Here is a 60,948-nt window from a genome sequence, read left to right as displayed (position 1 = left end):
TAAATATTGGTTTTTAAGAATTCAATAAAAAATGAGGGTACTCCATTAAGAATTTTCATGTTTTTGAATGAATATGCGAATATTGATATGTTCTTTCCCTGCATGAACCGCCATTCAGCATTTAATTTACAGTATTTCGTGCTCATCCCTACACTGTTGCTGTTGGGACTCGATATGTGAATTATATGGCTGGGATAGGGTGGCCTCAAAATCATCATCTCTCTCGTTTTCTCTTTGAATAATATGGATTAAAAAAAAAAAAAAACAAATTTTCAAAAAAATCGATCATGGATTAAAAAAAAAATCACAATTTTCAAAAAATTCTATCATGGATTACAAAAAAAAATTCGATCATGGATTAAACAAAAAAAATCACAAATTTTCAAAAAATTCAATCATGGATTACATAAAATTCGATCATGGATTACATAAAATTCGATCATGAATTACATAAAATTCGATCATGGATTACAAAAAAAAACAAACAAAAAAAACAAAAAATACAATCGTGGATTACAAAAAAAGAAAAAAATAGTTCGATCATGGATTACAAAAAATTCAATCATGGATTACAAAAAACTCTATCATGGGTTACAAAAAAAGCAAAAAACAAAAAATTCAATCATGGATTAAAAAAAAACAAACAAACATTTCGATCATGGATTACAAAAAAAAAACAAACATTTCGATCATATATTACAAAACATTCGATCATGGATTACAAAAAATTCTATCATGGGTTACAAAAAAAAAAAAAAAAACAAAAAAATCGATCATGGATTACAAGAAAAGAAAACAAACATTTCGATCATGGATTACAAAAAATTCTATTATGGGTTACAAAAAACCAAAAAATTCGATCATGGATTACAAAAAAATCTATCATGGATTACCAAAAAAAAAAAAAAAAAAAAAAAAAAAAAAAAAAAAAAAAAAAAAATTTCCGTACGGAATCGCCGATTCACTGTTCGGACTCGCCGATTCCGTACAGTGAATCGGCGATTCACTGTACAGAATCGTCCGGTTCTCTCTAGAACCGGACGATTTCCGATTTTTGGGCGATCCGGTTCCTTTTTCACTATTTCCGAGTCGAACCGGGCGAGTCCGGTTCGACTCGGCGTTTTTTAAAACGCTGGGAAAAACACATTTACATGGGGAACAACACCTATTCTAATTTCTTAGGTGTAGGAATTTGTAGGTTGTATGTAGGAGCAATCGATCTTATATTCAGTGATTTATATTTAGCCTCTAGGATGAAGCGAAATATTGTATTTGTCCCCTTGCTCATTAGAAAGGGCTTTGAAGTTCGTTTTCGATCATTGAGAGCATCAATCGGAAAGCATGGACAAAATTATACTTGAGGACACTTGGTTGATGACTATAACTTGTTCATTTTTCATGTAAATGAGAAAGTTAGGATACCTCGAAGGTTCAAAGGTCTCTAGATTTTGTCATAAGGATAAAGACTCATTGAAAGCAGAGATGTTGAGTTTTAAAAGATTTTAATAAAAAAAACCTATAAGCAATGGATAATGATGATCCACTTAATATCATAAATGACTTAAAACCACCACTTACAGTGGATATAGATAACCCTGATCAATATGATGATGTTGAAGTACCCACCCAACCAATGTTAAATAGTTAAAAAAGGTCTAGAGCTCCTCCATCATCCCTTGATGATTGTTGTGTCTTCGTGAGTGAGGATATAGACAACCTTATTGACTTAAATGAAATCAATGATCCTTTTGATTTCAATGATATAATGAAGTCACACGAATATCAAGAATGACTTAATGACATGAAAGAATAATTAGATTCTACTGAGAAAAATGAAATTTGAGATATATGTGATTCACCATCTGATAGAAAGCCTATAGGTTTCAAATTGGTACTTAAAAAGAAGTTAAAATCTGATGGATCAATTGATAAATTTAAGCTAGGTTAATAGCATAGGGTTTTACTCAAAGAAAGGAAGTCGAATACGTTGACACTAATTCTCATGTTGGAACATTTATATCCATTAAAATAATTCGATCGTTGCATATTATGACTTAGAACTTTACCAAATTGATGTAAACACGACCTTCTTGAATGATGAACTAAAAGAAATCATCTACGTAAAGCAACCTGATGGCTTTATAATTAAGGGTTAAGAAAACAAAGTATATAAATTAAACATGCCTTTATATGGTTTAAAACAACTTTCATGATAATGTAATTTAATATTTCATGATGTTATCCTTCAAATGTGATATGAAGTAAATAGACAGGACTATTATATATATGTTTGGAAGAGTGAGAGTAAATTCACAATACTTTTATTGTATATAGATGATATCCTATTAGTTGGATATGACTTGGGAATGATTGATAAGACCAAGTCATGACTTTCTTCTCGGTTTGAGATGAAAGATATGAGAGAAGTATCTTATGTCCTAGGCATAAAAATAACTGGACATAAAAAATATAAACTATTATGCTTAAGCCAAGAGAGATATCTTGACTCTGTTTTTAAAATATTTAAAATGAAAAATTATAAACCTACTCTTGTTGAAAAGGGAGTAAAGTTGTCTAGAAAAGATTGTCCAATATAAAGATAAGAAAAACCTAATGTTCCCTATGTACAAGCTATTGGTAGCTTAGTATATGCAGTACGATGTACAAGACCATATCTGAGCTATGTTGTAGGTCTTGTATGTGGATATCAAAGTAATTCAAGCATAGCCTATTGGATAATAGTCAAAAGAATTCTAAGTTACATTAAAGGAATAAAACATCTTAAATTATGTTTTTAGGCAGATAAGGTTAAAGTTCTAGGATATCTAGATGCAGATATTACTGAAGATAAGGACAATAGTAAGTCCACCTCAGAGCATGTTTTCCTTTTTGGTGGTGCAGTTATTTCTTGTCTAGCAAGAAATAAGGGTGTGTTGCTAGGTACAGCTAGGAAGCATCGTGCATTAATAAAAGGTCTAAGCGTTGAACTACTTTCTAAGCCTATTAGCTTAATGGGACCTAAATCTTTAAATCAGCTAGTTTTTATGAGTGATAAATCCATATTAGTGTGAATATTTTCATGATGAAAATTATGGGCAGTTGTTATAATAGGCAAATTTGCGAAAACGTGAAAAAAACCTCATGATAAAATATTGTCTTAAAGGTCATACTCAAAGTAGGAGTGTGCTTATGACTTATTATTGCGCTCGGTCATCATGACCAAGTGGGAGATGTTGATCTATGTAGTCATGAGGCCTCACATTGCCTCACCTATTTTTGTGGACCTTATCTATTTTTGTGGGAGGTATCCCATATATTTTCATGCTTATCCATTTGTAAAGGATTTGTTAAATTTAATATATATATATATATATATATATATATATATATATATAGTTTATTTCCTCAAGGATTTTCAATGTTCATGTGGATAAGCATCTCTGATATCTAGAAGTCAATTTCTCAAAGACCCATGGAGAAAAAAAACGATGGGCCCCATCTTCTTCCTATAAGTATGAGAAGTCAGATAGAGTGAAGTAAAAATAAAAATAAAAATAAATAAAAAATAAAAATAAAAATAAAAATACAGAGTCTCATGCAAACATAAGGACTTCTCTTGTCATTCTAAAAAAGTTCCTAATCTAAAATCCGGTTAAGTGTGGATGCTCAATTTCCAGGCTCACCTTCTCAATCTTTTAAACTTGTTGGTGTTGCGACTTGATTGAAAGTTCATTATTTATCAATGACAAAGCAAGACTCTAAAGTTTTACGTCAAAAACCAGGCCATCCATACTATCATCACGGTTAAACACTTGGCTGTAATTTAGTTTTCCTACTCTCTTTCGTCCCTTGCAACCAACAAAAATTTACACCCAGTAAAAGTGACTTATACCATAGTGTTAAGTATAATTTAGGTTTGAAGAGTTCATTTTAAGAGATGGTTATGGATGCAAGTCAATGAGAGGCTGGTTAAACCATGCACAGACAAATGCTCACACGTGAAAGAGAGAAAAGAGCAATAAATTGCTAAACATAAATCGGGTTGAACCAATGCTTAAAAAATTGATGATTTGGATTGGAATTGGCCGATCTGGATAAAAAATCGGTGGGGCTGATCTAGATCCCATAAAATATTGAGAATCGGCCAATTCGCCCATGAACCGACCGGTTTTGGCCGGTCTATACTGGTTCTTTAATAGGACCAGATGGTTTTGTTAGAGAGTCGTGCGGACTAGCTCAGTTTATTTTATTTTTTATTTTTTTCAAGGATTAAAGCACGGATCGGTGACTCGGATTGTCCACCCAAAAAACCATGTTGGATCGGTGGATCGGCGTGTCAGATCGGAGAATAGACCGAATCGGCAAGTTTCGGCTCAATTTTTTTTAAAAAAAAGTTACTATGAATTTCTAAAATAGTATTCTTTTAGTTTCTAAAAGGAATTAGTAGCGTTGCATTACGTACTTTCATTACTTTGTAAAAATAGGATAATACTGAGACGTTGTTTTCTTGTTTGGATGTATAATCATTTATTCATATCATTGAAAAAAAGAGCTTATAATAATCTATATGGATATAAATACATGGTCTAAAATGAAACATACAACAATTAAAATACAACCGGATACTAAAATGAAACATGTTGTTCTCCCTCTTCATCGTGTTGGTGTCACCCATTGAATTGTCTTAACAATTTATTGAGTCGTTCCATGTACCTCAAAATTGTTTGAAAACTTGTTATATATTCTATATAACAATAACAATTGAATACAATTTAAAATTCTATTAATGTTTTACTTCTCTATAAAATAAGTTATTATACCATAACAAGTTAACAATAAATTATTTGTTAATATATGTGTAAGTCAGAAGTATATAAGTCATTATACAATAACAAATTAAAAATAAATTATTTATTAATATATGTGAAAGTTATAAATATATTAACTTAAAATTACAATCTATATTAAATATGAAAATAGTATAATCTATACAACAATAACAATTTATTAATAACTTAGCAATTTAATACATTAAATTATGTGATGTATTAATATATTTATAACAATAAAAATTTCAATATAGCAATATCAATTTTAACATAATTGTAATAAATAAGTTCACAACTTTTACATAATTATATTCATTCAACATAATAATATTAACATAATTTTAATGTGATAATATTCACATGATTATACTGACATAAGTTTAACAAGTTACTAAGATAAATAAACAATAATAATTTCAATATAATTATATTAATTTATTTAAATTAATTATATAGATTTTTTTTTGTAATTATATATAATTAAAACTTAACTATATGTATTTTTAATTTTGGTAAATTATAAACAATAAAATAAATATTATTAATCTAAGAAAGAAAAATAAAATTATTTTATAGATTATTTCATGTAGACGAACTTGCCAGCAAGAGACAAGATAGAAGCAAACAAATGTAGACGAACTTCCCTTTTTTTTATGGAAAAAGTTTATATTGAGCCGAGGCTCTAAACAATCAAATTAGAGCCCACCTAAAAAATTTCACTAGAAGAGGTCGTTTTGTTGCCCCAGTATCCTTAAATTGATCATTTCAAGATCAAGATACACGGGCATGAGAAAAAAAAATGGATTTCAAGTTTTGAAAATAGTGCATTTTGTAACGCATTTTTGGACCGACAATTTTCAAGTTTTCAAAGAGCTGCTCTATCGATATTATTTTTTAAGCTCTAAGTCTTATAATTAAAGATAAAAATATATTTTAAAGCTATCACAAAGATTTTCAGTATTGAAACCATATTTCTCGACACTACTTGAAGGTACGCTTTATTTTGATTGTACAGTGCCTCGGCTCTATAAAAACCACAGACTTGGCACAACCTTAAATGATATATTGAATTATGTTATCAATAGCGAACGTTGGCCTTGGTAATGGAAATGTAGAAGGCTTGAAGCCACCTCGACGGATTCAAGCCACCATACAAAAGGTAACTTCAACGTTAATAATAAACAAAGGAAAATTGTCTCATGCGGGTTGTACCGCATTTCTACATATGCGATCTAGAAAGTGTAAAGCATTCATCTTAAAGATGGATGCAAGTAGGTGCTCCTTTTAAAAACAATGGAAACTAATGGTTTAAACTTTAAATGTTTTCTTACTAGAAGAGATATTTCTTGTTTTTAAAATTTATTGATTTTTTCATATTCATGATCTCCATGTTAGAGATTACATGTCTTTAAAAATTAAGTCTTAAAATCTATCTAAACAATAGATTTATTAAGAGGCCCGCGTTTCTACATATGCGAGCTTGGCCACATAGAAACCGGGTCCATAAACAAATGGTGTGTATGATGTGAGCAATGATGTTAAGGGAAGATCCTATTGATTGATGAGCTAAGCATGTTGGCACCTCCTTGTGTTAGTGGAGTTGTGGGACGCATCGCAACATTTTTTAAAAAAAACATGTTTAAAAATTTCTAGTTCACTGTAGCGAATAGCCTATAAATTTTAGTTCACTATAGCCAATCGCTGGTCTGTGATGTCATGGCACCAGTTCAGTGTAGCCAGATCCTGTTTATTGGTGGATATCCAATGCGGATCGGATGGTCATTTTTTTAACCTTGGTTTTTGTAAACATTGAACCAACCATTCCAATCCGGATCGGATAGTCATTTTTTGAACCTTGGTTTTTGTAAACATTGAACCAACCATTCCAGCCGGTTCTATTAGAGAATCGACCCCACTTTATTTTATTTTATTTTTTTAAATTTTTTCCAAATCATCAATCCAAATCACCAATCCACCGAACTAGATCACATATCCAGAGTAACGATCCGGGCCGCTGATCAGTTTTTTAAAACCTTGTGTTGAACAAACATTTCGAGGTGCAAATGCTAGATCAGCGTGAGGAGTAAAATGAATACCACGACTGAGCAAACCATTTGAATGTTAGTCATAAGTTATCCAGCCCTTAAACCGGGGTCTTCTGAACTTCTTAGTATCAATACTTAACGAAGATCTTTAGTATACACTCAATAATGATGAAAGATTCGTGGGAGTATAATGGAGAATTGAGAGAGAAATAGAGAGAACACAATATTTACGTGGTTCAGATCGAAGCTTTACGCCCATAGATCTAATATCCAACTGGACACATCTTCATTAATGTCCAACTGGACACATCTTCATTATTTTGGATGAATATTTAAATCAATGAGTACCTCTATATATAGAGGTCAATCACATATCTACATATCTCTCTTAAAGAAAATGATCATCACAAATGATGGAGTAATAGAAAACTCCTTCATCCAATACGATTGAGTAACGAAAAACTCAATCATGGACACATACGCATCTAGAACAAACAGGATCGAATAAACTCGATCATCACATATGATGGAGTAACGAAAAACTTCATCATCAAATGGGATCAAGTAACGGAAAAATTGATCATCAACCAAGATCGAGATATTCCATCATCTTCATCTCCTCATCTAGAGAAGGAACTCTTGATCATCAACCATAACTTCCCTTTACATAGTAGTTGGAGATCTAGAATTTGGATTTTTTTGTCCACATAGCAGTTACATTAGAGATGTTGACTTCATCTCTACTAAGTTCATCTCCATATCTCCTATTCTCCATATCTCCTATACTCTCCCCCTCAAGTTGGGTGTGGATGCAAAGAAACACCCAACTTGCAAAATACAATTTTTTTTTTTAGTACAATCATAAAAAAAAAATACCAATAAAATTGGGCTTCTAGACAATAGCCCACATCTTAAAAAAAATACCACCTAATTTTTTTTTTTTTTTTTCTCTACTTCTTCATTGTTTTTTTTTTTTTTTAGTCCCTTAGGGGATGCAATGGCTGAAAAAAAAAAAAAGGAGGAAAACGTATGAGCCACCTTATGGAAGACGTGTCAATGAGAACAAAAAGAGCCGCGATCAAGCCCAACTCCTTGTTTGAGTCCTTGAAGTGCTGATAGGGTGATGCTCAAGACAAGATCATCGAGCCAAGTGCTTCCATCAAGGAGTCAGCGGCTGTAGTGGAAGCTCTTCTTATGGAGCCATTGATATATGCATAACTCGCATCAATTACTAGAAAGCAAACCTTCTAACAAAAAACCAGTACGACTAACTGTCATCAATAAGGCTAGATAAACCCAAAAAAAAAATCGATCTCGTACCTTGTATATCCTTGGCATCATGGATAATGCCCTAGAAAGCTCAATAACATACTTTACCTTACAACTTGTATCTCTTTCTAACCTCCGGTTTGCCAGAAGGGGGGTTAATTGCCATTGTTGCTATATGCCTCGAATGGTGATAATTCCTTCAGGTATGGACTTCAGCAACGGTGTGATCAAGAACTGATGGAGATTGCTCTGATGCCATGCTAGAATTCGTGGGAGTATAATGGAGAATGGAGAGAGAAGTAGAGAGAATACAATTCGTGGGAGTATAATGGAGAATGGAGAGAGAAGTAGAGAGAACACAATATTTACGTAATTCAGGTCGATCCATATCAGATCGAAGCCTTATATCCACGGATCCAAAACCCAACTGGCTACATTTTCATTATTTTATTTTGGATGAATGTTTACATTAATGTGTACCTCTATATATAAAGGACAATTACATAATTAGATGAGATAAATATGATATGATAACGTGATGACCAAGTAACTTGATCTCTATCTTCTAGATACCTAATTTTATCAAGAGATATATATCCATACATCCATAATAACGTATATCCTTATGAACCGAGATATCTATATCCTAACAATAGTCTTCATCTTTGTTCACCACAATGTCGTTAGGCAAATCCAAATACTGGCACACTTGTTTCATGCTAGGCTTTGCACCGGGCACTATGTGAGAACACAACAATCCTAGCATTAACACCATTGCCATCTCTTCAGCCACAAACCACCCTTAAGCCTAGGGTCAGCAATATCCAAGAGCTTTCCTTCACTAAAGCACTTCCGCAACCAGTCCACCAAAATGACTTCTTGAGGCAACCTCCGAGGCTCGACTGGCCTACGCCCGCAAGCCACCTCGAGCAACACAATGCCATACGAGTAGGCATCAGAGTAAGTGCTCCACTAGGCATGATCTCTGAAACACCATTTAAGCTCAAGTTTTCTCCTTAAGTAGCTGAAGCCAATATCATATGTGGAAGAAGGTTTGATAACAAGAAAGAGAGAAGTAAAGCCTGGAGAAACATTTTTTAGCTATTATGCTTAGAAAAGTATATAAAAAGACCATTTCTTTTTATACAAGATAGCAGTGTAGAAAAAATCAAATCAGAATGGTTAACCAGACACGGGCCAAAAAGCAGTTCAACTGCCCTAATCGATAAACCGGCAGGTTCAACTGTTCTAATCAGGCAAGTCCCGATCGATCAAAAAAGTGTTAAAAAAATAAAAAAAAATCTAATAAAATATGAAAATCATATTTAAAGAATAATTTAACAAAATACATCCAAATGAAGTTGAAAATTAATGAAAAAAATCAATTTGTGGCTGGGGGTATTTTTGATATTTTTCAAAAAGATGGGAAAATGTAAAAATAAGTATTAATTGTCAAACAATTTCCAGTCTTTTCCATAATGATGAAAACATTAAAAAATGCATTACAAACAAAATCCCATATTTTTTGGGTTATTATATAAATTTTTTAAACTTGTTTTTTAAACATACTTGGTTGGTCACCAAAACCGACCGAAACCAAAACCTGCCAGAGGCCGATTCCGATCTAACAAAGCAGTTACCAGCTAGACCGCACGATTTTTCTTCAATGCAAGATAGTCACAATAACTATTGTACTTTAGATTTTAAGTTGGGTAGTTTTAAGTGTATCATTGATTAGACTCAAACTTATAAAAAAAAAACAAACTTTTCAAACTTCATGACACACTTCAAGCTATCAATTTTAATATCTAATGACTAGGAGTTCAAGCTATCAATTTTAATATCTAATGACTAGGAGTGATTATAACCCCCATAGTAAAAAGGGTTGTATTCTTGATGAACGCGTAAGTTATGGAAGAAATGAGGGAAGGACTGAATTGCAGTCACATGATGATTTTGTGTACCAGCCACCCTATCTCTCCCTCAGCTTATCTTTTGATGTTAACAAGCCATGAAGCATTTATTGCGAGTGTAGTTAGTTTTAGGGGAAAGTAAACTATATACTCAATCCTAGTATTTGCTATAATGGGGGTGGATAGAAGGGTGATTTGGTTTAAGTGAAGGATGTAAAAAGGTAAGAGAAAAGTAGAAAATAATATGGATAGAAGCAATAGAAGATATACATAGACTTATGATCTGACTAAGAGTGTGGTTTTTGATAGAGTAGAATGACGGAACGAACATAGATTGAAGCAATAGAAGATATATAGCGACCTATGATCTGACTAAGAGTATGGTTTTGACTAAGAGTATGGTTTTGATAGAGTAGAATGGGAGAACTTAATTTTGTTAGGTGACTCCAAAATAATTGATGTCAAACCCTAATGATGATGATGTCATGATGATGATATGACGGATGTGAAACATTTCCTAAAAGAAAGGTGCCACAATTTAGCCGGGGATGTGGTTTTTATAGAGCCCTAGGCTTTAAACAATCAAATTAGAGCCTACCTTCAAATCGTGTCGAGAAATGTGGTTTCAATACTGGAAATCTTTGTGATAGATTTAAAAGATGTTTTCATATTTATTTATAAAGTTAAAGCTTCAAAAATAGTGTAGACGGACAGATCTATGAAAAATCTTGAAAATTGGCAGTCCAAAAAAGCGTTACAAAATACACTATTTTCTAAACTTGAAATCTTCTTTTTTTTTTTTCTCATGTTCATACATTTTGATGTTGAGATGATCAATTTGAGGACATTTGGGCATCAAAACAACCTCTTTTAAAAAAAATTTGTGGTAGGCTGCAATTTGATTGTTTAGAGCCTCGGCTCTATATAAACTTTTCTCTTTAGTGGGTAGATGCAAATTGAAAATAATGATAAGGTCTATTTATTTGATTGAAACACGGAACCGCTTTTCCTAGGACATCGAACAAAGGATAATAAATAATTGAAAGATGCTCGCCTATGTTAACTCCCGTGGAAAACTATCGAGTCTTGTGAATAGGCATGTATATTATGCTCCCGCGATAGCACACTATGTGTCAGCTACCTCGCACGAAATGCTTATTTAGGAAGATTATTTAAATCTAAAATTTTGGAAACCACATAAGAACTACTAGATGATTGCTTTCAAAAGAAAATTTTGAATGTTGAGTTTTTTTGACACTTATGTCTAGCACATCAAAAATTTGGATAGTCTATGTTTAATCTTTAAACATTAATTTTTTCTAGTACATAAAGAGTTTATTTCATAAATTTCTTTATATTGAGATTAGTTCATGAGGTGTAGAGATTACATCCCCAAAATTGAAGATTTAAAAGGTACTCCTAGTATGTGGTATGTCCGAGAGAATAAATGATAGTATACTCCCACGGGAGTTGGAAATGTTTTAGCTCTATTAATTGGCCCTACCACATCTCTTGACTTGGTCCATATTCGTGGCCGACCAATGTAAGGTCACAATCTCCACCATAGCATCCAAATTTCAGATACGATGGTGGAATCGAAATTTGGATTCGACTATGATGGATTCTTTTAAGATGGATTTTATATCAAAATTTATGCTGGTTATTAAATTCAGCTTTTACAACTTTGGCGATTTACAAGGAATCGACATGAGTCACATCCAAATTTGGTCACAATCTCCACCATAGCATCCAAATTTCAGATACTATGATGGAATCGAAATTTGGATACGACTATGGTGGATTCTTTTAAGATGGATTTTATATCAAAATTTTTGCGGGTTACTAATATCAGCTTTTACGACTTTGGCAATTTACAAGGAATTGACATGTGTCGCATTCAAATTTTGTCTAAAAACAAGGTTTACAAGGAACTGACATGAGTCGCATCCAAATTTGGTCTAACAACCAAGTTTAAAATTATATGTCTTTTAATGAATACTTGTTTTTAGAGTGCGGTTTGATAATATTGCAATCTTAAAGAATTTAGAGTGCGGTTTGATAAGATTGCAAACTTCAACAATCAAGTTAAGAGTTCTCTTCATTGTAACACTTTTGCTTGACCGACTAAGCATACAATATGGTCCTGCAGAATAAACTATGCTCTCTACTTTTGCCCTAAAATACTTATGTTTCAATAATGTGATTGCGACTAAAGTTGGCCCTAACCAAACGAGATCGCTCCAAGGCTAAAACTTTTACGTTCTAACATAACAGTGTTTAAAAAATTGGAGACTCGAATCAACTCGGGACTTGCCCAAGTTGCCATACCTTGGTGCTCTGGGGCAAAACTTTAGGACTCAATTCGGTAAATTCGGATTTGGGCTCAAGGCTAGTGAGTTCTGGCCTAGGTCATGTTTTTTAACTTTATTTCCAAAGGAAAAGGTTAAAATAAGGCCCAAGCTTTATGAAAAAAAGAGAGTAAAGTTTTACTTCAAAACTCGGAAAATTGCAATTCCAACGTCGAAAAATCTTCAAATTGATCATTTCAACCTTAACCATTATAATTGTAAAAAAATATTAAAATTTCAAGCCTTAAAAGTAGTTTATAAAATAACACATCAACTAAACTGTCTAAGTGTGATCGGTAAGACCTATACGATTTTTTGAGCAACAAATTTTATAACCGATGGTGAAAAAAGAATTTAGAGCTATCATAGGGATTTTCTATGCGAGGTTTCGAGGTGAAGTTTTACTTCTTTTCACAAGGCCTAGGTCTTATAGAAATTGCATTTATTTCCAAATGCCTAAGGTTTGTATGAGGATGAGATTTAAACAATCAAAGTAAGACGCAACTCAAAATGATGTTTCAATGAAAAAAATCCCTCTGATTGTTTGAAAATCTATTTTCATCTCTAATTATGAAATATAAAGCTTCAAAAATACCGTAAATTGAACATATTTATGAATATTGAAAATCTTGAAAATAGATGGTTTAAATAATATATTATAAGATGCACTAATTTTAGTACTTAAAACCCTGTTTCTTTTTTCTTTTTTTTCACATCTGTATCTCCAAATGTCAAGTTGATCACTTGGTGGGTTTTTTGGCATCAAAACAACTTTTCTTTTTCTTTTTCTTTTAAGTGAGTTTCAAGGTGCACCTTACTTCTATAATACAAGGTTGACACCTGATATGACCATTTTCTTTCCAAATCAAAGCCCAAAGTAGGAAAAATGTTGACTTTTACGGTAATTTCCATTTTGAAAGGAATGTAAGCGCAGTCATGGTCCTTTGATGCACATTTTTACATCTTGAGCCAACATGTCGTTGGACCTCTCATTTTATCTATTTTGTGTTGGTGGATAATCCAATACCACCTTACTGCCCAAGCCCCCTGCCAAAAGGCTCATCACAACTCATCTACATTTTGTTAGGGTTTTGGTGTATTTGGACGTACTTATTCAAATGTCTGGCTTTCCAAAATATATCTTAGAGATGAAATTTGAATCCAAATTGGCATATAAAGTTGAGGCCCTGAAGAATCAAAGTAAGAAATACTTTCAAGTAATATTGAAAGATGTTATTTCAGTACTGAAAATGTTTATGATGGCCTTAAAGTTCATTTTCATCTCTAATTATAAAATTTAGACCTTAACAAGTGTAGATCGAACAGATCTATGAACATTTGAAAACTCTTGAAAATTGACAGTCTAGAACATGCATGCCAATATGCACTATTTTCAAAATTTAAAATCCATTTTTTATCATGTCCATACATCTTGAAGTCAAGATGATCAATTTAAAAAAATTTGGGCATTGAAACAACCTCTTCTAGTGAATTTTTAAGGCGCGCCTTAATTGGATTGTTTAGGGCCTCACCCTTATAAAATTTCTCCGTCCAAATTTTCAATTCTCAATTATCTCGACCAAGACCACTACAATTATGAATATGAAAAACGAAATTAATTTTCTTCATGACCAATATCAATTGCTATCACTAAAGGGCCTCTTTAAAAAAACTCAAAATAAAAAAGAAATCAATAAGGAGTTAAACTTGGCACATGCATACCTTCTAAGAAAAGTTGTAGAGATCAAGAAGATGAGTCCTGTATCATAGAGTAATCCTTGAAAAACCAGTTATCAAGATCCCCAAAAGGTGGAGATAACGCTCAGAGAATTGAACTCCCAAATTATAGGAAGCTCTAAAGAGCGAGACAGTATAAATGTTAAAGCCTCTGATAAGTGAGAGTAATACATACATAAATTACATCTCAAATGAGAAGATCATAGTGATTTCCACCTGTATATAACAGCCTGACAACCTTTCGGGGTTTACCACCTTTGGATGCCTTCATATACTCAGCTCCATACTCAACAATGGGAATGAAACCATTTCCCCATCTCCCCATTCTATGCTGAAATATTTACACCTCTCAATTAGTCATTTCTCTCATACTTTTAGGGGTGGCAACAGGTCGGGTCAGGCTGGACCTGAACCCAGACCGAATAGTATTTAGGTCTAGGTTTTGGACCTGGACCCAACTCGTCGGGTCCAACTTTTGGACCCATACCCGTACTTGTTGGGTCTCAGGTTTGGTCAAGTCCAGTGCCACTGTCACTCTGAACTTCTTTTTTTTTTTTGCCCTTTTTTTATTATAATTTTGTTGGCAACAAGGTCACAATCACCCACTATTAGATTTCAAACCGTCTGATTTGTCGTTTAATAGCTAAAGGTGACTACGAGTTTTTTTTGTATACAGTCTTTTTAATACACCCAAACAAATAAGGCTTAAAGTATTTTATCTCCAATAGTTTACAAGTACGGGTCGGGTCCAACCAGACCCAGACCCGACCCACCGGATCCAAATGTTGGACCCATACCCAGACCCATGACGGGTATACCTAGCAGGTTCCAGGTCGGATCCAGGACCATTGCCACCCCTACCTACTTTAAATGATTTCATTTATAAGAGGAGGCAAAACAAAGGGATAAATATCCTTGTTTGCCTCCTCATAGTCCAAAATTTTCATCTTGAAAGGAAACATTCCAGATAGAAAACTAAAAAGTTATTACCTCATGTTCTGGTATGTAAACGACAATTGGCTGGCAACATAGCTTCGACAAGACCTGTTGCAAATGAACAAGTTGTGACATTGTGCCAAAACAAACACCATGAGAGCAGGCTTCGCAAGAGTCAGAAAACTAATCCGTCAACTATTCATTTTTGTAATTTTTTCCTACGAACATAGGCTCGGTGTTGTTTTGAACCTATCTTCATGACTGAAGATAGCCAATGGCAAGCAAAATAGGCAAATTATGATAACCACAGAAATTATCAAGTAATAAAATACATAGTGCATACCAATAGTTCAGACTCTCCTCCCCAGAAATCTGAATGTTCAATCCGCTGGCAGTACCTATAATGTGAGGGGTTAAGTATCTATCAATCTCAAAATCATTTCATTAAAGGAACTCCACAATATTGTGTGTCTAAACCCACAGTCATCGATCAAAAGGCAGAACAAGGAAACACACATAGGCATATATTGTGCACATTTTGTGAGTTTATTGAGAGGAGGAAAATTAAGACCAACCTGGCACTCCAGTCCAACAGTTAAACATGCGTACACAGGCACATACCAGGAGGTACTTTGATGTCTATGTATATAATCTTAGAGATGTAGATATATGCACTTGCCTTTTCAGAGATTGTTCAACAGTAATTGATATCAATGCTTCTTCATATAGATGCCGTTCATTATTGCTCGTACATATAATTTCTTTCACAGCCATTCGAAGCTCATCTGCAACATATCTAATTATTCTGTTAAGCAAATGATAATCTCCTTTAAACTAGTTTCTTAAGGAGCAAATAAAACACAAATAGAAGACAACAAAAGTATCTTAAGCTTCACAATGAAAAGCATGGTAAAATAACGGAAATTTTGTTTTTGTTTCCAACAAGAATAAGTATCTACCTCAAAACAGCACGTATCCTACAGATTAATACCAAATAACTGAATGCAGGCAAAAAGTATCTTCAAACTAGAGCTAGCAGTTAATTCCCCGTCCATGCTGCATACAAAGGCAAGCTAAACTGATTATTTTTTAGAATGCTAATAGGCCTTTGGTTTGGTTCTTGAATATATAAACTTTTTATGTATATTCAGAGACCATGATGCATAATTGTGAAGAATATCAGCATTAAGCAAAGATAGAAAAGCCCATTGTTTCCATTGTTGAATAAAAACCCTTTAACAATGAAAATTTAGCAACCATGGATGTGTAGATGAGAAAAATACCCCATATCAAAGGAAACACTAAAAATATGTGTTCTTTGAAATGCCAAAAGCTGATAGTTTTGTTTCTTGAATATAAACATGCTACCAATGAATTTTTATTTGCACATTTTATGCGCCCTTGCACTGCTCACCAATGTGAAAGTATAGTGCAAGGAAATTTAAAGTTTCAGTTGCTATGAATATGGGATCTTCCACAAGTTCACAGCTATGTCACTTGGACATGTATGTCCATGTTTTCTGCCATATGTCAACCCACTAAGGACACAACCTGCATGTCTAATACTTAAAAAACTAAGAAACTTCTGCCATGAATATTACAAATCTCAGTTAAAATCCCACCTCCCCTTCCTTTAAATGGCGTATGCACTATTTTAAGGTTCACAATTCTGAAGCATACCGTGTCAGATGATGACATGGGTATTGGTTCCTGTAACATAGTTTGACAGCAACAATAAAAAAATTGGGGTGCTTCAGTTGCAATGAAAGCTTGATTTTGCACATGTTCACGGTGACAAAAAACCTGGAAAGACAATCATGAAGCTAATTTGGACCCCCCCCAATGCTTCATACCATAGTGATGAAGTTTGTTTTCAAGTAATTCTATGCAACATGGTCTATCAGGGAAATTCCAAAATTTTGATTTAACCTTCAGGATTTTTTTGAGAAAAAAACACAAAAGGAAAAAAAAAAAAAAAAAATTATATATAGAACCTTTCTTTGAGTTTGAACTAAAGAAGAAAAGAAGATCATCTTTCCAGATAATATATTGTGTTTATAAGCAAACTTCCATACTTGGACTTCAAGACCAAGTTTACGAGTTCGAAGAAAACCAAAAGTCAACACATCCCATTACAACTCCCATTAAAACATAGAAAGCTGTGACCAATCAAAACAAACTTATAAAGTGAACCTTATAAGGGAACTATCTAAACTTGGAAGGTCATTTCTAACTTACAGTAATATTTAAATGCTGGTGATGACTACAATGAAGCATTACTCTAAGGAATACTAGCATAAGCAGATAGCTCTTATCATTATGTTATATAGATTTAGGATGAAGATGTACTCAGATTCCCCAAAGAAATACCTGCATCATCTCTTTCATCACTTGGGTTAAGTGTGAGTCCCTTGTTAATGGCCATGCCTTTTACCTATTGGTATCCAGTAACAATATATCAGAGTTTAATTTTTCTTCAAGAAAGATCACAAGACCAAGAAAACCTGCATCTCATCATAAACCCGAGAAATGTTATAAAGGCAACTTATTAATAGAAAATGTTATAACTCAACATAGGCCTATTATCCACAATACGATGTTCACATATCTTGGAACCAATATGCATGGCAGTTTCAACAGGAAAGTGTCTTAGATTACCATCATGGCAATTGGCAACCGTGCATGGACAAAATGAGTAGAGTATATAATTTGTAAGTTTCATGGATAGAGAAAGTGGTATTTAACTAACAAGGACATATTATGGATGCCAAATTCAAGTTCTCACACAAACATGGTCCAGCATGCTGAAGGGCCTGCCTACATTCTAAATATATTCAATAATGCAATGAAATAATCATTGAAACCATTTAAATTGCTTATTCAAAAAGACAACAACTGGTAGTTAGTAACACAAATGATGCACATGGATGCAAATGACCACATACAGTGTACTATTTTTAAACTGTTCCCTTAGAGCACCCGCTCTATACAATAACAAACGACATAAATGAACCTAAACATGGTTAAAAATTCATATCTGAGGTTAATAGAATTAAAAGGCAATTCAAAGATTATGCATAACAGATATAAATGATTACAGGAAACTTAACTTCTATATCAGACCAATTGAAAGAGACAAAAGATTCTTTCTTAAGAAATGTCTCTTGGATAGATTTATAATAGAAGAAAACATAACTGCTCACCTTCGAGTTATCTACTTATGATCAAGAATGAGGACCAAACCATGCATGGAATGCATGGGATCGAAGTTTCTTCCAAGCACTCCTGAAAGTGCTAATGTTTTTTTCCTAATAAGCAAGTGTTTTGTAAAGGTCATCAAATTGAGACAAGCAAACAACATGGAAAGATTGAGGATAGATAACCTTTTTTTATATGTTAGATTGACCATAGGTTAGAATCATCATGCTTTTGGATTGAGGCAATGCGAATTCCAGCAAAGTCCAAATCACAAAAAATAATGTGGAGGATGAGGAAATTAGAATAACCAGCACAAACAAACTAACCAGGGCCCGAAACAAACAACGTCCATCTCCAGTGACTTTCTGGATGGCATGATGCTCAACTTTCTTCGTTGCTTGCGTTGTCCCATGCCTGAAGCCCTAACTGAAGAAATTAGAAATACAATAATAACTAGAAAAATAGATCAGAAAAGAGTAAAGTTATTATGTGCTTGAATCCTACCAATGAATACACTTGACACATGCATGCACAAGCGAACACACACCCACACACACAGAAAACTAGTTTTTTTTTGGTTTGGGGTAGTTGAACGAGGAAAGGGTCACCTACCCATGGTAGGTATAGAACTCAATATGTCATGTTGCGGCTCGCCACCACCCTGACCACCTAATCTTGAGCCCATACCTAAACGAAGTAGTTACTAATGCTTGGATTGCATAAACGTTTTTAAATAGTAGACATGCTAAGAAATTGAATGGGAAGGAACTAGGAAAATAACAAAAGATAAATATTTTCGAACTCAGATATACAAAATTAAATAAGATACAAATGAAGACAAGGAAAAGACTAATTTACTGCTCTGATTGCCTAAAAAAGAAATACAAATATAAGAAAAGTATAAGAAATAACTAGCAAAAGTAAATAGAATAAGTTAAGGTGCTCATATGTAAACTTAAACAAGCCAACAAAAATAAAAATAAATAAAGAAGCAAAAGAGCCGAAGACAATAACAACAAAAAGACCTCAGATTATTCAAACATGAGAGGGGACATTGATTTTTTAAAATTAAAGTGACAAATACTAGCAAATGAAAACTTAGAGAAAGATAATGAATAATCCACTGAGATACTAAGAGAAATAAAGCACAGGAATTCTTGCTACACACACACATGAACATGCTCAAAGGAAAGTTGCCAAAGAATGTACAATGGAAATTCAATTCTAGCAAAGAACCGGGAACAGTTCAATAATGTCGAGGAGATTCTGGCTATTGGCTTCTCAACAAGGGGATGAGGAAACTGATCAACAATCTCGAACCTGGCCTTTCCACTTCTCAACTGATTCAACAGAGTCTCTGTTATAACAACAATAAAAACAATTGTGTCGTTGACTATTTTAATAAAAATTAACAATGAAATAGTCTGTAAACAAGCAATAACAATAATGTTTAAGAAGAAGAATTATGGTATGAAATAGATGGAAATTTTGACAATACAAAGACGTTGAGTCTAACTCAGATTGCAATTTAGTTTTCTCATCAGTGATAAGTACATTAAATCAGCAAGAGAGTACATAGACAAAGAAAACTAGTGTACAATTTACAATAATTGAAGCTAGAAAGAAGAAACATCTAGCAGTAATGTCATTCTCAATTCCTTCCACTGTCACAACCTGAGTTACGAAAGTAACAGGAAGTAGTACAGAATATAATATTAAAGTAACCATGGTTTAGGAAGGTGTTAAGGACCGCATTTGATGCTGTGGGAGAATATCCAAATTTCTAGGCCTTTCTCTAGGAGAAACAAACTTACTCATTCAAAAAGCACCACTGCTCAGGAGAAAGGAGACGAAGGTGAAGGAAAAAACCATTAGGCTACAAATCAACCTATTTTTTGGGAATCCTAGAAGTGCGGAAAAGCATAGAATGAGACCATTTGCGTTTGGTACAAGGGGGTCATGTTACTCTTGACCATTGGATGTGAAATTGGGTGGCTGCAATTATTCCATTGATCAAGCTCAAACTTCAAAAAAAAATTTCGAACTTTGTGACTCATCCTGGCTATCAAATTTCACATCGGATGGCTGTGAGTAATTGTGACCACCTTGTATCAAAGGTAAATGGTCTCATTGTATACAATCCCGGGAATTAAATACTTAATTAAAACTAGTAAATAAGCCACAATAATAATCTAGTCTCCCTCAACTCAGCATAAAATGAGGTATTTCTACCACTCATAGGTCATTAAATACTAAACCTTGCTCATGAAGAGCAATTACAGCACCCATGCCAGAAAGGAACAGTCTATAGTCTTTCTTTTTTAAAAAAGAGTGTATTCTTACAAACCCCCCCATCTCCCTGGGCCAACTTTTCTTGTGTTGATTTTGTTTCATAGCCCACTGTAATTGCAGGGCTTTTTTGTTCTAAGCTTCCTTTTCAGGAAGCAAACTTTATGTAAGTTGGTAGTCTTTCATATCACAAGAGGCGACTAAAAATATCTCTAGTCAAAAAAACAACCTACTCATTGGCCTCAAGGGAATGTGATAGAAAGAAACAAGCTAAGGGTAGCAAAGTTCAAGGCCCTCTGCAAATAAAGCCACCAAACTCCACGGCATAGGAGACTTGCAACTAGAACACCTAATGACATTGTGGGAGCCTCCATTAATGACCCACATATGCAAGAAGTATGCATAAACTGTGTTCCTCAAAGTGATTGAAAACCTGGTTTCAACTCCAAAAAACTCGCCAAGTCAACTCACCTCGCCCACTGATCTTGTTTTATAAGTGAAAAAAAGGGATTTTAACTAGTTTTTTTGCTCTATGTATTTCCTCTGTTTTTTAGTACATAAAAGAAATTTAGCAGAGCGGCAAGAGAGTAATTTTGCTTTGCTGACAAATAAGGATTGTCTCACTCAAAACATGTTATTTTTAAAGTGTTTTACATAGTCTAGAATACTGAAACAATTGTTTTCCGAGTTTACTGTTCAACTCAGCGAGTAGTTTGGCAGTACCCAAGTGGGCCACCGCGTTCAAGTTTTTAAAACACTAGTGCCTTATGAAAATTACACATCAACAGCCAAACTCAGACGCTTGTGTTCATAACGTATTTGTGCTTGTCCAGAATCCTGGACCCACATGTGTCCATACATGGACACTAGTATCTGTTTTCTAAATTGGCTTTTTTCTTGTCTAACTAACATATGACTTTTGGAATTTGGATATAGATATGTCAGGATCCATGGGTACATTCAGAGAACGCATTGTTAAAAACTTTATTCTTTTAGAAGCAGTGTCAAACGCAGACAAGATTATTATCCTTTATCATTTTTAAAATAGAATCAGTTGAGCATGTATTCAGAACATGAAAACCCTGGTAGTGAAGAACAATAAAACTGATTTCATTCGTTATTGATTAAAATCAAGATAAGGACTTTATCCATCAGGAAAAGATTATGGGGATTGGAGGCTTATATATATCTAATAACATAAAAGGGGTAGCTTCAACACGCCAAATTTGCAGGAATAGGAAGAGTAATACAAAAGACTAGGACACAGACTTAGCTGAAAGATTATAATCACCAGTGACTGTAAATTCAGGAAAACAAAGATTCAGGACACAAGGTAACCTGGAATTTTATTCATGAAAAATAACCAAAAATGTCACGAAGACAATAAGAAGAACAAGCAATACCCAACCAAGAATAATAAGAAACAAAAGAGTAGAGACTAACCTAAAAGACTCTAACTAGACATAGCAGTTGTTGAAAACGAATAATAATCCACGAGACAAGAAAGAAGAAACCCAATACAAATGAAAGAGACAACCAACCACAACGCAAGGATATATGTGGTTCGGCAATGTGTCTACGTCTACAGGAGATGATAGCTTATTTACTGGCAATGGAGAATAGGGTTACAATAGCTATATTCCTTACGTCTCTCTGATTGTCCCAGATAGATAGTACAAATTACCAAAATACCCTTGTACGGATATATATCGAGTCCCAGATATATCAAATCCCATGTACGGATATATCCAAAAATTTTCGACGTACCCTCAAGCCTTCGGCTGCCTGGTGCCCAATGCCTTGGCGGGAGCCCAGAACCTCCAGCGCCCCGTAATTTAAAAAAAACGAAAAACGCCTAGCCCACCGAGCGCCCACCCAGGTACATCCGCCTGGGCACCCGCCTAGCACGCAGACGCCTGCCCGTATAGGGCCGCCTGGGTCTAGGCAGACGGATTTTTGGTCCAGGCCGTCTAGGCATCAAGCAGACCATTTTTTAAAGTATTGCTCCGGAGTTGTCCTTTTGACTCTACCTTAAGAGATCTATTTCCTCATAATACAAGACATCAATCATCAACAGCAGCAATGTCCAGAAGAACAGAAAGCAAAAAAAAAATGCACAAGAAAATACAAGGGCCAAAAAAAGCTGAAACTTTCCAGTTAACAATAACAATTAAGGAGAAGAATAACAAGTAAAAGAATACAAAACTAGCAGAAGACAAAAACAAGGCTACGAAGAATCAGAATACATAAAATAAGCACCAGAAACCACATATATATTAAATAAAATAAATAAATAAAAACAATAAGAGGACAATGAATAATGGAATAAAACAGAACGAAAAGGAAAAGAAATGGATAAAAATTAACATTTATACTGAAATTTTTCACAATAACATCAACAATTAAGAAGGAGAATAACAGTAAGAATTACAAAAAAGAAGAAGAATAAAAATTTACCACTGAATAATAAGACGAAAAAACGAATCATCACAATAAGATTGTTCCTCCAAAATAAAAGACTGGCAAAAAACTAGGGCAAAGAAGAAAAAGAACCTGAGGCATTATTTGAGTTGAGCTCCATGGCCAAATGATTTTCTGAGCGCGAAAAGCCGCAGAGGATTGAGATTTTTATATATGAGAATGAGAAGAAATATTAGAAAGGGTCCCATTCTTTTCCAACTATGACAAGATCACCCCAAAAATTGAGAATGCCAGAAGTGCCCAAAGTGTGTTGCCAAAATAACAATTGTGGCCCTCGAGTCCAATTCAGTGTTTAAACTTCAAATACAGGGCTCCGGCTGGGCCTTGGGCTTGCCGGGTCCCCACTTGCGGTTACCTAGGCCAACTTGTATTAGTTCCGAATCAGGCTGGTAGCGCTGGCAATTGTCCAGGCCGCCCAGCCTGGCCCTAAAAAAGCAGGGCTTTGGCCACAACCTGTGGCTCGAGGGTCGGACTACGGCCACTGCCAACCCGCTTCAACCGAGCCTGCCATATTTTTTTCCTTATCATTTCTTCATTTTCGTTTGGCTGGGTATGGGGGTACTACCACCATGACCCAACCCCTTTCCTAGTCCAATCAAACTTAGTTGAGCAATTTGCCCTTATCCTATAACTTAGTTGAGCAATTTGTTGTACTAAAATTATTTAAAAAAATGTAATTTTTTTGTTAAAAATTACTCTAATATGATCTGAGATTACATTTTTATATCATTGTGATTGTTTTTATATGCTTTGGGAATTTTCTTAGTACATATTATTTATATGTTATTTTTCTTTTTTTATTTTTCAAAGGTGTAGACATGATTTGAAAACGTGGTTAGGCCAAGTCAAGCTAGTAGCTTAAACTCTTATACCAGTTAATGGGTCTTGGAGAGTCTGAAATATTTTAATATATAAATAATTTGTTTTAATAATCTTGGATGAATTTATAATTTCTATAAAATTTGTTATTACTACTCATGCTTTAGTTTATTGAGATTCTTAACTTATATTTTCTTTTAATTATGAATTTTTACTTATTCAGAACTATTTATAACTAATTTTTTTGTGTTCCTATTTTCTCTAGCTTTTTCTTGCTATTTCCATCTACATTATGCCCCTGATCTCGAAACTCTTGAAAAATATCAAATTGATCAGAGAGTCGAAACACGACTCGGCATAGAGACAAATCAAAGAGTCGAAACACAACTCGGCATATAGACAAATCAGAGAGTAGAACATGACTCGACAGAGAGAACATATCAGAGAGTCGAAACATGACTCAACATAGAAGACATATCATATATCAGAGAGTTGAAACATGACTCAGTAGAGAAGATAGATAAAAGAGTCGAAACATGACTCAGCAGAGAGTCGGAACACGATTCGACAAAAGTTGTATCAACAGGGCGAGCAACATACTCGTATTGAAAATTGGCGATAAGGCTTCGGGGACGAGGAATGAACACAACTAAGATGAACCTCGCTCTGATACCATGTGAAGAATTCGCACTGATACCACTTGAAGAGTCACAGGTTTCTCTGAAGAGACTGAGTGTTCATTAATCATATGAATATACAAACTTGTCTTCTATAGACAACTTACAAATGAGAATAATATAAACTAAATCACAAATACCATAAAGTATAGATACTCTACTAACCCTTCCCGTATATATTGATTACAATATATATTTTCTATATTAACTTAATACACTTTCCTTTCACACTCCCCCTGAGTCTCTTTAGAGAAATCTGAGACTCTTCACATAGTATCAAAGCCAGATTCATCTTAGCTCTGTCTATTCCTCGTCCCTGAAGCATTGTTGCCGATTTTCAAGACGAATTTGTTGCTTACCCAATCGGTGCAATTTCTGTCGAGTCGTGTTTTGATTCTCTGATCTGTTTGATCTTTTTCAACAGTTCCTGAAGCCATCTGTTCTCGAGGCTTGTTGATTCGCAACTGCTTTATTTGCTTGTGGATCGAGCAATCCTAAAGATCCAACAGCTTGATTATGTGATTAGGTATTCAAACTCCAACTGCTCTTTTTCATAACATCTTGAATTTGAGGGAAAATGTGAAAGGAAAATATTTATTGCATATCTGATTAATATATAAAGTGTATATTGTAATCAATATATATAGGAAGGGTTTGTAGAGTATCAGTACTTTATGGTTACTCTGGGTATAGTTTAGGTATTTGCAATTTAGTTTCTATTATTATCATTTTTAATTTGTCTATAAAAGACAAATTTGTATATCCATATGATTAATTGACACCGTTTCCCTTCAGAAAAAATTAAAAACTCTTCACATGAAAAAGGGCAAATGGCCTATCTCGGTCCTCTCCATTATTTAATGGTCACAATTGTAGGTGTGGCAATGGGCCAGGTCCAGATCCGACTGGACTGACCCAAACTCGATTGAACCCAACCCAAAAAAAATAAAAAATAAACAAATAAAAATAATATATATATATATATATATATATATATATATATATATATATATATTAAATATATTATTTAAATATTATATGTTAAATCTTATTTAAATATTAAAACTATTCGGGTCAGGTCTGCATGGACCCGGACCCGGACTCGACCCAGGTCCGGGTCCATTGCCACCGCTACACAATTGTAAGCCGCGTTATGGATCCAATGTTTGGGAAGATTGTCATTGATTTACTGCATCAAGTTGAAGTGAAAAGGGGCATAGATTAAAGGATGACAATTGTGTAACCAAGGTTATTTTAACAAAACGCTTATAAAGTGTCCCTACTTTTAAAAATAAAATCTATCATCAATTATAAATAACTTTTATCACGTTGTTTGCATTGTTCAACAGTCCAAACAGGTTTTCATTTATTAAATGAAACACATCCAAAGTTGAGGATCGTATAGAGTCTCTACGGGAAACTCTACATGTGACGCCACCCACATATGAAAATAAGTATCGACTTTTAGTTCAAACCATCTAATTAAAATGGACGGCTGTGATAACTTCGCGTATAATATCACATGTTTAACATTTGAGAATTTGATCTTAATATGATGGCTTAGAGTAATTTTATATTAGTTTTATATCATAAACTATGTTGCAGTAAAATTTGGGGAACGCACCCTTCAAGGATGGACTTGATATATATATATATATATATATATATATATATATATATTGAAAAGACTAAATTACCCTTGAAAATTACAGGATTGAATCGTAGGAAAAAAAAAAACAAAATAGTATACTAGTAACATTGAGATTTGAGCCATCCCAGCCGTCCACTTAGATCAAATGGCTGGGAATAGGAGTGACTTATATCTTAAATGTGGGTGACACGACGTATAAAGATTTCCCTAACATATACTACTAAGCCTCTTAGGATGGCGCCTTTGATTATCACCATGCAATAATAGCCCTCGATTTAGCTGAATTTGATTTCTTCCTCATTGTCATTCTAACATAGAGAATCCTAACTTCGTAATGCAATTTATATAGTTGATCTCTCTTTTGCTGACAATCTGCCGAAAGAAAATTCAATTGCAAGACGAATTTTGAATTCATCTCCATGGCTAGTGGTGGCAATGAGTTGGGTAGGGTCGGGTCTGGGTCTTGAGCCGGACCCCAAAATATAGCGCGGGAAATCATACCCAAAAATTAAATTATCCGTATATTAAACTATATTTAGATATATTTCATTGAGACCCAAAAAATATTATCGGACCCAGACCCAACCGGACTTGGGTGCTATTTACTCAAAAAAAAAACAAAAAAAGTGACCTTGTCATATATTATTCTAAGACCTACAGTTATCTTAATATCAAACACGGTATCCCCACCTCCAACAAAACACGAAATCCCCAATTACAATTACCCAAATACCCTGAACATTCCGGCCTAATATCTTTTCGCACCCTCTCTAGGCCAAACTCTTGATTTCATGTCCCAGATGTACCCTCAAAATAGTCTCATAATATCCGCCATGCCCTCCTCTCCACCCTCACTTTCTCGAGACCAGGCACACCCTAGCTTTGATCACAAACCCCCCAATTTTGAAACCTGGGGTCACGGAAAATGACACCAGACCGCCTGAAACCCCGCCGGGAATTCCCCCGACACTTTCCATGAACTCGGGGTGGAACTCTGCACCTCGACTTGCCCTAAACTGACTCGGCAATGGCTCCATAGCAAATGCGAGTCGATGAAGCATCCAGACCGCTTTCGCGAGGACCAAGAACTCGCTGTAAAACTCGGTCTTGGGGTGCTTACCAGAGGCCACCATGCGCCTCTGCTCAAGCCCCCCGAAGAACGCCTCCTCCATCTTTGGGTGCACAATCTTCATATACTTTTTAGCTGAAAATTTTCCAAACAACGATTCGGACAACAAGCTAAGAAGTTCCGGTGGGTCGAGGGAGAGCATGGCTTTAAACTGAGCGAAACAGTCTTGTCTATGCTTTTCTGGCTCCAAAAGGCAAGACAGCATCCCGGATATGTAGAAAGACTCGTTCTCGAAGCCTTGAAACATTTTGCAGCACACATAGGACTCAACGGCGAGACGGGCAGAGGCAGTGGAGAGTGTGGTAGCGCCACCAGTAATGGAGCGGACAGCAGCAGCAATGTCCCAGTGAGCAGCACGCATCAGAGAGAGGAGGAGCGCGGCGAAGGATTTGGAGGAATGCTTCACTTGGTTCATACAGGACTCAAAGAGCTCAAATGAGGGGGCCGCAGCAACTGCAGAAGGCATTTGTGGGTCAGATTCCAGCTGAGTACAATGTTTGGTACCCCAGGGTTGGCAATGGACCCAGACCAAAATCGGGACCTAGAGGCTAAACCCGATCTAGATCCAGGTATGGGTTCAAAAATTGAACCCAACTGATGGGTCTAAGTCAAAATCTTGGACCCAAAAGTTACTCGAGTCTGGATGTCATCCCTAGATAATCTGAAATGAATTGTTTGAGGCTTTTCGAGCCGCCATAACAATTCCTCATGTCTACTCTCTCGAGAAGACCAAGTAGATATTGGAAGTGAGTACTATTCTCACACTCATACATAATATAATTTCAAGGTTTTATAGAATGGCAAATCTAGATCGATTTTAGTGGGTACGCAATCCAAATTCCCAATGGTTGTAGCATCCTTACACGTTAGTCAAAGTTTTATTCCCACTAAAATCACCCACTAAAACTTTTAAAAAATAACTATTAAACTATTTGAAAAAAAAACGGATAGGGCTATCTTCCCCCATTGAATTACCCAAGCCCTCATTTTATTATGTTAAACTAAATTGTTTTATTGGGGAATTGAGCATGTAGTCATGGTGAAGCAGCTTCCCATGTGCCCTGCCCATCTGGATCGTCCATTTTCCTAACCAAGGTGGCGTGGCCATTTCCTTGATTAGACAAGTGCTCGGAGAATAAGATCATTGAGGTTTTTTTTTTTTGGACAATTATCAAGAGGACACGGTTTCTATGAATCCACGAACTCACATGTAGAAATGAGGGCCCCTTAATAATTTATTTTTGAAATAGAATTAAATTCTAATTTAGGGCATATATAAATAAATTTTTAAAACTATAAACGATATTTTTTTTTATTGATTTTACCTTTTCTTTAGGACTATTATTTATGATGTAGATATACACTTTCTTTGGTGGATGGTGTAAATGTCCAAGCCCGCATGGTGATAGATGTTGACTTGGACGTATCTGACAATTCTCCTTATCAAATCCCCTCAAAACCAACTTTTTCGGCATGTAACCTCACCAAATTTTTTGATATCACATTATCAACCTCACAAAAATATTATTATTGTGTTTTCTTTTCGACCACCCCAAAGTAAAGAAGCTTTTTTTTTTTTTTTTTGACAAAAATTCTCTTTTTAAAGCACATTTTCCTTTTTTTTTTTTTCGGATCCCTATTGAAGCCGTTAATGAAACTGGCCCAACACAATATATACCAAACCAGCTTGTCCCTATTGAAACCGGTCCAGCACACATTGTGCCAGACCGGCTTCATTACTTATAATGAAGCCGGTCTGACACAATGTGTGCCAGACTGGCTTCAATAGGGACAAGCTGATCCGACACACATTGCGTCAGACCAACTTCTTTGTTATAACGAAACCAATCTAGCATGTATTTTTGCCGGACTAGTTTCAATATGAACAAAAAAAACAAAGGAAAACGTCTTTTAAATATGATTTTCTTTTTTAAAAAAAAAAATAACAACTTTTGACTTGAGGGTGGATGAAAAAAAAAAATCTATAATATAGTTTCAAATGTTTTCCTTTGTCGGGGGAGAGGGACATGCCTAGAAAGTTAATGTAGGCATCAAGAATTTTTTTTTCTTTTTTTTTTAAGTAATTTAGTGAGATAAAGGTTATCTATCCATAGCATAAATTAAATTCAAAACATCATGCTGTAGTGCCCTGCAACTCCAACCACTTCCCCTTTTATTTGACCAGCATGTTTTCCAAAGAGTACCCTTTTGGACTGATATTGAGATGACATATCCGTGTTATGCAAAGGAATTCCCTGCGTCAAAAGTTATGTAAAAAAGAGAACTTTTGAATCACATTATGTGTGTACCCGAAAAGACATAGAATTCTAAAATTGAACAAAGACGATCTAATCTTTGAAGGTGAAATCTAAGTGTTAAAGAACTCAAAATTTTTTCTTTTTAGGTACTAATTTTATTGATTCTCAGGTGAATCCCAAAATTTTATACCCAAAAAATTCCTCCCAAATAGCTCTTTCACTGGCAAGAGTAAGTGTATAATATGTTCCCATGAGAGCACATTATACATGCTCAGATTTAGGATCTCAAACTTTGAAAACCTTCGTCACCTAAGCCATCATATAAAGTAAAATGGACGACATAGCGAGCGACAATGTTAATTCTCACAAATTACATCATAACTTTTCATAATCAATCTCTTTCCAAAGTCCATCCAAGAGATGAGTTTGAGATCATGAATTTGACAACATCAGTTTAATCTTTAAAAATGAATTATTTTAAAACCATTAAAATGAACTCTCAAAAAAAATAAAGATAATGTTTAAATTATCTATTCTTAGAATATGGAATTTATTTTTCTTGCATTCATGATTTTGTGGTCAAGATTATTGACCTATTAAATTTTAGATACAAAATCCATCTCTAAGATGAATTATGAAAAGGAGTCCACACTCGTAGAAATATTATATTTGACGATCTTCTAGCATCATAACAATCATTTTTTGGCTGGTTTTGGAGGTGCCACCTACCTTTTTTTTCATAAGGCTTGCGTCTTAACAATATTTTTCCTTAAATGATTTCTATTAGAACTCAAGCTTACAGAATAGGTCAATTGAAATTGATTCGTTCAACAAGCCAACATATATAGATAAAATTTTATTTTTACCTTTTTATAAATCCAATAGACCTAAAATTTTAAGGTCATGTATGCCTGACCTAGGCACACCAAAAAATAAAAACAATAATACACAAAAAAGACCAAAACACCCATACCCCATTGTACAATAGCATGGGTTAATTTAATCGTCTATTTGTGGTTTATTTTTTTATTTTTCTGTACACCTAAGTCAAGCATAAATGCTTGTAAAATCATAAGTCCATTAGATTATCAAAATAAAAATAAAAATAAAAATCAAAGAGTATTCATACACATTGGCCATCAATTGGACCTAAATCAACGTGGGCCATTGGGTTGATATTGGTGGATCAACTGTAATCCGGGCGATTCTAGAGCCTGAGTGCCCCATTGTTTTGCTTTTCTTTTTATTCAAATTTTCTCATTAAAAATTTTATACTCCTACTCGGGCTCGGGCTCACCGAGGGTACTCGGGCACCGGACCTTGGCAAGTCGGAGCCCGAGTCCGAATTTTTTAATTCCAATTATTCACCGAGTCTTTATTTTTTACCACCCCAAAACATGGTTGGCAATGCAGTTATGGGAAATTTTGTTTCTTGCCACCCACTGTTTTAGGTGGATTGATGAAAACAGGGGACGACTGGCCCCTAATTCAGATAGAATTCAACAAATAGGAGTTTTACTTTAAAAATGTTCAAAGATAGAGAGATGGAAATAGAGAAAATGCAAGGAAATTAAAAAGGAGATGAAGAAGAATAAGAGAGATGAAAACTTTGCACAAATGTGTGTAAGAGATGATGTGTGCAAGAGATGAAATTTTTTATAGAGTAAGTTATGTATGGACACAAAAAAAAAAGGAAAATACAAAATGGATTAATTTTGGGAAAAAATTACATGGAAAGTGGATCAACCCATGTTTCTTATTTTTTATGTTCAAAATTGTCCGTCAATACGAGAATGTCATCCTCGAACCACTTTTTAATGTATTCTTTTTACTTATTTCGTTAGTGTGATGGCCAGTGCCCAATCCAAACGGCAGTCCAAGGTTGGCATCTTCAGACCGCTTTATTTCTTGAAAAACAAATGAGCTAATGCAATATGATAAAAGGTTGGCATCCTCAGACCGTTTTATTTCTTAGCAAACAAATGAGCTAATGCAATATGAGGATGCCAAGAGCAGAGGACGCGATGCGAGAATGGGCAACTCAAACCGCCTCCAAATGCTTAACAAAGTCAGTCTTTGCGGTCCAAGGATGCCAAATTTGGACCGCTTTGAAAAGCACCACATAAGGCAGTCCAATGATGCTAACCTCAAACACTAGGGCAAATCCCTTCTACAAAAAAAGTTTAACGAAAAATAAATAAATCAAAATGCAATCTAAAAACGGTATCTTCTGATTGAGTGGTAATTTTGAAAAAATAAATAAAAAACCTCAAGTTGACCGACCTACCTTCTGCGTAATTCTAATACAAAATTAGCACATTTTGTATCTTAGGATTTTTGTGTGCGTACAAAATCCAAGAGAGAGAGGATGGCGCAGGCAGCTAGAATCATTACTTCACTGCCCAAAGAAGCATGTGAACATTTGCAAATTTAATTGCTTTAGGCTAGAAATGTAATGATATTGGGCAGCCTTAATGTCTTTCACCCGCTTCTCTCTCTCCTCTTTACTGGAAGCACTTTTCCTTTTATCTCTTCTCTTATTTTAATGTCCAACTCCCATTATCTTTTTTGCCCAGTCTTCCATTCAATCTCCATCTTTGTTTGTTACTTTGAGAGGGAGGGAGCAAGACAGAAGGAAGAAATGGCCCCACCCATAAATGAGCCAAAAAAACCCTATCCTCTGGTGAATTTTCCACTAACCAAAAATGAGCCATACATGCTCCTCCAAGAAGAAACCAAAAATGCTTTTAAATCAGTCTTATCCAGCCCATCTCCATGATTGGGGGTTTGGTCTAGTCAAAATTTCCAATCTTTAGATTGTAAAATGTAAGTGTTGAAAAAATAAAAATTCAATTTTTTAGATCCCAAAATTTCAAGAAAAAAAAAATCCTCCTATGTTGGTCTTTTGCCCTGCGAGCAAGTGAACAAAGGAGCATATGATACCCGTTTTAAGAAAAAAATATGACTACTAGTTTAAAAATGAAATTTATTACTTCAAAAACGAAGTTTATCGATAAACAATCACACAACCTTATTTTGTTGTTCTCATGGAAGTTTTGTGGTTCAAAACAGGCAAACAAAAAAATATTAATTTTGACTAATTTTCAACTAAATCTTGTTTTACTTAAGAGTTTTATTTTAAACCATGGCCATAGCACCAACTAGTCAAACTCATGAAAATTAATTTAATGTTTTTTTTTAGTTTGTGTTATTCCCAAGGTTCATTCACTCTGCTAAGCTTACCTTGATTCATAAAACATAAAATACAATAGAAAAATGGCCTTTAAACTAAGGGTGCGGTTTGTATAGAGCCGAGGCCTAAACAACCAAAGTAAAGTGCACCTTCAAATAGGGTCGAGAAATGTGGTTCAATACTGTAAATCTTTGTCAAAGCCTTAAAATATATTTTTATCTTTAATTATAAAATTTAAAGCTTAAAAAATAGTGTAGATCAAGTAGATCTATGAAAACTTGATAATCTTGAAATTGACGGTCCAAAATGTTTTACAAGATGCACTATTTCTAAAACTTCAAATCTATTTTTTTTTCTCATGTCCATGCATCTTGATGGCAAGATGATCAATTTGAGGATATTTGGAAATCAAAACAACCTCTTGTAGTGAATTTTTTTAGGTGGGATCTAATTTGATTGTTTGGAGCCCATATAAACTTTTTTCTTAAACTAATTTTCACATATTTGATTTAGGGGCAGTTTACCCCCAAAAAAATTCAGGTTGATACAATAGAAAATAGTAACAAGTATTAGGTGTATAACAAAATTGACGAGGGGTTTTCTGCAATTTTCCATATTGAAAAACAATTCTCTTTTTTTCGGTTGTTCATGGTTTTCAAACAAAAACGGCAACCCATCATAACGGTATCTGCTTCATATAACTACCGTTATATTCACGCGACACTACTCAAAGTTGCACATCAAGAGGGTCGCTCCACAGTGTCAAAGGTGACACACCAGCCACCCGTTGCTCATATCAGACGGTTGTGAAGCTGCTGCTACTAAAACTGTTTGAAATTAAACTAGTAACGGTATAACACAAGGCTCATGGAAAAATACACCTTGATCCATATGGTTGTAGTAAAAATGGAAATTTTTCTGAAACAGTTTATATAAGGTTGCAACCCTCATTTATAGAAGTAAAGCTGGAATAATGGACACTATCCATTCTATTGGGAAATAGATTTAATATTTTCATGCTATTTTTTGAAAGTGTCTCAACGTCAAATATACAATGTCCAATTAAAATAGATTGTGTATAACATAGCAACCTTCTTCGGATATATAAGATTGTCGCCATTTGTAAATCACACCCTTCATCAAAAACTTAATTCAACAATTTAAATATGTGATTGTACACCATGAAACCATTTACCTTAGAGAAAGTATACAAAAAGAGACCATTTACTATTTGTATAAGGAGATCACAATTGTTCATATCCTTTGAATTTCAAAATGAGTAGTTGTAAGGACGTCTTCAAAAAGATCTAAAGTTAAAAAAAAAAAATTCCGAACTCCATGATTAACGCAAGCCATCTAAGTAAAAGTGATTGTGACATTCTTATAATAAAATATCAATAGTCTCATTGTATACAATATCTTGTTTTTATTACAAAAAGGTTACAATCACTCTTACTCATAAGATGTCAAATTGGATGGTTTAAACTAGTCATAAAGTTCAATAAATTTATTTTTTTTAACTTTTGAGTCATTTTAAATGACACTCTTGCAACCACACAATTTGAAATCCAAAGTACATGAGTAGTCATAATCACTCCTACTTATAAAATATGAAATTAGATGGCTTATACTAATTTTCCAAATTTTATTTTTTTGAAATTTTAATCTTTTCAATGACATTCTTACAACTACCCGATTTGAAATCTCAAGGATATAGTGATTATAACTTTCTCGAACAATCCAATTAATTCGCACCTCCAAATTTTATCATAACATATAATTTTAGTGTAAAACATTATTAAGATTATCTTAAAATCTATTTTCATATCTAATTATAAAATTTTAAACTCTAAAAATAGTTAAAATCAAGTAGATCTAAAAACATATGAAAATCTTGAAAATTAATAGTCTAGGTAATGTGTTGCAAGATGTACTATTTTTTTAACTTAAAATCTTTTTTTTATATATTCATTAATCTTAAGATGATCAATTAGAGGGTTTTTCAACATTAAATAACCTTTTTTCGATGGATTTTTGAGGCGTTCTACATTTTAAGGTTGAAACCTTATATAAACTTTTTCCTTGATGAGTATTTTCAAATTAAATAAAAAAAAGGGATTAAAAAAAAAAAACAATTTACTATTTGTACAAAGAAGTTATAATCATTCTTAAATAAGTACAAAGAAGTTATAATAATTCTTGTCTTTTAAATTTCAAAATAAAAAAGGGTCATTAAATAGATGTTTCAAAAAAATATTGAACTTCATGTATCCCAAACCATCAAAGTTGACATCAAAAGTGCGAAAATGATTGTCACTACAAAATAAACAATCCCATAAGAAATATAGATAAATATTTTCCCTCTTATGATATTTTTATAAATTTCCCAACTAAAAAGACCATGTAGTTCGTACTGATCAAGGGCTTGGACAGTGATGAAGCAGGAGTCGGTCTAGATCCAACTGATGAAATTTTCCAGGAGATCCACCCACTCCATCTCTATCCAATCAATGATCGGACGGTGATATCATCAGAATCAGGCATCACCATATGGATCATACTGTACGGAGGAGCTCTAACAGGCTTTAGGGGGGCTTACCTTCGCCTCGAGCGCTGGGCATCCTCTTCATCTTCTTCATCCTGTCTCCTCCTCCGCCACCCAAATGCCTCAACCTCTCTTTCAGCTCCGCCACCTCCGCTTCTCTCTCTCTGACCTCTCTCTTAAAATCCTCCACCACCGCCTCGTACGGCGCCACCACGGCGGGCGGCTGCGGCGCACCTCCCCCCCTCCTGAACCTCTCCCTGAGCGCGGCCAGCCGCCTTAGCTCTACCACCACCCCGACGTCGGCGTTCCTCACCCCTTGCGGGTCCCACGGCGAGTGCGCAGCCTGCATGCTGACGTAAGCCAATTTCAGAGCCCCCACTGCGCCAAAGACCTCGGAGAGTAGGGTTTCGACGTTTTTCACCCTCTGCAAAAGCTTAGAGTTCTCCTCCTCGTGATTTTGCCCTAATTTTTTGTGCCCTAACTCTCTGTAGGTCTGCTCTTCTTCTTCCAAGTCCGAATCGGAGTCGTCGTGGAATTCTAGGTTTTCGGAGTCAGAGAGGGACTCTGGTTCGTTGGTTTCATGGAGGTGGGGGCGAGTGAGGGGGTGGATGAGGCAGGAGGCGGTGACTTTGTGAATGAGATCCGCGAAGTTGGTGGTCGCCTTGACAGCCATTACAGGCTTCTTCAAGTTCTTTGATTCCAGCTGTTCGATCCTGCAAAGTGAAGACAGAGAGAAGTTTTTAAGCCTTTAAAGGACCTTAGGGAAAGAGAGAGTGTCTGTCCACCTTGCAAATGTGTTGAAGCTTTAAAGCAGGAGAAAGAGAGTCAAAGTTTCAGACGCAGAGTTCAGAGCTTCTAACTCTCCAGAGAGAGAGATCAAGGCATTAAGAAGAGAGAGAATAATTTTCAAGGCTCAATAATTTAAAAGGGGGAGATTCGAAGGCTTCAAGCCCTAAAGCAGGAGAGAGAGAGAGAGTAGAGAGAGGAGTGGAGGGGTGGTGGTAATTTACTGCTGGTTTCAGGAATCAAAGCTGTGAGTTTCTCGAGTTTGAGGTCGTCCGTAGACAATGAAAAATATGAAATTACCGAGGAAAATTATATAATATTTAAGAGAGAGAAAGTGTGTCAGAGTTAAGAGAGATGACCCGCTAAAAGTGGGTCTGGGCAGCTGTACAGAGAGAGTGACACAGAGCTTGAGAGAGAAAGTAGAGAGCAGTTCTAGAGAGAAAGAGACGGGCACTGAATTGCTGAGTTTATGGAGACAGATGCGAGAAAAAGTTATAGAAAGCGAAAAAAGCTCGTCTGTTATCCGAAGTGAGCAGGCTTTTATGTCGAGCTCGTAGGAATACTGGTAATGGTAGTTGAATTAGTAAAAATGACTTTAGTACCCATGTCTTTTTAAATATTGACAGAGTTTTATCGGGACAAGCAAGGTGTGAAAACTCGTCGAGTCGAGCTGTATTCGTCCGGTTCGATTTGACAATCATCAGAAATCAAGTCGGTTTCACAAGAAAATCGAGAATCGCCCGTATTTAGAGAGAATTGGCACGATTCCCTATCCAAAAAGAACCGGGCGATTCCCAATAGTGAATTGCGAATCTCACCGAAAAAACCTGGACATTCTAATAATCGTCGGCAACAGAGCTGGTTTCACGAAAAAATCGGGAATTGCCCGTGTCCAGAGAAAACCGGGCAATTCCCTGTCCAGAGAGAACCGAGAGATTCCCAATAGTGAATCGCGAGTCTCACCAAAAAAACCTGGACATTCTAGTAATTTTTGGGTTTACATATGGCTGCCTCATGGGAGTCGCCCGTGTCCAGAGAAAACATGGCGATTCCCAATAGTGAAGAACCGAGCGATTCCCAATAGTGAATCGCGAGTTTCACCGAAAAAACCTGGACGCCGCCTCACGGGAGCAACACGTGGCACCTAAAAATCCTTACCGAAAAAACCTGGATGCCGCCTCATGCGAGCAACATGTAGTACCTAAAAATCCTCCTCACGGGAGTCGGCCATGTCTAGAGAGAATCGGGCGATTCTCAATAGTGAATCGCGAGTCTCACCGAGAGAACCGGGCGATTCACCGTGTCCAAAGAGAACCGGGCGATTTTCAATAGTGAATCGCGAGTCTCACTGAGAGAACCGGGCGATTCCCAATAGTGAATCGTGAGTCTCACCTAGAGAACCGGACGATTCCCAATAGTGAACCGGGTGATTCCTAATAGTGAATCGCGAGTCTCACCGAGAGAACCGAGCGATTCACTATTCCCAATAGTGAATTGTGAGTCTCACCGATAATCGGGTGATTCCCAATAGTGAATCGCGAGTGTCACCGAAAATTCACTATTCCCAATAGTGAATGGCGAGTCTCACCGACAAAACTGGGCGATTCCCAATAGTGAACAGCGAGTCTCACCGAAAAAACCTAGATGCCACCTTACGGGTGCAACACGTGGCACCTAAGCACCTAAAAATCCTCCACATGTGGTAACTCGCCTCATATGTCTGCCCCATCGCTTTTCCACACGTACAATGCAACATCTATTACACATAAATTTATAGAGAACAAAGCGACGCTTATCTTTCGATGTGGGATAATTCCCACAAAAAATCATTAAAGCAAGACGATTGAATATATATTATTATAGAAGCTAATAAAATCACATTAGGCGACGTGGCGGCGTTGGTTGACATCTTCGATTTTTCAATGGATGTTTAGCGCGCGTCCTCGTTTATATTTTTGCCAAAAAAAATTTTGCTGTCAAAAAAATAAGCAAAGGCAAAAAATATTGTTGTTAAAAAATAGAAAAAATAAAAAATAAGAGGCTTTTCACGATAAAGATAATACAACATTTTTTTTTTCTTGTAAAAAAAATACAAAGTAACATAACAAGTATTTCTTGCAAAAAAATAAAACAAAGGCATAAAAAAATAAAATGTACTTTGGCAGCATCATTTTTTTATTTTCCTTGTAAAAAAAATAAAAAGTAATACAACAAGTAAAAAATAATGTAGTACAACATCTTCTTCTTTTGTCAAAAAAAAAAAAAGATAATCAACAAGTATCATATTTTTCTTGTTAAAAAAAAAAAAAAGATAACACAATAAGTATTTCTTGTCAAAACAATAAAAAATATTTCTTAATACAACCTAAGAATAAATGGTCTAATTGTATTTTTTATTTTTATAACATGATGGTCTTTAACATAAATTTAGTAATATTAATTTAAAGATAGGATTCATACAATGAGGCCATTTGAAATATATCTTTTTCTACTAATAATATCTTCCACTAATTTACTTTATAAACCTAAAAAATTAAAGAAAAGTGGTATGCATTCTAATAATTTCTACATTGATAACCAAATCTTTTATTTTATTTATTATTTTTTGTATTATAAATAATGTAGTGTACTATTTTTTTTACAGTTGTCAATAATATATTTTAAATTAGATGATATTATAAAATATTTTGGATTTGTTATTATTTATATAATAAAATATTGTTGGTATATAATATTATAGTTAGTTAGGTTGTAACAATTTGGGTTTTTTTAGATTAGATGATATTATAAAATATTTTGGATTTGTTGTTATTAAAATAATTATAAAATATTGTTGGTATATAATATTATAGTTAGTTAGGTTGTAATAATTTGGATTTTTTTAGCGGATTAGGGTTTTCCGCCAATTCGAGATTTTAATGGCTAATTTTTCATCGATTTAGTCAACTCTTTATTGTAGTCCATATATGATTATATACTTAATCCATGATAATTCTATGATTTATTTTGTGTGATGTAAACTTAAAGGTCAACATATGTTAATACAGAGAAATAACATCTCAATATTCATAAATTGATAAAAACAATGAAAATTAATAATGCAGTACCGCCATTTCTTATTGGATTCCTAAAAAACAACATTTATAATGAATTTTAATCATTTTTTTGAATTTTTTTAAGGCTTAATCCGAGCGATTCGGCCCGATTCCTAATCCGGATCACCTATTCGCCGATCCGGATCAGTTTTTTGGATGCCCGATCTTGGTCACCGATCTGTTTTTTAAACCACTGGGGACAAGTGATTTAAAAAGTGTCGGATCGACATAGAATCGTCTTGTCCGATTTGAGATTGGGTCACCTATTACGGTTCTCAACGATTGAAAAATAAATAAAATAAATGGGGGTTTATATGGTGTGGATTTATGGAAGACCAAATAAAATATTAGATACGTTTAAAAAACAAATGAAAAAATATGGAGGGGGAATCAAACTCGGACCAAGACCTTCTAGGAGCCGTTTTGTTTCAACCAATTCCAAGTCCAGATCAAAGATTCCCAATCCGGATTGTTTAAATCCAAGTTTAAAAACATTGGTTTGTTTGGATCAAACCACAACGACTCGGGATAGATATGGCCTAATACTCGAGCGAATCTCTCTCATTGATATTTTCTCATAAAATCACTTAAGTGGGCTTCAGGATTGGTCTCCTATTCACCAATTCTGGATAGGATCGTCAGGTTCGGATTGTTAAATTGCCAACTAATGTTTTGGCTGGTCATGTCTATAACAAAAATCAGTTATGATTAAAAACCAATGATAATTAATATATGACCAATTTTGGCAAGTCAGTCTTGGTTTTGACCCGTTATTTATTTTTCATTGTTTCTTAAATCCTATCCAATCGATTATACTATCAATGAGATGAATTTTGATTTTAATTGGACTAGATTTCTCACTAATTAGAAAGCCGATCTTTTTTTTTTAATCTTTTAAATTCGATCCAATAAATTCCACGGGCAAAAGAATGGACTTTGACTTTAACTAGAAAAGACCCTAGGCACTATTCTAGTTACTATGCATGTTATTGGGGACGATCTGAGTCACGAGTGCATATGGCATGCACATGTGGAAGCAACACTTACATCATGCCTCTAGGCCAAAGAGGCACACTTAAGAGGTAACATTTTATTTGAATTTTCAGGATCTAACTAAAAATAGCTAGATGATTATTTTCCAATGAAAAAAGAGTGGATTCTAAAGTTCTTTAACATTTAGATCTTAGTCTTGGATGTTAATGTTATATTTTTCAAGCACAACGTTAGATATGAAAAATTCCTCTTTCCAAGAGTTTACACCCCCAAAATTTAGGCTCTTTCCAAGAGTTTACACCCCCAAAATTTAGGCTCATAGACATATTTCTAGCTTGAGATTTATCTGAGGGTGCAAATTAACCGTAAGCTCTGACGAGAGCAGCGTATATTGAGCCTTACTATAACTACTCATGAGTATCGGTGGCATCGAACCCGGACCCAGACCCAGACCTGATTTGGGATCCACTGGGTTTAGCTGACATGGGTCTAGGTATGAATCCAATATTTAGACCCAACGGGGTCGGGTCCGGGTCTGAGTCTGGCACCTGGTCCGAGCCCTATTCATTTGGGTGTATTAAGGACCGTATACAATACGAATTTGTAGTCATCTTTAGCTATTAAACGATATATCATATTACTTGAAATCTAATAATAGGTGATTGTGACTTTGTTGGCAATAATATGAGCATATAATGATAAAAAAATGGCAAAAAAAAATAAAACTCATAGTGAGGGTGGCAATGGACCGGACAAGACCCGAGACTCAACGGGATAGACCCGAGACCCAGCGGGTACAAGTATGGGTCCAATTTTTTCACCCGATGGGTCGGATCCGCATCCAAAACCTAGACCCAAAACTATTCGGGTTTAAGTCCGGTCTCGGTGGACCCGACCCGTTGCCAGCCCAGGGTGTTAAGTTTATAATTGACCTTGAGGCTCGATTTTTGTCATTTTGAGAAAAAGCACGTGCAGTGTATCGAATGCTCATTTAAGAGAGAGGAGAGAAGTGAGAAATAGAGGAGAGAGAAAGAGGAGAGAAAGGGGAGAGAGAGAGAGAGAGACCCTCTTCGTGACTCGAAGGTGAGCCTGCCGGTAGGCTCATCAGTGACCCTCGACTTCCGGTTAAATGGTACGGACACGTGTCGGGTATTTGCCTCCTGCTTCTGCCTGCGAGTGATAAATAAAAAAAAATTAGGCAAATATATTATTGGAAACTAGTTTGATAAGGCTGCAACCCTAAAAAAAACAAGTAAATTTTATTAAACATTGCAATTCAAGTATTAGAAAAGCTTTACACCGATCATCTATACTAGACCATTATAATTGTGAAAAAAATTAAGATTTTAAGCTCTAAAAATAATATACATTGTAACAAATTATGTACATTTATTTCCTAAAAATAAGTATTCACTAATCCAGTACTATTTTCGAGTTTCAAATTTTATTATCTGGGTGGTTGGAAATTGGTTTTAAAACCATCATGAAATTAATGTTGTCGAAAGTGTTTTTCGGAAGAAAATTTGAGGTGATTTTTTTTTTAAAAAAAATAAAGCCTAGGCCTTATAAAATTTTCTTCCTATATTCCTTTTAATTCGTTTTATTTAAATTATATAGATATCTTATGTGATTACATTCATATTTGTTCATAAGTTTTTAAAATGACTAAATAAGCCATAATTCGTCCAAGATCCAAATTGATCATTTTGTAAATTTAGTGATCTGTTTGTAATTCTTCTCCAAGATTATTTTAAAAATTTCAATATCTAAGAATACTTTTTTTTTTTTAGCATTTTAGGATATTTAGAATTTGAAAATCCTAAAAATGCTCAGGACAAAAAAAAAATTCCCATGAGCATTTATGGATTTTTTGAATCCAAAAATTTAAACGTTTACAGATCTTCAAAATCTAAAAATGCTCCTAGCCTTGCTTCATGCAAACAAATAGGGCAAATGAATATTTGGATTTTAAAGAATCTGAAAATTCTAAATAATTTGTGGACTTTGAAAAAAACGGTAATTTTGAAACGATAAAAGAAAAAAGAAGATATTAAGTATGAACATAAATTTTGAATATTAAATAAGACTTTTATAATACCAAAAATTACAAGGGACAAGCATGTAATATGCCCAGAGAACATATACTTCTTTTGAATAGGTAAAACCCACTCCAGTTCTCCAAAAAACTAATAAATAAATCCCAGCAAAAGGGTAACTCATCCTATTTATTTGGGATTTGCCTTTCCTTTTGAAACACATCGGCACTTCCTAATTTTATTTTCTTTTTCTTCTCCCGAAAACTTCATTTTAAAAGTTGATAAATTGGTTTGGAATGGTTTAATAAAGGTGAAAAACATTGAACTTTCCCTTAAACCATCACAGGCCTCGATAAAAGAGATGGATTGCGTTAGGTAGGCAACCAGCGTAAAACTTTACCACATCTTATTATTAACAATTAAGTGCTTCCCTAATTTCACTCTGGTTTCCATCAGTTCTTAGTTATCCATTTAGTTTATCTGTAGAAAAAAACCTGGAGAATTAGGAATCAACTCAAGTGGTACTGGATTGGAACCTATGGTAGACCTATCGACCCATTGCTCCAGTGCAGGATTGGGACCCCAATGATTTTGAGCGATCCAAAATCCATGGTGAGTCTCCCATAGCCCATGGTCCTTGCTATTAGCAAGAAAATTGGCCTAGTCTGGCCTCAGACTGAGCCAATTCTCTAATACCCCGTTTGAAAAGGAGGAACCTACCTTGATTTTAAAAATCAAGGACCTTTTCAATGTTTAAACTCATCAAATCTTAATGTTTAAAAATTTAAGATTCTTGATTTCCTCCTGTCCAAATGGGCCGTAATTGAATCGAGAATGGGACGTTAGTGAATCCAAACCCAAGTCTGCATTTTCAACTAACAAGAAACAAACGCAACATTGATATACACTAGTCATGTAGTGACAACCATTACCATGTAGCTTATAATCTAGATCATTTGCGATTGAGAAAATGCAATAGTAATATTGATTGAATGATGATAACATTCAACTCGTAAAGAGGCAGAGAAAGTTCGTCATATTTCATTGAGGAAATAAAAGGCATAAATGCACAAAAGTTGTTATATGTGACAGATTGTATATATCTATACAAAAAGAAGTTGATCCATATAAGAAAGAAACTAGCCCAAATCCCAACAAATGAGATTTATGTATATTACACAATATATTTTCAACAATAACCTCATGGATGTGACATCTTGGTAGTGGGTTTATGATGGCCATATGATCATATAGACCATTTTTATTTAGGATGAATTTTTATAAAGCTTAGGCTTTATGAAAACAAAATAAAGCCCCACCTCAAATCCTCATTCAGAAAGTATTTGGTCAATAGAAATCTCCATGATGTCTCTAAAATTAATTTTTAACTCTAACAATAAAATTTAAAACAAAAAAAAATGGCACAAAACTTGTGGATCTTTGAAAAATTATTTTCAGTGCCAAATGGACAGTTTACAAAATATGTTACAATATACACTATTTTTAAAGCTTGAAATCTTAATTTTTTTTCTCAACTATATTGTTCAAGCCGAGATAATTGATGTAAAGGTTTTCCATTGCTTGACTTACAATTTTCGATGAGTTATGAGGCGAGGCTTTACTTATTTTGATAATGCTACAGCCCTATCAATCCATTTTCCTTTTATTTATAGATCAATTGTTAGCTAGTGAAAGAGCTATAGAGATGGTCTGCACTAGCTAACAAAGAGATATAAATTATCTTGAAATCTAGTAGTTAGCTAATAATTGACTTGGTAAAGCAATGTTATTTTGAATGCAGGTGCTTCATAAACACCTCGCTCTTAGGGAAGTAAAATTTAAACTTGCACCCTTGGGAAAGTGAGCCACACAAGGTGAATTTGTATTTTTAGGATTCATTTTAAAAATACTAGATAAAATCCTCTAGACGAAGAAAAAGAAGGTTGGAGAATCTCGGTCCAATCCTAGGACATTATTTTTTGCCTGAGGGAGTAAATGCATATTTAGATCCATTGGGATCATAAAATCTTTTTAGTTACATTCTAGGAAAATAATTAGTTTCTTTTGGGTGATACCGTACACTTGCAAATTGTCAAGTGCTAACCAATTAAGCCCATGCCCTTTATTTTTAAGAAAATGAATTCAATGACTTCAAACTCTACTTACACCAAAGAAAATCTTCGTATTTATAACATGATAGGAAAATATATATTACACCATTGTCTTCCCATTATATATACAATGAAAGAACCACCACAAGAATTGTGTAAGGCACAATTATTTTCACAAAAACTCTTTGTCTCAAAAAAAAAAGAAAAAAAGAAAAAAATAGTACACTTTCCTATCTTGTTTGAATTTTGTTTCTATTACACTTTGCATCACTTCATCCTACCTTAAATTGAGAAAAGGGCAAATACCATAAATTAGCATATTGGGGCTTAACTTAGTATGAGTAGGTTTTTACATAAATGCCAAAAGACAAAATTACCACCTAAAGTTGAGAGGTATCTATTTGCTTACATGATAAAGGGCCAAAAAAGAAACATCTAAAGAAACTCCTTATTTAGAAAGCAAAATTGCATTTCTTTTTCCCAAAGCCATTCCATATTATCTCAAATGATTAACCCACATCCTAAATCCTGATAAAAGTTCAAAGAAGTCATTGATAATTGAAGCAACATAATTTATAATTTACCTTGATCTTTTGGGCAGAAGCTTCCCCATGTTAACACACAGATGAGGCAACATTTCCTTCAACTAGTCACACTTTTATATGAGTCTTCAATTGAAATTAGGGGATGAGATTAAGAAATGAGGCACATTTATTTAGCTTCAAGAGGAGACCAAAGTTCTATACTTAAGGCTCAAATGGGGAATATGTTCTCTACCATTGGAAACCATGAGGCCAACCCTTCCCCCCACCCCCCATTTATATAGCTTCTGAGAACACCAAGCCTAGATTTTTAGGCTCAAACTTAGGTCCCATGTGTTCTTTTCATTGAAAAGCACAAAAGTTAGGGGCCCCTCAATTACATGGCGCCAAATACTATATGTTCCCGGAGGTGCATATCGTGGATTCATTCTCAAGGGTAGAATCTTCTCTAGGAATACTTTTAGGAACTCAAATTTCGGGAGATTAGCTTTTCAAACCAGTGACCAACCTAAAAAAAGCAAAGAAAAGGAAAAAATAAAATAAAAAAAACAATTCATACAAATTCAATTTTTTGTCTTTTGATAATGAATACAATTTCTATAGGACCTAGGCTTTATGAAACCAAAGTGAAGCTCACATTGAATCCCCGTCTAGAAAGCACTTTGGACATCACAAAATCACCATAATGGCTCTAAAATTAATTTCCAACACCGATTATGAAATTTAATGTTAAAAAAATGACAGTCTACATAAATTGTTACAATATACACTATTTTTAGGACTTGAAATCTTTTTTTTTCATAACCATAATGATTAAGGCCACAACGGTCGACTTGTATGTTTTCTAATGCCAGAATTGTAATTTTCTGTTAGTTTTGAGGTGAGGCTTTACTTATTTAGAAAGGGATGCAGCCGTATCAAACTATTTTTCTTTGATAATACTCGTGGACTATTTCTAAACTAGATTCCAATAGTCCAAATTAAACAAACTCTCTTAAACAACTTTTTTACTCGAGGGAGTAAATGTACATGTGCTCCTCCAGGAGCATGCAATATGCAATTTTACATGGTTTCTAAGAGTCATGGAATCTGTGTGCTCAAATTCAAGGAACATGTCACTTAATCATTGAAAAGCCTAATGCCAGACCCTCCTCTTATAACTATGAAGCTTGTTTGGTTTTGCTTGTTTCTTCTAGAGATGAAGATCCCAAGCCCGTGAAGCCGACCCTGTATCTAGCTGGTGCACCTTATGAGGATAAAAGCATGAGAACAGTTGATGAGAGATAAGGTCTAGAGACATTGCATTGTCTCCCAATTGTCTATACTTGTTGGCTTTGTGTGCCTTTATAGCTTTACTTGCTATCTAGTTGCACCTTGGATGAATGTATGTTGTTGTTTAGAATCTAGACTCCAAAGAGGTAGACCCTCTACTTTTTTTTTTCTTGAAAGTTTATTACACTCTGCACTTGCCCCTCTCCACACATGTATTCCCTTGTGTAAATACAGTTGCATAAATGCATGAGAGATAGATAGAGTTTAGTTTGTGTAGGTAGATTCTCAACATAGGTCTATTTGTGCAAATGTTGGGGATTTAAATGAAAGAAAGACCTATGTGATCATTTGCCAGGGAAATATAATATTTTTTTCAATAATAATAACCCCTTATATTTTTTTTTTTGGCAACAAGATCACTCACAGATGGTCTTATTGCAAACAATAGAAATTCCAAAATAAATAACACATCAATAAAATAAATCTCAACTACTTGATGCCATTCATACAACCTATTACTGTGCTTGAGAATATAAAATAAAATAACAAACAAATAAAAAAAAAGATGACGGAGATTACTTCACCCGGCCTTTTTACACCCTACACCGAGTCACCACATCCAATGGCGCGGGATCTGTGGTCTAGCTTCAATCTCGAACCGGGATAGTTGATTTCGGCCAAACTAGGTAAGCACCTCTTAAAATCTCTGTTAAACCTTAACCCCCAAAATTAACTTAGGCCCCCTCTAATTTTTCCAACCCTTAAAATTAACTTAGGCCTAGAGAGGAGAGAGAGCACTATCTAAAGTTATGGAGAGAGAACAGTAGAGAGAGAAATATAGAGGAGAGAGACTGGGGCGTGCCCCTCTAGGATAGAGAGAGGTGCGAGAGAGGTTATGAGAGAGAGATGTTGTGTAGAGATTGGGGGAGAGCACCCCTATTTATAGTGAATATTTAGGTTTAGGGTTTCTTAGGGTTTTCACATAGTTGGTCTCTTTCATGAGATTGAATCTAGACCGTTGATCAAGGTGACTTGTGGGGTGAGAGATCTGAGCCATCCATTCCATGGATGGGCCATCAACATTATGGAAGATGCTTGAACCATTATCCTCCTTTCCTTAAACTATTTTTCCATCAATATATTTAAATAAAATAAATATCATGCATTTCATAAAATTGCATGATCCATTTCATATATTCCATAAGGATATGTCAAATAATAAAGTAAATAAATACTATCAAATATAAATAAGATAAGATCAATATTTACTATCTATTCAAATTGACCATATCCCTTTAAAACAAACTTGCTATAAAACAAATAAAGCCATGGTCAATATTTCTCTTCTAAGATTTGACCACATGCCATAAATCAAACTTACCTTAACTTAAAGACTTGAACATAAAGCAAACAAAGATTCCAAAGGGTGGGGCGTGCCACCCTTTTGTGGCACATGCACCCACATGCCACATGGTGGACCCATGTGCACTTTGGGCCCCATTTGGAATATTATATTTTTTTAAAAAAATAAAACGAAATTAATATATATATATATATATATATATATATATTTGAATTTTTACAATTTTGTAAAATCTATAACTGTATTTTTATACGTCCAAAAAAATATAAATAAAATATTGAGAGATACATAAAAATTCAAATAATAAAACTAAAATCATTTCAATAATAAAATGATCATAATTAAATTAATATGATGGGAAAATGATCTACATGGTTTTAGGAATTCAATCTGTAAATATAGGGTACTCTACCTCCAACTGTGGACTATAGACCACACTAGCTTTATTGAACTGACCCAGTATTTCCCATGACCTACAGTCCAAGCAGGAGCTCATTAGCGGGTCACCAAAGTCAGGTCGATGAATCAAGGGGTCGCAATCCCAGTCTTTGGATTACAAGTTCTCTTCTAGAGACGAGTCAATGTCACCACGACCTGATGCGACCACAGCTTTATGGCACATAGGGGTATCTCTCGCACATGCATATGCTTCTCCCAAAGGTTGATATCTGGCTTTCTCAAACGATCTATCGATATACATGGCGTGTGATGGAACATAGATGACGTTTTGACCCCCATCTCAGTAGGCCTACCATCACACATAATGGTCACACAGTCCCTCAGCTCTCTCATCTAGGCATAAGCTCCGACCTCATCAAGGGGTAACCCAAAACCCTCATCAGTTAATTCTTTATGTCCAGGTACCTTGGATTTTTCAACCGACTGGCCTAGATCGATAAGCACAGTCTGGTATAAGCAAACATCATTCGCTTAGTATAGTCCTCGAGGGACCACACTCCTACTGATTTTATGTCTCGCTATAAAAGTATTTCAATACACACTCATAAAGCCTTTAAAGGCCACATAAACCCAACATCTCCCACTTGGCCTTTAAAGGCCTTACATTCTCTCTTCCTCACTTTCTCTCATCCCCATCTCTTTCACATGTCTAACAAAAACATTAGGGACAACTCCCTTAGTCAGAGGGTCAACAATCATCAAATATGTAGATATGTAGCTGATCTCGATCTCTTTCAATCTCACATCATTTCTCAGGTGATAAAAGTAAGGCTTAATATGCTTGGAGTTCTTATGAAACCGAGACTCCTCAGAGACACAAATAGCCGCAGTGTTATTGAAGAAAATTTGCACTGCCTCACAACGTACAAGATGAAAATTAAGTTGATTAATAAATTTCTTAATCCACACGGCCTCCTTGGCTGCTAGACAACATGTCACATACTCGGATTCCATGGTGAACAAGGCCACAATATCTTGTTTATTTGACTTCCAAAAAATCGCACCCCCTCCAAGCATAAACACATATTCAGATGTAGACTTCGCATCGTTTGGAACCGCGAGATAGTTTGCATCTGAATATCCCTCTATTGCTATTTCAGTTCTCCCTTTATATGTGAGCGCATAGTTCATAGTCCCCTTTAAATATATGAGAATTCTTTTTACAGCTTTCCAATGCTCATCTCCTGGATTACTTTGGAAACGGCTCACTAAACTCTTGACGAAGGACAAATCAGGCCTTGTTCCCGTCATGGCATACATAAAGGACCCAATTGCACTCCTGTATGACACTCTCTTCATGGCTCTTATATCCATGTTTTCAGTAGGACACATCTTATTACTAAGCTTCGTCTTTTTATCAATTGGGGTAGATATGGGCTTATACATACTCATATCAAACTTTTCCAGAATTTTTTTTACAGTAGGTTACCTGAGAAAGTTGGATGGTCTTCTCTCTTCTGTTTCTTATTATCTTGATGCTCAACACATAAGAAGCTTCTCCAAGATCCTTCATATCGAATTATTGTGCAAGGAAATTTTTCGTCTCTACTACTAGGGCAATCGAGCTACTGACAGTTAGCATATCATCCACATATAACAATATAAATACCACATCACTCCCACTGACCTTCTGATATATGCAATAATCCTCATTATTTGTACAGAACCCTGCAAGAGCAAGGGCCTCCTGGAATTTTATATACCACTGTCGTGATACTTGTTTAAGGCCATAAAGAGATTTATTAAGTATACATACTAAGTTCTCTTTCATTTTTTCATCAAATCCCTCAGGTTTGGTCATGTAAATTTATTCTTTTAAATCTCCATTTAGAAAGGCTGTTTTGACATCCATTTGATGAACCACAAAGTCAAAATGGCCTGCTTTAGCTATAAGGATTCAGATGGATGAAAATTTGGCAATAGGCGAAAAAGTTTCCTCATAATCTATCCCTTCTTTATGGGTGAAACCCTTTGCAACCAATCTAGCTTTATATTTTTTTATTTTCCTTTCAGAGTTCAACTTTTTCTTGAAAATCCACTTACAACCAATGGCCTTACATTTTTGAGGTATGGGGACTAATTCTGATATGTGGGTTTGGTTAATGGAAACATACTCATCTTTCATGATTTCTACCCAGTATTCCCTTTCAGGACAGTTCAAGGCTTCTTACTAGGTTCTGAATCTGGATCTTCCCCAACCTTATCAAAATGTTCTCCAAGGTAGACAAAATATTCTAGGTAAAGAGGTGGTCTACTGACTCGGTTACTTCATCTTGGTTCAAGTAAATGTTTACTTTCTACTATAGGGAGTTCAGGATCAGTTTGAGTTGATTTGGAAGTTTCAAGTTCAGGATCTCGAACTACATCTTTGTTTTGGACCTCCTCATAAAAGTTGGTTTATTTTCTACTCACACTTGCTTCAAGGAACTCTTCCTCAAAGAAGTGAGCATCACGACTTTCAATAACTGCACATGATTCAAAGTTGTAGAATCGATACCCCTTACCATGATCTGGGTAACCAATGAAAATGGATTTGACAGTTTTGAGTTGCAATTTGGTTCTATTTTGATGTGGGATAAGGACATGGGCTGCGCAACCTCAAACTTTCAGGTGTTCAAGGGAGGGAGTACGACCTGTGAAAATTTCGTGAGGAGTAGGTGGGGTAGCTTTTGTGGGAGTCCGGTTAAGGATGTAACGTGGCGTTAATACGGCTTCTCCCCAAAACTCCAATGAGAGATTTACATGCCCCATCATACTCCTTATCATTTTTACTAAGGTTTTATTCCTTCTCTTAGTTACACCTTTTTTCTCAAGAGTATAAGGCATGGTGTACTGATGGATGATCTTATTTTCAATATACAATTCTTTGAAAAGGTCAGATGAATATTCTCCCCCCCTATCGGTTCTATGGACTTTAATTTTCAAGTTGATTTGATTATCTACTTGAGCCTTATATTCTTTGAATTGTTCTAGGGCTTCTGATTTTTCATGAATAAGGTACATATGGCCATATCGTGAGTGATCATTTATAAAAGAGATAAAATATCTTTTTCCACTTTTGGTGGTCACATTCGCCAGATATGTCATTATGAATGATTTCCTATACACTAGTAGCTCTTTTTGCCCTGGTGATATTTTTTCTTATTAATTTTTCTTGCACACAAGACTCGTACACTTTCCATAAATCTCCTTTATAATTTTGAAGAATCTCGTCCCTTTTTAATCTCTCCATTCGTTTGATATTAATGTGTCTTAACCTCATATGCCATAGGGTAGCATCTAATTCATTAGGGGACGAGCCATAAGCAACGTTCTCCTTTATTTCAATAGTAAATAGCCTGTCTACAAGTCGTCCAGTCATGATGACATCTTTTCCCTTCTTGACCATCACTTTCTCCCCAATGAAAGTGGTTATGAATCCATCTATAAACATCTTAGGAACTGAAACCAAATACTTCATCATATTAGGAGCATAAAGTGTTTGCTTTAGGATCAATGTGCTCTCACTCTTCAGTTTCAGCTCAAAATCTCTAACTCCAAGTACATCAGTCTTCTGATTTCCTCCCACATAAATATGTTGTTGTCCTGACCCCATGGGAGTGAAAGAACGGTAACCTTCCTTGGTGTTTGTGACATGGGCCGTAGTCCTTGAGTCAAGACATCAAGAAGCTCCTTTGGGGTCAGCTAGCATGGACTCAAAAACAACACATGCCAATTCCTTGTTAGTTCCACCAGATTTGTTGAATCGACATCTAGTGGCTATGTGGCCTACCTTCTTGTAAATAAAACAAGTTCGAGTCTCTCCCTTTGTTCCCTTTTTTCCAAAATCTCTTCTTGTGAAATATCTTTTTTCTCAAAAGTATTTCTCCCCTTTCCTTTCTTGAATTTAAAAGATGGTTGAGATTTTACCATATGCACAACATCTATTGGGGTTTACCTTGAACTCCTCATTTCTTCTTCAGATTTGATGGTCGTGATGAGTTCTTCCAATTTTGGTGCCAATATTCTAGCAGAGATAAAAGATATGAAAGTCTCTCATGAATTAAGAAGATAATTCATTAAATAAATCACTTGCTTAGATTAATTAGGCTTCATGCCTGTATCTTCCAAATCTTTGACTAGCGCACGAAACACGTGCACAAGATATGCAAACTTGGTATCTTCTACCATTTTTAAATCATTGTACCTTTTCATAGCCATAGTTTATTCATGAGAGAGGGTTCAATATACTCTTTCAAGTTTATAAAAAAATCTCACTTGCAGCATAGATTGACTCGTACTTAGAAGCATACGAGTCAGTCATGACACGTAAAAGAATGTGTTTGCATACCAAGTTCATCCTCTTCCAATTAGCGTACTCATCTTTGATTATTTGAGATGAGTCGTCAGTTGGACGACGATGTCGATTCTCAAAGTGTACCTCACACAAGTTTTCTTTATAGAGCACAAATTTGATTTTTCTTTTTCAAGCAGCAAAGTTGGTCCCATCAAACCTTTCGGTTTTAAGGATCTCAGAGATGAAGGTACGAGTAGCCATATATTTTTATTTTCAAGCAAAAATAAGAAAAGACTTCTAATGACAATCAAGTAAAACTAGCTCTGATACCAATAAAAAAAATACCTATGTGATCTTTTGTTGGGGAAATATAATTTTTTTTTAATAATAATAACCCCCTATATAATTTTTTTTACAACAAGATCACTCACAAATAGTCTTATTACAAACAATAGAAATTCCAAAATAAATAACAAATCAATAAAATAAATCTCAACTACTTGATGCCATTCATACAACCTAATGCTCGCCTGAGAATATAAAATAAAAAAAACAAACAAAAAAAAAAAAGATGTCGGAGATTAGTTTAACTGGGTTTTTTACACCCCACACCAAGTCACCACATCCAATGATGTGGGAGCTGTGGTTTAGCTTCAATCTCGAACCGAGATAGTTGATTTCGGCCAAACTAGGTAACCACCCCTTAAAATCTCTACTAAACCTTAACCCCCAAAATTAACTTAGGCCCCCTCTAATGTTTCCAACCCTTAAAATTAACTTAGGTTTAGAGAGGAGATAGAGTACTGCCTAAGGTTATGGAGAGAGAGAATTAGAAAGAGAAATATGGAGGAGAGAGAGTGAGGCGTGCCCTTCTTTCATGAGATTGACTCTAGACTGTTGATCAATGTGACTTGTGGGGTGAGAGATCTGTGCCATCCATTCCATAAATGGGTCATCAACATTATGGAAGATGCTTGAACCATTATCCCCCTTTCTTTAAACCATTTTCCCATCAATATATTTAAATAAAATAAATTTCATGCATTCCATAAAATTGCATGATCTATGTCACATATTCCATAAAGATATGTCAAATATTATCAAGTAAATAAATACTACCAAATGTAAATAAGATAAGGTCAATATTTACTATCTATTCAAATTGACCATATCCCTTTAAAACAAACTTCCTATAAAACAAATAAAGCTACGGTCAATATTTCCCTTCCAAGATTTGACCACATGCCATAAATCAAACTTACCTTAACTTAAAGACTTGAACATAAAGCAAACAAAGATTCCAAAAGGTGGGGCGTGCAACCTTTTTGTAAAGTATAACTGTATTTTTATAAGTCCAAAAAAATATAAATAAAATATTGAGAGATACATAAAAATTCAAATAATAAAACTAAAATCATTTCAATAATAAAATGAACATAATTAAATTAATATGATGGAAAAATGGTCTATATGGTTTTAGGAATTCAATCTGTAAATATGGGATACTCCACCTCCAACTGTGGACTACAGACCACACTAGCTTTATCGAACTGATCCAGTGTTTCTCATTACCCACAGTCCAAGCAAGGGCTCATTAACGGATCACTAAAGTCAGGTCGATGAATCAAGGGGTCGCAATTCTAGTATGTGGATTACAGGTCCTTCCCTAGCGATGAGTCAAGGTCACTACGACCTGATGCGACCACAGCTTTATGACGCATAGGGATATCTTTCGCACATGCATACGCTTCACCCAAAGGTGGATATCTGGCTTTCCCGAACGATCTATCGATATGCATGCCGTGGAATGGAACATGGATGAAGTTTTTGCCCCCGTCTCAGTAGGCCTACCATCACACACAAGGGTCACACAGTCCCTCGGCTCTCTCATTTAAGCATAAGCTCCGACTTCATCAAGGGCTAACCCAAAACCCTCATCGGTTAATTCTTTATGCTCAAGTACCTTGGGTTTTCTATCTGACTGACCTAGATCGATAAGCACAGTCTGGTATAAGCAAACATCATTTGCTTAATATGGTCTTCGAGAGACCACACTCCCACTGAGTTTATGTTTTACTATAAAAGTATTTCAATACCCACTCTCATAAAGCCTTTAAAAGCTACATAAACCCAACATTAGAAGGGTATTCCTTGAGAAATGTGTTGAAGATGAGACATGGCTTAACAAATGTGTGTGGAGAGAAAGAGGGGGAGGGAGGGAGAGAGAGAACAAATCTTTGTAATTAAATAGGTGGATGACAGAGAAAGAGTGAGCAAGTCCTTGTTATTAAATGTGTGCTTGAGAGAGAGAAAGAGCAAATCGTTGTAACTAAATGTGTCGGTGAGAGAGAGCAAGTCCTTGTTATTCAATGTATGCTTGAGCGAGAGAGAGAGCAAATCCTAAATATTAAGTGTATAGTCAAATCCTAAATACTAAATGTTTATGTATGAGAAAGAGCAATACCTTATTGATTCTAGAGAAATTCCTTATTGATTCTCCACATTTTTATTTCCCTCTCATAGCCCTTCACACTCAAGAGCATGGTTATAATCACTAGGGGAAGGAAATGGGTTTGGTCGACCCGACCAGATCAAGTCTGGACCCAGACAATGGACCCAACGGGTTGCATATCTCTCTCTATATATATATCAATTCAATTTTTTGTATATTTTTATTTGTAGAGCCAAACCCAACTCGACCTAGTGGGTTGCTACAGTACTATCTTAGACCTCGTCGGGTCGAGTTAGGATTAGGCCCATCTCCACGGCTGATAATCGTCACCATCAGTTTTATTTTTCTTCCCTTTATGTGTGTAGTTAAGCAATGGCAACTTAGACATGATGCAAGTGTCCAACACCATAACTATGAAGCGAGTTTTAGTTGTTGGTGTTCTTCCTAGGAAAATATATTCAATAATACTATTACCTAAAAGGAGTTCACAACCTCTTTTAACCATTATATGTGAAAGCAAGTGGTTGATAGTATGTAACTAACTATTTCCTCACTTTGCTAGGTTGTGTGTAGCTTTTTTATATTGAGAGAGTTTCCAGAAATGCTGATCATAAAATTGGTCTTTTCAGTTGTCTGCATAACATTTTATGAAAATTTCAAGAAATTTTTTTAAGAAGAATATCAAAGATTTTGAAGTATCAGACATGAGCATCGGGCTCTTAAAATACGGCTACAGGCAAAACACCATAATGCACGTGTCCGCGTTACATAGTGTGTAGCTTTCTCTTCTTTTTATTTTTTAATGTTTACGGTCACTTCATTGAATAAATGAAAGATTACAAAAGAAATATACAGCATAAGAGAAACAGAACAAAGAAAGAGGGAGAAAGAGGATAGCTTTCTCTCCGTTTTTCAATAATTTAAAATTTGAACTTCTCTTTGTTCCTTTTGAAGCCAGTTGATTGATATTTTTGCTTTCTACTTTCCACTTACTTTTGAAAAATCTTTGTCTTTCTTAAATTATTGATGCACGTCTCTGGTGTTAAACGTCTTCTTTGTTTTGTTGCTATGCGCCTTGCCGTTACTATTCCATCACTTCATGATGTATGATGTACAAGAGCATGTGCAAATTTTTGAAAGAAAATTTTATATGAGGTTTCAATCTTACACCGCAAAAAGTAAGGTGCATCTAAAAAATAAAAAATCTAGTAGAAGAGTGTTTTGGAAGTTGCAAAATTTTTCAATTGATCATCTTGATCTCGAGATGTATAGTATAAATAAACAAACAAACAAGAATTTAAAGTTCTAAAAATAGTTCATCTTGTAACAAGTTGTCTGGACCGTTTATTTTTTAGATTTTGATATTTATAGATCTGCTCAATCTGCACTATTTTTGAAATTTTAAAATTTCGTAACGACGGTTTAACATGGTTTTCAAGTTATAATAAGATTTCGAACTACAATTCCAACAAAATTTAGAGATGGGCCTTAATTGTATAATATAAGGTGGGCGCCTTTATTCAAACCTCACCCACTTGTGAATACAATTTTTTTTTTAAAAAACAAAATTCAATTTGAGAGATTTCATGTAGTCCTGGCGAGGCTCACCTAATTACTTGCTTTGGCAGACACTAATGGACTTAGAGGGGAGGAATGCGTTATCTTTGACGTCTTTGGACAATAGATGGTTGACGTGTAATGAAATAGAGTACTTTTATGTGGCCATGCTTCATCCCTATATTTCAATATTTAAAACATGTTGGAATGTATAATTTAGTGGATTGTCTATAAACAAACTATTTATCTTTAGTACAAGGAGGTCACAACTATCCCTACTTATTAAGGGGCTGTTTGGGTACCTGAAAATATATTGCCTGTGAAATATATTACTGTTGTAATACATTATTAGCATAATACATTTTCTGAAAATGAATTGTTGTTGTTTTGGTAGTATCTAGGTACAACCTGGGAAATATATTGTTAATGTTTGGCTATATCCAGAAGAAATCTGGGAAATGCATTATGGTCATTTTGGCTTGAAAATATTGCATGAATTTTACCTATAGTAATATGTTTTTTTGCATAGTTTTAATAGTTTCCTTTTTTGAGACAAAATATCAATTGAAATTAAAACTACCGAACACATCCTCAATTTATATCATGATATCAATATTTACCTTAAAAATAATGTACCAAGACCAAAATATTTTTGCACGTTCTATGGCAAAACTAATCAATACAAATTTGATGTGGATATGACATCAACTTTCAGAATGGAAAATGGAAAAAATGAACGGCAACACCATCTTCCCAATCTCATGCCGAGGTCTGTTAGGCACAAACACTAGATCATTCAAATCAAATAGATGCACTTGCCTATAAACTATCACTACATACGGCATAACTAGAATGTCAACCGCAACCAAAATAAGTGAAGAAATTTTGAGCAATAGAGAGAATATGGAGCTATATTAATAATATTTTTATAACTTTTATTCAATTCTAACTATAAAAACAAAGCTAAAATTTAATATTAATATTATTTTTAAATAAAAATTTAAAATAAAAATATTGTTCAATTGTGAAATGCTATTTTTATTATATGATTTTAAAAATTTTATCATAATACACATTATTTTTTAACTACTTAATATGTTTTCCTTTTTTTAATATTTCAACTCAAAATTATGTATCTCACAAGCATCTTTTTATCTTAAAATAAAACACATAACTGAAAGGGTTGTATTGGCTTGATTTTGTGACACATGTATGAGGTTTTGAGTACAAGTGAAGAGAGAGACTAAAAAGTGATACATATATATTATGGAAAAAGTTTATATAAGGATGCAACCTTATAATGTAGAACTACAGATGCCCCTCAAAAATCCATCGGAAAAGGAAGTTTTAATGTTGAAAAACCCTTTGATTGATCATCGCCACATCGAGATATATGCCTATGAAGACTAAAATGATTTTAAGTCTCCGAAATGGTGCATTTTACAACATATTATCTACACCGTCCATTTTCAAGATTTTTATATGTTTATAGATCTACTTGATTTTAACCGTTTTTGAAATTTAAAGTTTTATAATTAGATATAAAAATAGATTTTGAGATAATCCTAAGAACATTTTACATTAAAATTATACACAATGATAAAATTTGAAGGTGCACCTTACCTCTACACCTACGGATGCATCCGTATGCAAATTGTACTCATATATTAAATGGGTGTGGTTTTCATAAGGTTGCTGTAACGACCCAAGATTTTTTTCCAAGTCAGAGAAAAGGAAAAGACCTACATGACAGGAAAAGATGGGCAACGTTGTTTGAAGAAGGGAGAGGGAGAAACGCTGCACGTGAAATGGACCAGTGTCGGCTATGACGAGAGATGGACCAGCGCCGGCTGTGAAGAGAGAGAGCTAGCGTCGGCTGTGAAGAGAGAGACCCAGTGTCAGCAGTAAAGAGAGAGTGGCAGCGCCGACTGTGAAGAGAGATGGACCGGTGCCGACTGTGAAGAGAGAGAGGCAGCGCCGGCTGTGAAGAGAGGGGCAGCCGCGGCTGTGAAGAGAGAGGGGCAGCGCTGTCTATGAAGAGAGAGGGGCAGTGCTGTCTATGTAGAGAGAAAGAGCTATCGCCGTGCGTGTAATAGGTAACGCCATGCGTAAATGCCCAGGGAAAAACCTTTTTATGTTGTACATGCATAAGCATAAGCACCACCTGATACTTGCATGAACATGAGCACTACATGACACTTACATGAGCATGAGCACCATATGACACTTGTATGAACATGAGCACCACATGACACTTACATGAGCATGAGCACCACATGGCACTTGCCTGCCATTTAACCCTTGCATAAATGACACTTGTCACTTGCATGTTACCTCCCATTTATGCTTATAAGTACCCCCACACCATCCTCCTCAAGAGCTTTGCACCTTCTCTCTCTCCCCTACCTTTTCCCCCTTTAAACCCTTAGAAATTCCAGCCCTTTGTGCCCACTGTTGAGAGGCTTGGAGAAGAGTGAGTTGTGTGTAGGTTTTGGTCACCATTGGAGCACACAAGGTACGTAGCTTATACTATTATGTGTCCATAGTATGGAGCATATTTCATAAGCATAAAAGTATCCGATTTAAGCATGGATCAAGTATTAAATTAAGCATGAGTTAGGTTTTGAGTATGTATAGAAACTGTGTGAATGAATAGGATTATATACATGTTTTGTGTTCTGTTTTCCAGGAAGGGGTTTTGTTTGTAAGATATGCTATGCACTATTTTAATTTCTGTTGTGCTTGAAACTTATGGGTTGATGCTCTTGTGAGTTTAGTTTAAGAAAGACTTGGTTTCATGTGGTTATCTTGTGTAGTTTAGAAGCTATGTTTTGATCTTTGAAGTATGTTATGGCTGGACTGTGGAATTCTAGGGAGAATTGAGGTTCTTGTGACTCTCTGTTGGCCTATCAAAAGATCTCAAAATTGCCTCAAATTACCAACATTGAAAAGATCTCTGAGTCTACTTTGAGTTTGATGTTTATGTCCAGTTGAGGTTCTTGATAGTTTGAAAGCTGTGTTTCATTTTGTACTTATATATCACTGTTAGTAGACTGTGATAATTTATAGGAACATTGCTTCTGTTGCACTGAGACTTTGCCTAAACTCTTGAAGTCCAAATGATACGAAATCATAGCCATTTGAAAGATGCATGAGTCTATTATGATTTTGATGTTTTAACCTGATTCTAATTCTGTATAACTGTGAAGTTATGATCCAAATTGTGGAGGCATATCACTGATTAGTAGATTCGCTGAATTTCAAAAGTGTGACCTCTGTTGCCATGGGTTTTGACTGACCAAATGGAGTCCAATTGCTCCCAAACCTCTGTCATTTGAAAGATCAGTATATTAGCTTAAAGTTGCAAGTGGAAATCATTTTGAGATGCTCTCTAGATTGAGAGTTATGCCTTTGATAAAAGGGACATGTCACTATAATATAGTGTACGAATTCCAATACCAATATTTATGTTATGCCTAAGTGGTGACTAATCAAATGCCTATCAATTGACTTCATACTATATTTGGGTGAGAGATAGCTGTGTTTGCTTCAGTTGTCATGTTGTGACCAAGTTGTGATTCCTTATAAACCAGGTGTTATACCCATTTTCTATGAACCTGCCATACTTGGAATAGGGAATATCAGGAAACTGTGAATACTCTAAATTAGTGAATATCATGACACTATGAATGCTCTGAATCAGAAAATTCTTATGAGATAAGACATGCGACGATGTGATATGAACCACTATGTAATGGGTTACCCATTGGTAGTGTGACGATGTGATATGATATGATTGTGATAGGTGATTTATTGGCGTGCTTTGAGTGTATTGCATGACTGTTTGTTAACAGGGTGATATCTTCGGTGATATGAGATTTCTCGGCGTGCTTTGGGCATATTGCATTGACTGAAATATGTGACTTCTGAGTGTGCATGAGGTGATACTCACCACTACGAAATGGGTCACCAATTGTTATATTGTGATACTCACCACTACGAAATGGGTCACCAATTGGTAGTTGGATATTGTGATACTCTGACTGTTATGTAATTACTTGGCATGCTTTTAGCGTATTGCATGGCCATGACTGACACCAGTGAGGTGTGCACAAGGTAATATGTGACTTCCCGCCAATGCTTTGTGCAAATTACATTACCCGAGATAGGTAGCCGCCTAAGATATGTAATTGACTTGAGATGGGAGATTGACCTGAGATATATGATTACCTGAGTTATGTGATTGATCTGAGAGATGTGTTTGGCCAAATGTATAGGGCTAGATAGTGGGTTAGTGTCTGTTGATTTTGTTATGCTCTCTTGTTTGTGTTGATCTGTTAAATATGATAGTTTGCTGGTGTGTTATAGGATATCTGAATTGTGCTGGCTCATTTTATAATTGTGATGCACGAGTCCTATTTTATGAGTATGGCACAGAACCTTGAGCATTGTTGTGATATTATGTGTATAGGAAGGGAAGCATGATGTTGTGATCTACTTACTGGGCTTTTTAGCTCATTCCTTTACTTCCATTCTTGTAGATTGTCTGCTGCAGATCGGGGATGGCGGGAGGTGATCGTGTTAGGTGGACTGAAAGCCCACGCTTGACGAGTGGATCTCTGTTCTTGTGTAGGTGTTTATTAGTCGTCGGCCATACAGTTGCTGATTATGAAGTTATGTATTTTGTGG

At 35.1% G+C, this 60,948-nt stretch overlaps 2 protein-coding genes across 16 annotated transcripts; both read right to left on the bottom strand.

Moving 5' to 3' along the window:
• Window positions 1-14,142: 14,142 nt before the first annotated feature.
• LOC18437814 (Cysteine proteinases superfamily protein) lies at window positions 14,143-23,165 on the bottom strand. 10 transcript variants are annotated; one of them, XR_016060332.1, is made up of 10 exons: window positions 23,118-23,165; window positions 19,485-19,632; window positions 18,602-18,689; window positions 18,281-18,385; window positions 17,448-17,511; window positions 16,037-16,133; window positions 15,757-15,862; window positions 15,421-15,475; window positions 15,132-15,185; window positions 14,143-14,472 (listed from the first exon to the last, which is right to left on the bottom strand). XR_016060332.1 is itself a non-coding variant. In XM_011626409.3 (8 exons), the coding sequence occupies exons 1-8, from the start codon at window positions 23,143-23,145 to the stop codon at window positions 14,329-14,331; spliced, it is 687 nt and encodes a 228-aa protein (XP_011624711.2). In that variant the 5' UTR covers window positions 23,146-23,165; the 3' UTR covers window positions 14,143-14,328. The 10 variants fall into 10 exon arrangements, 5 of the variants coding, with proteins under 5 accessions (XP_011624711.2, XP_011624712.2, XP_088729473.1 ...); XR_016060333.1 differs by lacking the exon at window positions 16,037-16,133; XR_016060335.1 differs by lacking the exon at window positions 18,281-18,385 and having other exon boundaries at window positions 15,757-15,873.
• A 3,641-nt stretch (window positions 23,166-26,806) lies between these two features.
• On the bottom strand, window positions 26,807-45,140 carry GIL1 (glucose-6-phosphate isomerase, putative (DUF641)). 6 transcript variants are annotated; one of them, XM_020669486.2, is made up of 4 exons: window positions 44,923-45,140; window positions 41,257-41,361; window positions 35,372-36,030; window positions 26,807-27,774 (listed from the first exon to the last, which is right to left on the bottom strand). In XM_020669486.2, the coding sequence occupies exons 1-4, from the start codon at window positions 44,973-44,975 to the stop codon at window positions 27,044-27,046; spliced, it is 1,548 nt and encodes a 515-aa protein (XP_020525145.2). In that variant the 5' UTR covers window positions 44,976-45,140; the 3' UTR covers window positions 26,807-27,043. The 6 variants fall into 6 exon arrangements, with proteins under 6 accessions (XP_020525145.2, XP_020525147.1, XP_020525146.1 ...); XM_088873346.1 differs by lacking the exon at window positions 26,807-27,774 and adding an exon at window positions 29,369-29,576; XM_088873345.1 differs by lacking the exon at window positions 26,807-27,774 and adding an exon at window positions 33,349-33,599.
• Between the last annotated feature and the right edge of the window lie 15,808 nt (window positions 45,141-60,948).

Source organism: Amborella trichopoda, chromosome 8, assembly GCF_054954075.1.
Source record: "Amborella trichopoda isolate Santa Cruz 75 chromosome 8, AtrichopodaSantaCruz75HAP2 v2.0, whole genome shotgun sequence".
NCBI classification, from domain to species: Eukaryota; Viridiplantae; Streptophyta; class Magnoliopsida; order Amborellales; family Amborellaceae; genus Amborella; species Amborella trichopoda.
The sequence above is the reverse complement of the archived record's forward strand: the minus strand, read 5'-3'. Positions and strand labels throughout refer to the sequence as shown.

What these genes read in the sequence shown, in the direction of transcription:
- LOC18437814 (XM_011626409.3), bottom strand. Translation starts at nt 23,145, where the DNA reads ATGGAGCTCAACTCAAATAATGCCTCAG. An exon ending in TGATGAAAGAGATGATGCAG is followed by an intron (nt 15,863 to 17,447) that starts GTATTTCTTTGG and finishes GATATGTTGCAG; the next exon opens with ATGAGCTTCGAATGGCTGTG. An exon ending in GTTGAACAATCTCTGAAAAG is followed by an intron (nt 15,476 to 15,756) that starts GCAAGTGCATAT and finishes CTCACATTATAG; the next exon opens with GTACTGCCAGCGGATTGAAC.
- GIL1 (XM_020669486.2), bottom strand. Translation starts at nt 44,975, where the DNA reads ATGTTGCCTCATCTGTGTGTTAACATGGGGAAGCTTCTGCCCAAAAGA. An exon ending in CTTCTGCCCAAAAGATCAAG is followed by an intron (nt 41,362 to 44,922) that starts GTAAATTATAAA and finishes TATCACTCGCAG; the next exon opens with GCAGAAGCAGGAGGCAAATA. An exon ending in ACCTTCGAGTCACGAAGAGG is followed by an intron (nt 36,031 to 41,256) that starts GTCTCTCTCTCT and finishes TTCACTTTGCAG; the next exon opens with GATCGAACAGCTGGAATCAA.